Source organism: Agelaius phoeniceus, chromosome W (assembly GCF_051311805.1).
Source record: "Agelaius phoeniceus isolate bAgePho1 chromosome W, bAgePho1.hap1, whole genome shotgun sequence".
Classification (NCBI taxonomy): domain Eukaryota; kingdom Metazoa; phylum Chordata; class Aves; order Passeriformes; family Icteridae; genus Agelaius; species Agelaius phoeniceus.
Window position 1 is genome coordinate 424135 of NC_135301.1, and position 72089 is coordinate 496223.

At 42.2% G+C, this 72089-nt stretch overlaps 2 long non-coding RNA genes across 3 annotated transcripts; both read right to left on the reverse strand.

Annotated features, from left to right (window-relative positions):
* Nucleotides 1-4989: 4989 nt before the first annotated feature.
* LOC143696624 (uncharacterized) lies at nucleotides 4990-8783 on the reverse strand. 2 transcript variants are annotated; one of them, XR_013186015.1, is made up of 4 exons: nucleotides 8155-8783; nucleotides 7576-7640; nucleotides 6892-6955; nucleotides 4990-6252 (listed from the first exon to the last, which is right to left on the reverse strand). It is a non-coding gene; the product is annotated as an uncharacterized LOC143696624 (long non-coding RNA). The 2 variants fall into 2 exon arrangements; XR_013186014.1 differs by lacking the exon at nucleotides 7576-7640.
* Nucleotides 8784-13327: 4544 nt separating this feature from the next.
* On the reverse strand, nucleotides 13328-26218 carry LOC143696594 (uncharacterized). Its single transcript, XR_013185992.1, has 5 exons — nucleotides 26102-26218; nucleotides 20968-21036; nucleotides 19990-20105; nucleotides 18569-19778; nucleotides 13328-16728 (listed from the first exon to the last, which is right to left on the reverse strand). It is a non-coding gene; the product is annotated as an uncharacterized LOC143696594 (long non-coding RNA).
* Between the last annotated feature and the right edge of the window lie 45871 nt (nucleotides 26219-72089).

The following is a 72089-nucleotide window of genomic DNA, read 5'->3' on the forward strand; positions in this document are numbered from 1 at the left end:
GCAGCTGGGACTCCAGGAAGAGGAGAAAGGAGGCACTTTACTGGAGCCCCTTTCCTGCCAACCACTGAGGGTCATTCAGGTGCTGAGAGAAAGCACAGCCAGGGAGAGCTGCCCCTGCTCTGCTGGGATTGCACCCTGCACTCACGAGGGACAGGTGGCTCTGTGAAATCGGTCTCAGCATTTTTGTGCCTCATAGCTCCCACTGAAATGATTTTGAGCAGAACGGAGGCTGCTGAGCGTCACTGAGCAGCACAGGAGACATTCAGCAATGCCCATGAGCTGGCAGAGATGATTGCTGGCGCTGATGGCCTGAGCCCTGGGCTGAGAGTTCCAGTGGCAGCAGCAGTGACAGCCACCCCGGCATTGCCCAGAAACAGGAGAAACTGGCCCTGCCCTGTGTGGGGAGAATGTCTGCTGTGCATCTCCCAGTTACAGCCCCAGCGCTCCCTGGGCTCCTGCAGACATTAATTCCTTCTGCCTTCCTCACAAGGCATCTCCACTCGTTCCATCGTCTGCCTGCTGGGCACTGCTCCCCTCCTTATTGCACAGGGGAGAGCGAGGAACTCTGCAATTGCCCCGCACTGAGCTCCTCTCACATCATCTCCCACTCCTTTCATGGCCTCACCAGCCAGGAGAAACATTCAAGGGGGAACAAAGTGTGCTGTGCTCTAGGCAAGGTCAGAAAGGGGCCCAAAGAGACAGATTTTGGATTAACTCTGGCTGGAGAAAACCAAAGGCAATCAGGATTGCCTCAAAAAGAAAACAAGAAAGGAGGGGATTATTAAAGCCATTTATAGAGTCACATTAAGGTCTGTTCCTCAAGGTTTTGGCTCTTGGCACTTCTGTAAGCAGCACGACAGACTGTGGGCAACTGTGACAGACTGCACAGAGAAGGGGGGTTTTTAGAAATAATATAAATAATATAAAAATAGATATATCATTTTTATATTGTATATTTCTTATATTTATTTATAATAAATATTTATAGATATCAGTATATATAATATATATTTGTATATTTGTATATTTGTATTTCTATTTTTATGTTATTTATATTATTTATAAAAAACCCCAGCCTATAACCAAATCAAATCCAAAAAAACCCAATTTATTTTAACTATATTTAAATATTTTTATATTTACAATCTATATTTATATATCTTTAGATATATATATAAAATAGACCATCATTTATATATATTATGGTGTGTTACAATAATATACTATATATTATAGTTTTTTATATTTATCTATCTATTTTCTATATTTATGTTTACCACTATCATTTTATATTTATTTTTATATTTGTATTTATTTCTACTTTAATCTATATATTAGACCATATCAATTCATTAACCCAACACATCAGAACCACACAAATACCACACCTTCGTCAGCACCGGTACGCAGCCCACGCTCATCCCATCGCAGCGTATCCAAACAAAACCTATTTCTAGGACTAACAGAACAAAGACCCCACGACATTTAACCCTAAGGAAAACTCAAACCAACCTAACTGTAAAGAAACTTTAAATCCCACTATAACTAGCCCAAAAGCTCCGTACATTCTCATCATAAACTTCCTCCTAAACCAATGGCTCAAAACCCCAAAAAACTCAGATACACATGGAAAATGACAGAACTGCTAGTAAAAACAAACACCCATGAAAAATTAAATCCAACCAACTCACTAAACTCAAAACCCTACAACTGACCCTAAACATTACTAAAAAAGCCTCCAAAGGTCTACCTTTATGCTGACTCACAAATAATAACCAATAATCTATAAAAATTATTTTTAAAAATTAAAAAAATAAATAAAAGCATGAAAATAAAAAATCTAAACTACTAAAATACTAAAAAATATCACTATCCTAATTTAGAAACATATTGCCTATAAAAACCCACCATATAAATGCCCCTGTCTCTAAAACTAAAACTAAAAAAAAAAACAAACCAGAAAGAAATCGGAACTTAGGAACGCTAAAACCAGAACGTTCAAGAAGTTCCACCATATCCCTGATCATACACCAACTACAAACAACGTGAAACGATACAAACAATTCTTAAAAACTGCCTTAAAACAACTACAATTAAAACCCTTTCAACAATTCAAAACTGCATTGAACAAAAGCCATCTCATAAATTAACACCCAAAACTCCAGCAGCCCAGCTGGCCCTACCAAATCTCTCTGTTGATACATGCAGTAAACAAAACCAAAATCCCAGGAATACCTATCAGAAGTCTAGGAAAGAAACCTCTTGAAATTAAGCCTACCTCAAATACAAACCAACCCGTGCAGAAAGTGAGCTTCACTCAAAAAACTATTTACACAGAGTTAATAAGACCAAGAAATAAAACAACACACCATCTACCACCAGCGAATACAGCAGTGAAGGAAAAAAACCCACTTTTTTTGTCTTTTTTATTTTTTAAACTAAACCAAGCCCTTCCCATACGTGCATGGCCCCAGCAAGGGATTCTGCTGCAACAGGAAAGGGGGGGCAGCCCCCAGAAGGCTTGAGGTTCCTGCCCAGCCTCGCTGTCACGGGCCAGGGGCAGCGAGAGAGGGAGCGGCACAGACGGCGGGGACGGCCCGGCACGGAGCGGGGGCCGCTCTCAGCGCGATGCCGGCAAAGCCGCAGCTCCGGCGCTGTCGGCCGCGCTGCTTGAGCGGCACGGGGGGATCCGCCGAGAGCCTCCGGCCCCGCGCGGGGACTCCCGCAAGGGCCCAGGGGCGCCGGGCTCCGGCCCTCGGGGCTTTATTCTCCGGCAGCCCGAGCCCCGCGGCTGCGGGGCAAAGAAGGAAAGGGGGCACGGGAAGAGAGGAGCGAGAGCAGGGCATGACAAAGGGCGGCGAGGGAGCTCGGGCTGTGCAGGAAAGCGGCACGGGAAGGGAAAGCCCGGGACGAGGGTACACGGAGGCTGGGCAGAGGAAGGAGACAGGGGGAACAGAAGGGAGTAGCGGGGTAGGGACAGGACAGGAAGGAGCCGGGTTTGTGGGGGGAGAGGGAATGGGGGAAAGGGAGCGAGAGAAGGCGAATACGGGGAGAAGGAAGGAGGGCTAGAGAGAGGGACAGGCGGGGAAGCCCCCCAGAGCCCCGGCTGCACCCCGAGCCCGGCCCGGCGCCTCGCCCTGCCCGGGATGCTGCGGCGCTCGGCGGAGCTCGGCTCGCTCCGGAGACGCTCGGCTCCAGTCGGCTCTTGGCGCCTCAACTCGGCTCTTGGCGCCTGCATTCGCCTCTTCGGCCGAGCTCGCCTCGCTTCGGCCCAACTCCCAGCCGCTCTGTGCCTTCGGCGCGCCTCGGCTCCGCTCGCCTCGCCTCGGCTCCCCGACGGCGGGCGGGCAAGCGCCGCCGCCTCCCGTTCAGCTCGCCCGGCTCGGGGCTCTCCCGCTGCCGCGTCCCGCGGGCGGCCCGGCCACGGCGCGGACACGACCGGGAGCGCGGGCTCGGGCAGGAGCTCATTAGGCTGGGAGCGCACTGGCGCTAAGCAGCGCGCACGAGAGCAGCAGGCTCGCTTCGCCTGAGCTCGGCTCGCTTCGCTTCAGGCAGCCTCGGAAGCCTCGCCTCGGTTCGCTCGAGGCCGTCAGGGTCGGCCGCTCTCGCCTTGCTTCGGCCGAGCTCGTGCGATTCCCCCGAAGGCGGCGGCGTTCGGTTGTGGTTTTAGAAATATCCTCCTCTATCGATTGGATCTCTCTACAGTTAGATTTATATTTCTAGAATACTTCTATTAATCCAAAGAAAAACCCCATCTCTAACCAAATAAATACAAGAAAACACCTTCTTTTAAACGATATCGAAATATTTTTATACTTTGTATAATTATATTCACATTTATATTTATAGTTTCTTTTGATGCAATCTATTAATAATTATCTATAATATCTATAAAATTCTAGACATGTATTTAAATTATTATTTATATTATGTATCGTATCTACTGCTGCAACTGATTTTTTCTTCTAGTTTTAAACGTTATCTGTATGTATTTATGATATATTTCTAGACTTAGATTTCTACCTTCATATTCTTTGTATTTATAATTTTTATCATCAAAACCCTGCCTATTGACAAGTAAAAGAAACACGCTTTATTTAACGACTTAAAAAATATTTTTATATTTATAATTTTCATATTTCTATTTATAATTTGCTCTCTAGTACGTGATAACATACCTGCTCCTGCACCGCAGTGGGGCTCCCTCTCCTGGGCACCTCGAGGTGCCCCCAACGGCATCAGAGCCCCGAGTCTTCACCCCCCCCTTTTCCTCTAGTTAGAAACTACACTGGAACTTTTTTCTGGAAACAAAGACATGACCTAAATCCTCTCCCCATGTCCTAGACGGATAGATGTTCAGTTCTTAGTTGACTGGGCAGCAGTTTCTTCAATAGAATGATAAACAATATGGAAAGGTTTTAGCTACAAGCAAATAGGCAAATCTGAACAAGGTCCTGGTGGCCAGCCACTGCAGTTCTTTTGAAGCAATTTTTTAAACAATCAAATACTGATACCACAAAAAATAAAGCAAAAAGCTGACTACTGGCTAAGAAAGAAGGAAAAATTAACTTTTGACGACAACAACAACATTCCAAGGACACAGGCTTTTTTCCAGTCTCATACCTTATTACTACTACCTCTCTTGGGAATTCTCATCGTGGATCCCAAAAGGAATAAATCCCTCAGCGTGTCCTAAAGCACCAAGGAGCTACCTACAAGTGAAGGTGGCTACTTTCAGTGCAGACACAGCTGATGACACAGCAGCAGCACAGTTCCGTGCTGCACAGGGATAATACTGTCTCCTCTTCTCCAGCAGCTGACTCTCTCCTGCCATGGCTTCTGTAAATGCATCAGAGCACGACCTTAACCACAAACAGGCAAGAAAACACCATCCGAAGTCTTTCATTAAGCAGTACAAGAAGGGTTCCAAGCAGAGACCAACAGAATTTCAAGGAAGCTGTATGCAATTAAACCCCCTCAGATTTGTTCAAGTAGCCGGCAAAATGGAACCATTCAGAAATGACAGAGAAAACCTCCCCAAGTATTTATACAGGAGTCCTTAATGTCAGAAAGGGGATGACAGGTTATGTTCAGATAAGATGAATGTTTATTTGGATCTATAAATAAACTTCTCTCGTGGTCCTTTGCCAAAAAATAGAACCTACAAGTGAACACCTACACCTGCCTCAAGAGACCTAACGAGCCCCTGGCAGCCACCGGCATCAAAGCGCAGTGGATGTTTCTAATCCAGGGGAAGGAGAACAATATCACCTTTTGTTCTCTCCAGTTTGTTTCCTCTGCAGTCCTAGTTGCTCCTTATGATTTTTACAGTCTCTGTATCTTCTCGGGCAGCGCTGAGTCTGACGACCGGGATACGAGAGTCCTTCCCTGCCCTACGGAGAGAACCAGGAAAAAAAGTTAAAAAAAGAACAGGGCAGTTTGAAGTTAATACCTCCGACGAGAAGCAGCACCCGACAAACAGAGCAACGGTGAACAAAGCGTGACACCTCCCTGGGGACAGAAGACTGACAAACTCTCCGGGATTTACAATTCCAGTAACCAAGCCCTTCAGCACAGCAGCCAAGTGTCCCATTAGGTGGTGCTGCACCAAAGCACGATCCGAGAGGTTCCAAAGAGTGAAATGCACGTTATTGTCCAAAGACGTAAAATCTTGCAAAATACCAAAACTACAATAGATCTAAACTACAGGGCAAGAGTACAAGTGTTAACTTGAGGAGCTGGAACCATCCAGGTGAGCAACTGCTAACTGGATCCTCAACAGAGTTTGAGGAACCCTTCAGGATACAGAAGGGTTTTCCCCAGCAATGTCACAGGCCGAGTTTTGATAGAAGTGCACTTGCCAGATGCTCAGAAACGTCACCCATCCTCCTCCGGGTGTCCTGAGAGAGCTGCGAATGGCTCTCACGTGGTTTGAGCTGGTTCTGTAAGGGCTCAGGGTGAATTTCACCAGATGCAACCAAACTGGGCAACACCCAGTGGGACAGAAGGAACCCAAAGCTTGTTTTACCCAAAGCTTGGGTAAGCAGAGCTCCAGCAAATACTGAGGAAACGATCAGAACAGGGTAACAAATAATAAACATACCTTTTTTAACTTGCCTTTTTTTTTTTTTTTTTTCAGATGAGCAAAACAATTAAGGAGAAGGTGAAAACCTCACCATGACTGAACATTTCATCACCTGTAAGCTGACCATCCTTAGCATAGAGGACTCCAAATTTAAAATTCACCAATCCCTGGGAAATAAAACCAAATGTTATTTGGTAAACAGTCAAACAGAAGACATAAAAATTTGTTTCCTCTAATCTTTGCATACATCCTACGCATTAGAACATACATTTTATACCATCTCCTAATACATAATGATTTACCTTTAAACTTTGATAGTATAGCATAAAATCATTAACTTAAATTGGTGATCTATTATTATTTAGTTGGTGCTTCAAGTTATTTTTGCTGTCATGTTCAAAAAAACAGGACTTCTTTTTACTGTAACGAGCAATTGATTTAGAAGTCATCAAAAGCCCATCAAAATACAAAGCTGTATTCACCGGACGGGTCTGTGAGCAAGAAGTAGTCAGGCTTGTACTCACCTCTTGCCCTTCAAGAACCAATAAATCCTGTCAACAAAAACAGCATCTTTAGCCCCCTCCTATTAAAGATTCTACAAGGATGATGGTTTTATTGGTGTTTACAAGTTTGGATTTGAAATGGCCAGTTCAATGGATAAAGAGACAGTTTAAGTAGTATTAGATTATTATTATTCTTATTATTAGCAACTGGAAGAAACAAACCAGTAGGATCTATACTTAATTACTTCTATTTCCAGGAAATCATAAAGAAAAAGAACCAAACAAAGAAAAGTCACTTCCTACCTTTTGTATCTCAGGATGTAAAATGTCTCTTGGGCTCTTCTCCAGTTTCTCCAGACTCCTGGCACTGAAATGCAAATGAACGAGTGCTTTATAGGAGGGCAAGTGCACATTCCAACCCCGAACCCCCAACCGATGGCAGTTACAGCGCTTACAAAATGAATCCTTCCCAGAGCCTCTGGGAAATGGAACGGTTTGTGCAACTGCCATTTCTTCCCCAAAATACTAACTCCCAACACTTCCTAAACTGAGTTTGCATTTTAAAAACAGAAATTAGGGAGACTCAGGGTGGAGATCAGGTTGAAATTGATTTCCTTCTAAAGCACAGGGCTCTGTTCCATCACCCTTCACTTGGGCTCCACACAGAATCACGGGGAGCATTTTAGGAGGGCTCAAGAACCAATTCTATTTCTCTCTTTTTTCTAGTTCTCCCTCTTCCTAAATAATTCAAGGCAAGTCAAATGAAAAAGGACAAGTTCAGCATCAAATTCACACTTTTCCCCTTTGACTGCTCAAGAACAGGCTTTAAAACCACTTCTTGCTGCCTTCAACGGTTAAGACTTGCAAAATCATTTTTACATGTGTGATAGGTTTATCATAAAAACCACAGAACGCAAGCTCTGAATTACAGGAAAAGGTACACAGGCAAATATCTCAGCTGATGGTGGCTTATTTCTAAACACAGACCTTAACGGAGATTGCACGGAGAATGTTTCAGTGGGACTCGAAGGGAAAAATATTTTCTGAGTACCCTGTAAACAAGAAAAGCTAGGATATATTACAGGACATACCCACGTGTTCTGCATATTCAAATAAGATTATCAATAAAAACAGTTAAGAAGGAAGAAAACCAAGGTAATTTTACTCAGCTATATTTACTGCCGATTTAGAGGAAAAAAAAAAGTCACGGGTGCTGCAAAGAAAAAAAAGTGAACCAGAAACGCCTACAGTAGAACTTTAAAACAATTGCTTGGATAAAAGCAGCTCATGGAACGTGAAGTAGAAAAAAAGCGAAACCAGTATCAGACCTGCCTATTTTCTTACCATTGCACAAGAAAATCCGACAAGCGGTAGAAAGTCACTGCCTAAAACCGATCCTAGGATGTAACCGAGAACAATGGAGGCATTTGCTAATCTAAACGGAAACCTTTTCCGGACCCTAGTGTCAAATCACACGTTTTGTCTCTCAGCAGCTCGAGGCTGGAGAGCATTTCCCCTGGGGGTCGGGAGGGCAGGGGCACAAGGGGCTGAGTTTGCCGATCGCACCTGTGCCATCAGAAGGATCCTGCCCGGCGCTCCTTGCGCTCGCCATTCTCCGGGCCATCGCTGTGTTTTACTGCTCAGCGATGCCGCTCCATCTGTTTGCGTGGAAGGAAGAGCCACGAGCACTGAGGCACTCAGCAGCCGTGTCATGCCAGCGATGTCGAGCGCTCTCTGCTCGCAAGGCTGAGCCCGCCGCGGAGCCGCCTCCGCAGCCGCTCGTCCGCCCCCGCCCGCAGCAGCGGCAGCGGCCCGAGGGAGACGGCTGCAGCTCGGCGGCTCCCGCGCCTCCGCCAGCCCGAGGGCAGCCGCCGCACAGTGACCGCGGCAGCGCCCGGCGCCGCTCGCCCGGGGCGGCTCCTGCAGCTCCCGGCCCGCGGCAGCAAAGCACCGCCTGGCGCTCCGCCATCGGCGGGCGGCAGCGCGCCCCGCCCGAGCTCAGCCCCCGCCACCGGGACCGCTGAGCGAGGCCGAGGCACCGGGCGGACGCCCCTTCCGCGCCGCTCGGCTCCGTGCGGGCGGCCGGACGGAGGCTTCGCCCCTCCAGCGTCGCTGCCGCGGCTCCGTCCCGCGTGGCACAGGCGCCGGGAGCTGCCCGCTCCCCCGGCGCGCGGCCGCCTCGGCCCGCCAGCCATTCATATGGCGCGTCGGCCGTTGCGTCAGACGCCGCGCTTTACGGCCGCAGGGCCTGCCGGGAGTTGGAGTCTCGGACTGACAGCCACCGCTCCGTTCTCCGCCACCGGGAGCTGCGCTCCCGCCAGGGGATCAAACGGCTCCTTCGCTCCTGGGCGCGGAAGCACCTTAGGCAGCTCCGCCCCTCCCGAATGTCCTTTCTTTTCCACTCCAACTCTTTTTTCTTTTTTTCACTCTGTTTTTCACCCCCTTTTCCACTTTGGCTCTTTCTTTTTCACTCTCACCCTTTTCCTTTTTCATTTTTTTTCTTCCTTTCTCTTCCTTCTTTTTTTTTTTTCTTCCTTTCCTTTTCCCTTTTCTTTTGCTCTCTCTTTCTGTCTCTCTCTCTTTCTTTCTCTCTCTCTCTCTTTCTGTCTCTCTCTCTTTCTCTCGCTCTCTTTCTGTCTCTTTCTGTCTCTCTTTATTTCTCTCTCTCTTTCTTTCTTTCTCTCGCTCTCTTTCTGTCTCTCTCTTTCTTTCTCTCTTTCTTTCTTTCTCTCGCTCTCTCTCTGTCTCTCTCTTTCTTTCTCTCTTTCTTTCTTAGTCTCACTCTCTTTCTGTCTCTATTTCTCTCTCTTTCTTTCTTTCTCTCGCTCTCTTTCTGTCTCTCTCTTTCTTTCTCTCTTTCTTTCTTTCTCTCGCTCTCTCTCTGTCTCTCTCTTTCTTTCTCTCTTTCTTTCTCTCGCTCTCTTTCTGTCTGTCTCTCTATTTCTTTCTCTCTCCCTCTCTTTCTTTCTTAGTCTCACTCTTTCTGTCTCTCTATTTCTTTCTCTCTCTCTCTTTCTTTCTCTCTCTCTCTTTCTCTCGCTCTCTTTCTGTCTCTCTTTCTTTCTCTCGCTCTTTCTCTCGCTCTCTTTGTGTCTCTCTTTCTTTCTCTCGCTCTCTCTCTCTCTCTCTTTCTTTCTCTCGCTCTTTCTCTCTCTCTCTATTTCTTTCTCTCTCTCTTTCTTTCTTTCTCTCTCTTTCTTTCTTTCTTTCTTTCTTTCTTTCTTTCTTTCTTTCTTTCTTTCTTTCTTTCTTTCTTTCTTTCTTTCTTTCTTTCTTTCTTTCTTTCTTTCTTTCTTTCTTTCTTTCTTTCTTTCTCTCTTTAATTCTTTCTCTCTTTCTTTCCCTGAATTTCTAATCTTGGCTTTCCATTCTAGTTTTAAAATGAAAAAGCAGCAGTAGAAACGTTCAGGCTACCGGGGAGTGCAAAAAACCCCCAAAGGGTAATGATTTTAGGAAAACTATTTCCTCCATGGGAGCCTGAAATTTTCTACAGCTGCAGGTGACATAGAGCTTTTATTTCTTCTTCTATATAGTTTATACTTTATACTCTATTTATACAGCACCCCCTGCCGTCTGCTTTGGCTCACTACAGGCACAGCGCCCCCTGCCGTCTGCATGGGCGCACTGCAGACACAGCGCCCCCTGCTGTCTGATTTGGCGCACTGCAGGCACAGCGCCCCCTGCCGTCTTCACCGGCGAACTGCAGGCACAGCGCCCCCTGCCGTCTACATCGGCGAACTGCAGGCAGAGTGCCGCCGAATGACGTCAGCAAGTCGACACGGCGCCCCGCCCCAGACACGCCCACTCGGGCGGCCGTCGCCATCTTGTACGGCATTCTGCGACGGCCACAGCGCTGCCATCTTGTACGGCACCCCGTGTCGGCCAGGGCGCCGCCAGCCTGTACGGCACAATTTTATGGCAGTCGCGCCTTACGGCAGTTTTACGGCATTTGCGCTTTACGACACCTTTTGCGACAGTCGCGCTTTACGGCGGCTTTTGCGACAGTCGCGCTTTACGGCACGTTTTGCGACAGTCGCGCTTTACGGCGCCTTTTGCGACAGTCGCGCTTTACGGCGCCTTTTGCGACAGTCGCGATTTACGGCACGTTTTGCGACAGTCGCGATTTACGGCACCTTTTGCGACAGTCGCGCTTTACGGCGCCTTTTGCGACAGTCGCGCTTTACGGCGCCTTTTGCGACAGTCGCGCTTTACGACACCTTTTACGACAGTCGTTCTTTACGGTACGTTTTGCGACAGCTTTTGCGACAGTCGCGCTTTACGGCACCTTTTGCGACAGTCGCGCTTTACGGCGCCGTTTGCGACAGTCGCGATTTACGGCGCCTTTTGCGACAGTCGCGCTTTACGGCAGTTTTATGACAGTCGTGCATTACGGCATTACCCTTTATGGAACTTTTATGGTACTTTACAGCACTTTACGGTTTTTATTTGGTTTTTCATTTATTTTTAATTTATTTTATTTGTTAAATTTTATTTTTTACTTAATGTTTATTTTTAATTTTTCTAATTTTAAAGCTTTTTATTTTAGTTTTTAAATTTTATTTACTTATTATTTTTCTATTTTTCTATTTTTAAAGCTTTTATTTTATTTTTCTAATTCTAGTTATTTACTTATTATTTTTAATTTTTCTGTTTCTAAGCTTTTTATTTAATTTTTTAAATTTTATTTTTATTTAATTTTTAATTTTTCTATTTTTAAAGCATTTATTTATTTTTAATTTAATTTTTATTTTTAATTTTTCTATTTTTAGAGCTTTAATTTTATTTTTTAATTTTATTTTTTATTTTTCTATTTTTAAAGCTTTTATTTTATTTTTCTAATTTTATTTTTTATTTACTTTTTATTTTTAATTTTTCTATTTATAAAGCATTTAGTTTATATTTTATTTTTTATTAAATTTTTATTTTTAATTTTTCTATTTTTGTAGGTTTTTTTTTTTAATTTAGTGCTTCCCAGACCAACTCAAGCTGGTGATTGTGGTAGTGTTTGAGGGTCTTGCATTACGGCACTACCTTTTATGGAACTCTTACAGCACTTTACAGGTTTCATTTTGTTTTTCATTTATTTTAAATAAATTTTGTTTTTAAAATTTTATTTAATTTTAATTTTTATTTTTAAAGCATTTTTATTTTATTTTTTAAATTTTATTTTTTATTTACTTCTTATTTTTAATTTTTCTATTTCTAAAGCTTTTTATTTTTTATTTTTTATTTAATTTCTATTTTTAATTTTTCTATTTCTAAAGCTTTTTATTTTTTTAATTTTATTTTTTATTTAAGTTTTTTCTATTTTTAAAGCATTTTTTTATTTTTATTTTTTATTTTTAATTTTTTTATTTTTAGAGCTTTTATTTTTTATTATTTTTTATTTTTCTATTTTTAAAGCTTATTTTATTTTTCTAATTTTATTTTTAATTTTTATTTTCAATTTTTCTATTTTTAAAGCTTTTATTTTTTTATTTTATTTTTTATTAAATTTTTATTTTTAATTTTTCTATTTTTAAAGTTTTATTTAATTTTTTAATTTTATTTTTTATTTTTAATTTTTCTATTTTTAAAGGTTTTTATTTTTTTTTAATTTAGTGCTGCCCAGACCAACTCAAGCTGGTGATTGTGGTGGTGTTTGAGGGTCTTGCAATACAGCACTACCTTTTATGGAACTCTTACAGCCCTTTACAGTTTTTACTTTGTTTTTAATTTATTTTAAATTAATTTTGTTTTTTTTTAAATTTTATTTAATTTTTATTTTTAATTTTTTTATTTTTAAAGCATTTTATTAAATTTTATTTGGTGCTGCCCAAACCTGCTGTAGTGCATTTTTATACTTTATAATACTTTGAAGTCATTTTGTTTTGTATCCCCATATTTTTCCCAAATGGTTTATCCCAAACTGTACCCCCCTCCTTCTCCCTGTGTTATCCCTCTCCCGGGATGAGATCATCCCCAAACCCCGACCCTGGCTCTCTGTCAATCACTCAGCCTCCCATCCCCTCCATGCAGAAGTTTCGGTCCAAGTCGTCCAGTGATCAGCCAGAGGCCAGGGGTCAGCCCCCCAAGCCTTGCCCCATACGCTGTCCTAAATGTCTATGCCCCAGCATCCATCCCTTAGGGTCACTTATTGGTTGGTAAAATGTTATCTACTTTGGGTTTCCACCTCCCTTTAAATGTGACCTTGGCACATCTCCCTGGGGCTCGTGGCAGGAGGCCCCTGAGGTGCAGGAGCTCCTTTGGGACTCCTAATAAAACCTTGGATTAACCCCTGCTAAGAGTCAGCCCTTTATCTTCTACCGCTGTCTCTGGTGTCTCTTGTGCTACACAGGGGCCCAGCCCAGGTACCCTCAGCACCCTCAGGGCACAGAGAGTGTCTCCCCCCAGCCCAGGTGCCCTCAGCACCCTCGGGGCACACACAGAGAGTGTCTCCCCCCAGCCCAGGTGCCCTCAGCACCCTCGGGGCACAGACAGTGTCTGCCCCCAGGCCAGGTGCCCTCAGCACCCTCGGGGCACAGACAGTGTCTCCCCCCAGCCCAGGTGCCCTCAGCACCCTCGGGGCACAGACAGTGTCTCCCCGCTCTCGGCCGTGTCAGGGCTGCCCCCCGGTGTCTGCCGACTCGGGACCGGCCGAGGGTTACTGGGAGGCTCACACAAACCCGCTCGGCCGCTGATTGTGGCGGTGTTTGAGGGTCCCCAGGACGAGGGAAGAGACGAGAATCTTGACTCCACCTTTCAGAAGGCTGAAATATTATTTTATGATCTCTATTATATTAAAAGAAAATGAGATAGTAGAACTATACTAAAAGAGCAAGGAGACATCAGAAAGCTGGAAAGGAATGAATAATAAAAACCTGGGACTGCTCACAGCCCCGACACAGCTGGACCATGATTGGTCATCAAGTAGAAACACTGCACAGGAGACCAATCCAAGATGCCCCTGTTGCTAAACCATCTCCAGCCCACACTCCACAGCCAGCAGATCGTTATTGGTTCCATTTCTGTTCTGAGGCTTCTCAGGAGAAAAATCCCAGCAAAAGGATTTTCATCAAACACGTCAGTGCCAGGTGATGGCACAGGCAGCATGGGCCGGCCGAGGTCACTGTGTCATCCCTGCCAGCCCAGGTGTCACAGCAAGGAGCAGAGAGCTCACCCTGTACTCACCCTGCGCTCACCCAGCCCTGCCAAGGGACCGGCTGCCAAAACAGAGCCGTGCCATGCATGCCAGTGTCTGCATGGCAGAGAGAGGACATGAAAAGCCACCGAGGAAGCTGCCACCTCCTCCCTGAGCTCTGCCCTGCAGGCCGGGCCATGGGCAGCCACTTTGGGAAGGCTGCATTTGCTGCCCATCAGCTGCTCTGTGTCTGACAGGAATTGAAATAGCCCAGGTTTGGGTCGGTGCTGAGCAGAAGGCAGTGAGGAGAAAGGGAGAAGGCTGTGCTGCAGGCCAGGTGGATCCAGGCAGAGCCAATTTGGGCAGCAGCCTTGTCTAACAGCATTTCATTTTCCACTTCTACTACATTACATTTCATTTTGCACTTCTGCTAGAACTGCATGTCAACAGCTTTCAAATATCCTCCTCAGTCCCAGCAGCCTGCTTCAAAGTGCTGTGTCTTTATCAGACCATTGATGGTCCTTCTGAAATGTGAGTCTCACTGGCCGCATCCAAACCTTGTGCTTGAAGAGCATTCCTAAAAATTAAAGCAGATTGGGCCTTTGGGGAAGAAGGGGCTGCAAAGCATCTCCTAAAGCATTTTCTACTCCAATTTCATTGTGAGGAAACACACCTGAAGGATGATGCAGGGATTAGGTTTGAGACAAAGATGAGTTTGCTAGGTCAATTTTACTTTGAGAGCTTGAGAAGCACAGGAAGCCCAGGTGATGATCCCAGAGGGTTGAACACAGAGGTTTCACCCTCCCGGATATACAAGGGCCTTACCTTAAAACCACTGCTCTCAGCACGCAGCTGTCTCAACACTGCATTCATGTTTTCTCCTCTTTGTCCATGTGTAGAATTGAAATCCCTCTTGGGGAAGAAGCTTATTCCAAGTAAATTCCTAAAGAATTAGCTGAAAAAAACCCTGAAATGTTCTTTCATAGCCTTGTAGATTTTTAAAGCCTTTGACATTTGAAACACTGTTCCCCTGCAAGGCCTTTTCCTAAATCCCAGCTTCTCAGAAGGCCCAAGGGGACAGGGTTGGCCAAGGGTGGAGCTGTTCTGGATTTGTTGGTGGTGCCTGGTAGTGAACAGTGTGTTCAGAGCTGCTCTGCTGGTTCTGCCTATCACTTTGACAGGGAAGGAGGGTGCTGGGATATGATAAATCACTTCTAAATGCTGCTTGCAATGAAAACACTGTGCATAAACCCTCCTCAATGGTGTTAAATTTGTCTGCTAGATTTCTTGCCTCCCACCCCACCACTGCTGCTCTAAGATCCATTAGTAGCTCAGTCTTTCTTTGTGTTTTGTTTGACATTTATGCCCAGGTTCCCCAAAGTTTTGGGGGTTCTTTTTAAAATATGATATTGATTTTTTTTCTTGGTTTAAAAAAAACCTGAAATACACACACACACACACACTAAAGAAGCATGTCTCCATGGCTCAGCCCTGAGTGGTAAAGGAAGAGCAACAGGAAGGGTGGTTTGCGGTGCTGGAGAAAGTCTCTGCCAGGCTTAAAGGAGCATCCCATTTCCACAGATGGCTTTTTTTTTTTTTTTTAAATGGGTTATGGTGCTGGGAAGATCTGGAAAGAGTGCAAGTCCCTCATTCCAGTTTGGATGTCTTGTTTTAAGAAATGTGTTCTTTCAGTTCTTGGAGAGCATAGTTTTGGATTCATCCTCACATCCTCCAGTCTTGGTGGCTCTGTTGGTTTTTTATTTCCCTTTCTCTGCCCTTTTCCCTGCCCTCACTCCCCTGATGGATGCAGGGGATGTGATTCAGGCACTCATCACTGCTCTGCAGCTGCTTTACAGAGCTAAAACTGACTGGGTCTTTCACCCTCCTCTCATAGCAGTGGTGCAGAGTGAGGCACATGGCAGGGCAGGGCTTTTAGCTGTTGTTTTATCTTCTGGTTTGATGTTTAACACATGGGACAGAACCCCAAGCCCCTGCTCACCATGTCAGGCTAGGCTGCAGGGGAGCACATTGACAGCAACACAGTGGCTGCACCACAACCACCATCAATCAATCCGATAGAAAAAGGGTTTAAGGCCTCTGACAGCGCCATGGTGACTGAGCTGAGCCCAACCTGGGTCTAGCTTAATCCCTGATCTGTGTAAAGCCCTCTTCTGTGCTTTCCTGAGGCTGGGACAGCTGGAGAGGTTGCTCTCCATGAGCACAGGATGGCAGCTGTGGGCTGAAACTCGCTGAGCTGCCTCCCCAGTAGGGGATGGGCTTGTGAGGGATTTAAAAGAAAAAACATTACCATGTCTTTGTCAGTCTGCCATGCTCGCTTAAGCTGGCTGCTGGTGATTTGTAGTATTTTATAAAATAAAAACCAAATGCTTTCCCTTTATAAGGAAATATGCTATGAAGAGGGCTTCAAAGGAAAGATGATTAGTTACTATCCAACTGTTGCTAAATTCATTGCTTGATGGTCCATATACTGCATTTTTTAATGTCACTGATAGCTGATACAGACCATTGCCAAGCTGTTTGATAATTATTTATCAGCCATCTGCATCAGCATCATCTGCATGACCAGTGATGGCCAAAAAGCAGGAAGGAGAGAAAGGGCTTAAGCTGTAGGCAGGAAAGGGAAGGCAGAAACCAAGCAGCAAACAATTGGCACCTGGGCTCCATTGAAGACTAAAAGTGGGAAAAAATGGCTTAATTGAAAAATCTGCCTATTATGTGTGCAGTCTCCAAGGGGAAACAAACAAACCCATTCAAAGGAAGGGAAAAAAAGGCAAAGAATTAAAAAATCCTTGTGCTGTTATGCAGAATTGGGGGGTTTAACTTTTCCCAATCTCTTCCCAGTCTCAGGCAGAAATATTTCTATAACCAAACCATCTCCCTTTTTCAAGCATTTAGCTGGATTGAGTAATTTCTTAAGTCCTCCATCATCAGGACCAGTTTGGGTTTGGCAGCTCAAACACCTTGGCAAGGCCAGGACAACTTCAGTGGTTCTCCTTGTCCTGAAAGAGAGGAGAAAAGGGAAGTTAAGCTCACTGCAGAATCAAAGCCTCCTGCATTTCATCTTTTGGCTTAGATTGCTCACCATGGAGTATGAGCCATAAAAAAAGGGGAGGTGGCACCAAATTGAACTAAAAAGTGCCCTTTCCCAGTGCTTTTATTCCAGACATTCAAAGGAAGCTCATTTTTCTTCTAGCATTCTTTCCCTCATTTTAGCAGAACCATTCTCACCCCAGACCCCACTCAGCAGTTGTTCAATCTTTTGGCACTGGATCTGGACAAAGGAAGGGACACATCTGGGTCACAGGAAAGCACAGAGGGAAACCCTCCAAAACTGGCCAGAGAAAAATGAAATGCAGGAAGACTTACCTGCAGCTGGATGCTCTTTGCACTGGGCTTCCTTTAAAGGAATGGATTTGCTGCTGAACACATCTCAGGCTCAGATGTGACCAGGGAGAAGGTGGGATGGAGATGAGGAGTCAGACAGGGAATAACCAGGGAGATGCAGGGCCCAGGAACATCAAGGATGGAGAAGAGAAGGAACAGGGATTGTTCTCCTTGTTTAGATCCATCAGTGCTGAGAGCTTGGGAAGCACATGAGGGTACTAGAGGGATGCTGGGCAGGAGCAGGAGAACTCCAGGATAAGGGCAAGCTGCTCCCACTCCAGGGCTGGGCCAGGGAAGGAGGGGAATTATTTCTCTCCCCTTTCCAGTGGGATGCAGGTGCCACCCCATGCAGAGGTAGGAAAACTGCCTTGCAATCAAGGACAAAACCTGCCTGGCAAGCCCAGAATGCCAGCAGCCATTCCTCCTGGATTTCCTGCTTACAGGCATTTTAAGCTTGCTTTGTCTCAAAATGCCCTTTTTTGCCAAGGGCATTCCCATTTCTTTTGGATCCTGAACAGAGGTTTGGAAAGCTGACTTTGATGAGGGAACTGTTTCCTATTTTGATCTGTGTTAACTTGGAGTTTCCCTTGGCACCAAAATCAGGGGGTGAACCCAACCCTTGAAAGGCCATAAGATCCTAACTATCCAATCCCCAATCCCCTCAGCATTGGCTTGTGGAACCTTCTCAGGGTTAATTTAGCAAATTAAGGGTTTGGCAAGTTCAGGATGGAAACAACCAAAAAGATTCATGAAAAAGAAACGGAACTGAGGCTGGCTAAAAGCTGACGACTCATTACAACAATTCAGTGAAAAGGAAGCAGGAGTGATCCTATGAAAAACGCCAATCACTTGTTTTTAAAATTTTAAAAGTCTACCAGTAATTACATGCTTATAAAAACAGTAATACAATCAGAGTACTAATAATTTGGACAAATTAAATTAGGACAATATGAGACAATAGAGACAAAGAGTTACAGACAGTCTGGGTACCTTTTTCTGGGCAGCATAAGCCCGAAAAAGGACCCCCATTAACAAAGGATTAACCCTTAAAAACAACAGCCTGTTGCATATTCATACATCTCATACATGAGGAATAAATTCCATGCAGACACAGGATTCTGTCAACATCATCAACTTCTTCCTCTGAATCCTAACGGCGCCTTCGAGGCAGGAAGAAGTTAGTTTCTTCTAATAAGAGAGCAATAAATTCTTTTTCTCTGAAAGATTTAGGTGTCCTGTAGCTGCTATCTCGCTGCGAGTCCTTTCTTTAAAAAAAGTCTCCTACACAACAGAGTTTCTATTTTAACATTTTGTTATAACCTAAAACTATATTTAACACGCTATTGAAGAGAATTAATACAGCATTACTTTCTAACACAACGCATATCATATTCATTTTAATATTTGCGAAAAGCCACTCACAAAATACGCATTTTTCACACTTTCAATACTCACCAAGCCATCTGGCCAGAGTTCTGTGCCCACCGAGGACACAGCAACCAGCAGGGACCTTCCTCCCATTCTCCAGCACAGGCTTCTTCCCTCCACACGCAGGGAGCTGCAGACACTCAGGGAACACCGATTTAGTCACAACAGGAGAGGCACAAGGATAATTTGGAACTCGTTGCGACCTCAATGCCGCCTAGACCCAGGAGAAAGCACTCTTCCCATCAGACGGAGCGGGGTATTTCCTGTACCGCCCTCTCTTCCCCTTACCCAAGGCGCATGAGCACACTGCCGCCATCATTGGAAGGGCAAGTGAGTGCCGCCCTCAGCCGCCATCTTGGGTGTGGCGTAAAAAGTGACCCTTTTTTGTCCCCCCTTTCCAGTTTTCACCCCTTGCAGAGGCAGGAAAACTGCCTTGCAATCAAGTACAAAACCTGCCTGGCAAGCCCAGGATGCCAGCAGCCATTTCTCCTGGATTTCCTCTCCGCAATCTTTGGTACTGGCAGAAGCCACTCCTGGCTGAGCCGCCATCTTTGTTGTGGTACCCTTAAGCATCCCCCGCTCCTCACACAGGCGTTTCTCTTGTTGGCTGCCTCAACCCGGTCCCGACGCCGATCCCGCGCTCTCAGCGCCACTTTCTGCTGCTTTTCCCGGCGGGAGAAAACGGTTGGCGGGGTCAGCGGCACCGGAGCCCCGCGAACCGCGGTAGGGAGCGGCGGCGACGCCTCTGCCGGAGTCCTGCCGCGGCCGCCATCTTGAGTGCGGCTGGAGCCCGACCCGGCTCACGCAGGATCCTGGTACGCGGGCGCTTCGCCGTCTTGAAACGGGAGCTCTGTCCCCTCCGCGCCTCCGCCGCCCGCCGAAACCGGCCCCGCCGCTCTCGTTCTTCCCAGCCACCGCCCCGCACGGCGGCCGCTCAAGCCCGGTCGCGCTCCTCTGCACTCCTCACTGTGCTTCACCGCTCCCCTCTGTGCACAGCACCGCTCTGTGCCCACAAGGTGGCAGCACCGCCCCCCTGCCCGGGCCGGGCTGGACGCGCCTTGGGGCAGGCAGGGAACGGAGACCGAAGCTGCCGGAGATTGATTTTGGAGTGATTCCCTTCAGCCCCAGCAGCTGTTCCTGCGGTTTAAGGGCACTTGGTTGGTTCATTCCCAGGTAAAAACGTTATAACATTGGTTTCAAAATGACTACGCATCTCTAGTCAGAGTTTCCTGCATTCCTGTACACAATAGAATGGATAGATTATTTCCAAATTATTCTTTCCAAATGGTTTTAGAGATCAATTCCAATTCTTTGCCCATACCTATAAAAACGAAAAACTTGACAGGTTTTGGTGTTCTACACCCACCCCTCCGTGTGAATTTTCTGGCAGCTTTTGGTCCCTCTGGGGCAGGGTAACCCAGCATGACCCCCCCTCATTCCCCACTCACCTGCTCCTCCATCAGCCTGGTGTGACCGTGTTCACAGGAGTCTTAGGATGAGGGAAGAGACGAGGAGTTGACTCCATGTTTCAGAAGGCTCGATTTATTATTTTATGATCTATATTCTATTAAAAGAATAGAAGAAAGGATTTCATCAGAAGGCTGGCTAAGAATAGAAAAAGAAAGAATGATTTCACAAAGGCTTGTATCTCGGACAGAGAGTCCGAGCCAGCTGGATGTGATTGGCCATTAATAAGAAACAACCACATGAGACCAATCACAGATGCACCTGTTGCAGCATTCCACAGCAGCAGATAATCATTGTTTACATTTTGTTCCTGAGGCCTCTCAGGAGAAAAAATGCTAAGGAGAGGATTTGTCAGAAAATGTCATGGCTACAGCCTGGCTCTCCCTCCTAGGGACATTGCAGTGCCCCAGATGAAATCAGAGGCCCCAAGTCTCCAGCCCCTCTCGCTCAGCCTTACTTCCTCACCCCCAAAGAAGGCACAGAAGGAATCAAACTGCCCTGGACAGCAGAGTGGTGCTTTATTCAAGCCCTTTCCACGAGTACATCTCTCCCAAAAGGGACTCTGCTGCAAGAATGGGGGGCAGCCCCCAGAAGTTCCTCCCCAGCCCCGCAGTCACAGGAGAGAGGCAGAAAGAGGGAGGGGCAGCAGAGAGGACACAGGAAGAAAAGTAAGAACGGGGTGCAGAATGAAGTTGAAAAAACAACCAAAACCAAAAACAACAACAAAACCTGGGATGGGCAGCATAACAGAGAGGGATTAAAAAAGAATGGGTTTTGGTTCCTCATCTCTTCCTCATCAATTCCCTTATTGGTGACATTCAGCAGTGGTGCCAAACAAGCACAGAAAACAAATGGAAGAAGAAATGCAGATAGTCAGCAGCCACCACCTATCAAAATTCATTTTAAATAGAGTTCAAAGGTCTCTAAGAGCAAGGTGAGGTGTAAATGGAGATACTCACGCAGAAGTACTGCCAGCTGCTATTTTCAACATTTCTTCTGAGTTTCATCTTCATTTGTTTATCTCTCACCTAAACAAGAGAAAAAAAACGAAAGAAATGTGACCTTTCAGGCAGACAAAAAATGTGGTTGGTCCTTAAGAAAGCATTTTATTCTGCCTGTATAATAACCTGTTGGGAACAGTAGGAGCTTTTAGCAAAATGTCTCTGTGCTGTTGCAGTTGTTCTGCCACTGTGAGAAATCACAGGCACGGCTGCAAGGCTCCTGCAGCTCACCCTGGTGAGGGTCAGAGACCACTTATCCCTGCAGGGATCCCTGGGAATAATGATGGTGGGAAACGTGGAGGGAGCTGGATAAATAAATACTTGCCATTTCCTTACCAAAAAACCCCTCAAAACAAAGCTATAGAAACAGTTTGCCTCTGAATTAGGAGAATTTAAATTAATTCTTTTAGGTCTGCTTTTGGTTCAACATTCATCAATCTGAATTGGAATATGCATAGAGTAAGTAATTAAAGGTAGCTGAAATTTAAGAATAAATGTCTATTTCCTTGTTCATAACCTACATTGAAACACATTAAAACCCAGTGTTTTGCTTTAGAGCTGCTTGGCATTGACTTCATTCAGTCTTAGACTCATCAGGTTATAAAAACACGGGGAAATATATTCTTTGTTTCATGAAGAATGCATTATTAATTAGAAAGGCATAGGTTTAATCAGAGTCACTGCTGATACCAACATTGCTTGGCTAAGTTCAAAGTACTGACACAAGAACATCGTAACAAAAGCCATGTCCAACAGAGCCTCAAACATAAAGACACAGTTCAAAGTTTTTCAGATGTCCTACAGTTGCTAAGGTATCTCCAGAAAGGTGAGCAAACTGAAAACAGCACAGGAAATTTTAAACCCATTTCTCTTTCTTTCCCCTTAACTTTCTTGTGGGCAAGAGAAAACTCCTAATCCAGGGAATGAAATGTAATTTTCATACCTCAGTCATGAGTAGTCCCCTCAGTTTCAACCAGACCCAGTGTTCAGTGAAATCTTAGAAAGGCTCAGATCAGCAGTATGAAATTCCAATTCTATTTGTGAAAGGAGCTATTTTTTCTCCATTCCCCTCCCTCCCCAACATCAAGTGGGAAAGGCTCAAAATGAAAAATAATTCTTACAAAATTATACTTTGACCTAATAAGTTTGCTACAAGTTGCACCAGAAAGAGAAAGGAGAGCAGAATCAGAGGTTACCAAACTCAATAGAAAATCCAGCTCATGCTATCTCCAAAAGCCTCATTTCATTTATCCAGGATTTTTAAAAAAACCCCACATAATAAAAACTTCACATATTTTGTTAAATGCTATCATTTCTATCTGAAATATTAATTATTACTCTGCTTTTCAGAAGTGAAGTAGAAAGTTTTCTGCACCCACCTTCCCCAAATCTGATTCTAAGTGCTTGCCAGTTTAATCCCTTAGGAAGCAAAAGCAGCCCCATGTGTCTCAGGATCAATAGAAACTAAACAACAAAGCTTGACAAAGTCTATTAAATTGTCAATAAAGTCAATAAATATTTTCCACTGTAGAGACAGCTATCACCAGCCTGTGAATTTTGCTTTAGTGAAGAATTTTAGGTTTAGTGAAGAAAAAACGAGGTCTTCCTTGCCAAATCAGTCAGGAGTTGTTCTACTCTACTGCCAGTATGGGGTGAGTGTAAACACCACATTCCTCACAGCATCACCCACAAAGAATTCCTCTTGAAAATGAAGGCTGCTTTTGAGTTGGACCCAACAGATGAGAACTCCCTGGTGTAGCACAGTGATGGCAGCATGGCCAGGCTCTGCACTGGAAGGCTGAGACCCAGCAGCAGATTCCTGACCAGATCTCCAAGGCTGAGTGTGCAGGGGTGCTGTGGTACCCCGGCCCCCCTGGCCGCACACTTCCAGCCACCATCACTTCCTCTCAGAAGGACAGGAGAGAAAATAAGAAAAGCAGGAACTGGAAAGCTCAGGCTAAAGTCAGGCAGGTCACTGATGAAACAGAGTTAACTTGAAAAATCTTATTTATCAGCAATTAAAAAGAGTATTATGTTATTACACACTATTATTAGACAGTCAGCCAGCCAGCCCGACCCCAAGCACGCTGCAGCATCGGGGCCAGGCAGTGCCCATCTCCCAGGAGCCAATTTACCCATCCTTCTCAAGGGAATTGACCTGCACACAGTTCCACAGTGGAGCTGCCAGGCTGCCAAGAAAAATATCTCTGGCTAAGAGTCAAACCCTAATACATAAACCTATTAAATGATTAAATGATATTGTGTTACTGGCTCTTTCTTCTATTTCAAATTTTGAAAATTATTCCCAAGAATTTTCAAAATATTTCATAGGAAAAAGGTCTTTTTATGCTAAGATGTAGGGTGTGCATGATTGAATGTTTCATTCCACATGCTTACAAGCTGAGCCTTGACCAAGTTAAGAGGTGGAAGGACGTGCTCATTGGAACGGAGAGATGGAAATAATGAAACTCTGAACACAAGAGAAAGGTTCACAGAAACATCAAAATTCCTTGCTGAGCCAAGACAAAGGAGATAATTTTATCCAACAGATAGAAAAGCTCAGGTCAGAATCGTGACCGTTGCTTCTCAAGAGCAACATCCACTGAAACACACAGTCTGCAGGTGGAATGAGGTTAAACCTTCCCAAAATGGGAAAAAACCCTTGACTCTGACCTCGATTATTTCATCATCTACACTTATTTACCATTTCAAAAATGGTACTAGGGTGTTCTTGTGACTTAAAAATCTTTGTCCGAAAAATCACCACATTAGAGAAAATTTTACATCAGGATAACCTTGTGTTGAAATTATCCAAAAGAACAGGATAAAGTGAAATGATCATGCTGCAGGCATTTTTCTCATTTTTAGCAAATAGAATGCACTCGTATTGAGGGATGTTTTGAACAAAACACATTCACATTACTGCACGATCACGTGAAAAATACTCCTCTTCATCTTCAGTATCTCTCACAGAATTAACACCAGGATGAAGTTGCAAAGTGAAAAATACTGTATAAGGAGTGGTATTGCCCCACACACGGGATACCTGTGTGCGCTTCAGAGAGATTCATCCTGAGTTTGCTCCAGCCCCTGGAAACACCATAAACATGAGGCAACCATGGGACTGTTCCACAGCTTCTCTCCAAGCTTGTGACATGGGTTTATGCTCCCAATAGCTACTGCAAGGAGTGCAAGTCAACAGCAAGGGGTGGCAGAATTGGACAAAAATACCAGCATTATTGGCACATGAGAAATTAAATATTGATTACCTGAAAGACCTGAACTCTGCACCTTACCTAGTGCAACTTCAATGCTGAGGCTTTGAAACAGACACTGTAATTTACAACTTCTAATTTTTATGTCCTGTAGATGTGAAATCCCCAGCCACCAATCCAGAGTAACCACCTGAGTAACCAACTATTTGCTATTAAGATTTTATACCACCTTCTCCAGAGTAACCACCTGAGTAACTAACTATTTGCTATTAAGATTTTATACCATTGTAAGCCTTATTGCTTACAATGTTCCTTTTCAGCAAACATACGGGTTGCATGACTACCTAAACTCAACGTATCCCCCACCATTTGTAAACTGTTACCAAGAGAAACTGTTTTTTCTGTGCTAATTGTTGACATCATATATTAGCAGGAATAGAGTGAGCATGGAGTAAGATTTTACACAGCAAAACAAAGAAGGCTCATAGACAGTAAACCCTGGATCCCAGCCCCAAAACCCTATTTTATACTCATTTCTTTGGCTTTGGGAAGACATTAGGACAGCCTGCAGCTTCGCAGAAATTGAACAATGACAATCCTAGCTAAAGCAGCTGTTCTGCAGATGCAAAGGAAGATGTAGAATGTTTCCTGGACAAGCAGCCTGAAAATGACTCTCTCACAGATGAATAAGCATCAACACAAAACACACTGTTACAAACCTAGTATTTCCATATAACAGATAATGAAAAACCATCTGTCCATTCTGGTTATTTGCCAAGCAGCCAGCCCAGCACACCATTTTACTACCTGTATCTAAGGTATCCTACTAATAAAGAATATTTCTTAACTGTTTTCATTTTGTCTGCACATGCTGATTAATAACTTCATCATTTAACCCACCTCTTCCAAAGTTAGTCATGTACATAACAAGGAGATTAATTCCTGAAAGTATAACTGTGCTCCTCTTTTGGATTTGGAGAAAAAAAAAAAAAAAGAGCTTCTTTAGTGCAATCAGTGAAAATTAGGGCCAACATCTTATTCTGCAGGAATTTCCCCAGTTAAGCATAATATTTCTATGGCCTTCTAATGATCAATATCCTGTGCTCTCAATATCCAGTTCCAGTCCTGGTTGTCTTTTAGATACCAGAAGCCAGCGGGTATTAAGAGATAAATTGTACTCAGCGCTACTTTAGTCCAACATGTAACATGAAGAGTATGTTTGCAATTAAAATTCACACAATGCAGTATTTGAAGTGAACACATTGCACTATCAGTAGCAGCACAAGGCAATGATGAAAAATCCACAATGGCGTGGTGCTGTGTGCTGCATTATGCAAATGGATGCAGCAAAGGTCAAAGCTTATCTCAATCTCATAATAATGTAGTCTAGGGAGAATAATTAATTTACAGTGTGCTTTCTTCTTTTGTGTACCACAACACTAAAAGCCATTTTATTTGGGAATTTTCTTGCTTTATATTGCAGAGAGAAATAATAGCAACGGCTTTCAATTTTCTCTTCAGGAACCAGGGCAGGAGGGAAGGCACAGCTCTTTATTTTCCATAGCAACACCAGGCTAAAATTAAGCACCAAAAATACTGCCTTTTAATTACTAAAATGCTGTTAAATTTCAGTGTTTAGGAATGAGATTGCTGTGCCCAACAGCTACCTCATGTTACAAGGGCACAAGTGTTTCAATAACTTCCATGAAGCAAGCAGTGCTCTAAGGATTCAGTTATATTGCACAGCTCCCTACAGAGGGTCACAGGTGAGATGTAGGATATATTTGTGAATTACTGAGGCCCTGTGCTGGGGATGGGAAGTGCGATCCAGAGCAAAAAGTTGGTGAAGCTGGACCATAAAAAGCCAGGATGCAAACCTGAGTCTGAGGTGCTGGTGGCAAGGTGGCAAACTGGTGTTCCATGAGTTCTGATTCTGATACTCTAATCCCCATCTTCTCCATCCACCGGGCCAGCTCTGTTTTCCTCTCTCTGACAAAAAACACAAGAATTTCTCAGCTCTGTAAGAAAAATAGCCTCCAAGAGCGATGTTCAGAGCAGCCCAAGCTACCTGATGCAACCTCTTTTTCACACCTATTTTTAAATACATGTTACACATACAGAGATTTTAAAAGAGTGGTCCTCTGACATAGGCCTCAGGAGAGCAGCTCTCTAAGCAATAGGATGAGATGTTGGTGTTCTTTCAAATCCAAGGGATCTTATTCCTTACTCTCAAATATTTGTACTGATTTGGCATTTTGAGCTGGAAGCTAAATAGAGCTGCCTGGGAATCAGAAGGGGTCACACTGCGCAGATGACAAAAAACTGCCATGACCAAGAAGCAGTAATTCTCTTACAGGAACCCATGTTTCACACAACTGCTTTACACAATTAACTGAGGACTAATTGATCCCACAGGAAATCTGTCATTCATCAGGAACTTTAGCTTCCCAATTCCAGCTTCACTTCCTGTAGCTTATTTTTTCCTTCTGTTTTCTAGGAAGCTGCCTGCTTGTGGTTGTTTCTAAGGAACCTGAACAACGTGACCTTCATGGGATCGAGTGGCTTCTAAAGCTCATTCCCTACTCCTTGCGCAGGTCAGAACAACTCTTGTGTGGTTTTTATGTCCCTTAGGTGACAAACTTGCACACAGGCAAGCACCTTTCCCCATCCCTAGAGATCATCTGTCACTGTTACCTCGAGTGTTCATCACAAGATGCAGAACTAGACCAGCGGCAATGCCATCCAAACTCACACAGATCCAGCTGTCCTTCTGTCAGTTACCTTGACACACTCTGGATGCAACCCCAGCAATTTCCAGGGAAGGTGGAAAAGCTGCAGAGTAGTTAATGTTGACAGTAGTTGCTAAAAGGTCATTCAGAGACATTCATTAGTTGTTTGCTGTAGCAGACAGTCATTATTATTGGCAGCAGAAATTGGCAGGAAGCACTGTTATTGTCAGAAAGCATTAAAAGAGTGTCATTTGTCAATAGGTGCTCTTCCACAGAGCAGCAGGCTAAGAAAACTCCGTCTCTCAATTTAACTGGAAAAAATAGCATAAATACCCAGACATGTTTTTATCTGCATCTCTGATGTGGGCATGGAAGATTCTTTAGGAACTCTGCATCAGCCCACTACCCTGTCTGGGAGCAGAAAAGCAGAAAACATGCAGAAGCATTTTACCCTGAATTTCAGTTTCTGGGGTTCTGCTCTGAGTTTTTCCAGAATGAAGAATCTCTGTGACTATCCACCTGTCAGGCTCATTTAGCACTAACTCTCTTTCTAAGCACAGAGACTTGGATGTTGCTATGTAAATGAACTCAGATCTGTTTGCCCTTTATTGGCAAGGGGAAAAAAACATAGTAAGATTCAAGATCCCTTTTTTTTCCATGTATTTCAGCAAATGTAACCATAATACATTAAAGACTTGCAAGGTGGAAGTCAATTATAAATCCAAGTTGCATCCCTCTATAATTTTGCATTATGGCAGTACAATAATGGAATTAATAAAACTTGCATTTTTATGCTGTCAAGTTAGATTAAAAAGCATTATTTAGCCCTCCCCAAGCCTACACTCTAATAAATGTCAAGTCCCCAACTCTTAGGTATTTAAATATTTGCACAAGGAGTCTTTAATAATGAGAACACACACTGCAGATACGTGTGCTGTTGTACTACTAAACTGAAATAAATAACCTGGGACAATTATTCCCAGTCCTAACAAAGCTGATTTGCTAATCAAATGTCAATAAAATGACTTGTTTTTAATATGGACACAATTGCACTAATAACTTAGAATTATTAAGTAAAGGCTTTCAGAAGGAACACAGAAGCACTGTTGGTTTTTTCATGGCACCCTTCATTCTCCTGCTGGCTTCCCTCACCTCAAGCATTCAGAATCCCTTTCATTCAATAAAGCAGTCAAAGGCTGGCACTTGACTTTCATTTCCATCTTTGTCCCTGTCACAGGAGAGGGGACAAGCAAGAAGATGGGAGAGATAACAGAAGAAAGGGAATAGTTTATAGCACAGCACCTTTTGTTTGTAGTTTATCTCACTGCTCACCAGCCAGGTCTCCATTTTCTATTGGATTGTCCCAACACTTTTCTCTAAGAAAGGAAATGAGCCACTTGCTGTAGCACACTTGGCCTAGCTCAGCCCTTCATTTGACTGTCTGCTGGATGCATTCAGCTTTCCAGGAGAAGTTCAACAGCTGAAAGCCAGGGCAATACCATGGGACAGGAAATACAAAGCAATTCCATGGGAACTGGCAATAGCAGAAGTGTTGATGAAAATCTCATGCCCTTGGGGCTGCTGACAGCTTTGAGTACTCATTTTGACCTTGACCATAACTCTTGTCCTCATTCAAGAGCTTTCCTTTTTATTCTGTTCATTAACAATGAAATTGAATTTCTAAACGGAGTTACACAGTGAAAGAGGGGGACATGTTCTCACTTCAAAGATTGACATATTCTTAAGGGACTTTTCATGTACCCTGTTGGTGAGTCATCAAGGAAAAGATGGTTACTGAGTTACAAAAGCAATAAAACAGGCAATTTACTAAAACGCTACCTGAAAATATCCATGGAACAATGAGTCGGATTAGCTAACAGCAACAGATGGGTTTATGATTACAAGTTTTACGACTCTTGGATAACATAAAGCCTTTTTTTTCCTCAAAAGGAAGTTGCAGCACTTAATGCATTTGCTGAGCTTAGTGTTGTCAGCCCTATAAATCACTCCAATTGCACTCCCAGAAATAAGATCGGCACTGTATGGTTAGAAATTTACAGTGTGCTAATAAATTACTTGAGAGATAATTTCTGGCTTTCAATATCTAGTCCAAAGAACTAGATATTCCTACAGTCAAAGGCATTTATTGCTGATAAAAATCTAACTATTAGCACCAGTTAGTTACATTTACTAATGACCATAACTGACCTGGAGCAAGTTGTTCCTTACATGTAAAATCAGTAAAAGATCATTTCTGATGATGGGTTTTGATTACACTTGCAAGATGGAATAACACAAGACAGGTAGACTGTACACTTGGTGACAGCTTTTTATAACATTTCCCTGGCTGGAAATAGAGAAATACTTCTGGTCTTACTTCAGCTTTGGGGCAAACCAAATTATTCAGTTCCTTCAAAGTAGCCAAAAATCACATTTTCTCAGTGTTTGTTTCAAGCTCTGCTGTGTTGATTCTATCACAAACCAGTATTAATGGAACGCCACAATCACACTTGCACAGAAATCAAACGCTGAGGCACTACGTCCTGGCACTGTCATACAGTATCCAAGGGCAAGTGAGTCCTTGACTGCAGGAATCATCTTTGTTATTACTCTACTATTGCTATTTTAAAGACTGATATTTATTTAAGGACTAATAATTATTATTCTAATGCCACATCAAAAAACTTACTGACAACACAGTGTTTGACACAAGAGTGAACTTAAAACAAATTAGAATTAGTGCAGCATCATCTCTAGAAGTACTCCTTCGACTTGATCTTCTATTAAGGCAAAAATGGGCAGAACTCAGCTGAAGAGGTGGCAGATCAGAATTACCCAAGCACTAAATAAAAGCAAAGTAAAATAATAACCCAGCAGCCAATTCAGTAGAAATGACAGGATAACCTTTTCCAGCTGTGTGGTTTTAAGTTTCATAAAGGCAGAAGTCCCCAGACTATTTCCAGTGGAGGTGCAGGTGTGGACACCACAGCTGTTCCACAGACAGCTCAGTGGTCACACAGTGACACTCTGCTCACCAGGCTCCTTCAGGCTGAGAAGGTCAAAGGACATAGAACAAAAAAAACCATTAAAAGGTGTGTTAATGATGTCACATTTGTCCATGAGCAACCATCATTATTCCAGAGAGGCCTCTGTGCCAAAGGATGCCCTCAGAGACACTACGTCTTGCTAGAACAATCTCTGTTAGAACCAGGGCTCATCCTGCAGAGCTCTGCAGCATCCCCATGTGCAGCTGCTCCATTTGCCCACAGGAAGCTCTCCCTGCAGCCACATGGAAGCAGCTGCTCACTCAGCCTGCTTCCCTCCCACCTGGCCAGCATCAACTGCTCAGTTCCTGACACAGAGATCAGCCCTGCTTCATTCCTTCAGCACAAGCCTGACCAGTGCAAACAGCAACTAATTTCCTCTTTAAACTGACACTGCAAGGCTCATGCTGTGCACTATGAATACCTTTTTAGTTTTTTTGAATCTTGAAGGAGCACACACAGTAAGACATATAAATGAAGGCTACAGAATTTTGGAGTGCCTGGCATTGGAATGATGAGCTACAAACATCTGAAGGAGTTTAACAAGATACTTTTCTTAATCTGAATTATGTTTAATGAAGTACAAAAAAACTTCAGATTGTTCTCAAATTTATCACGGTTTTACCTAACAATGCTCTGGTCTGTCTGACACACAAATCTGCAAATTAATTAGTCCTCTGAAAGAGCCATGTGGACACAAGATTTCTATCTAAATAAAGACCCCATCCAAGCTGTTTTTCCTGCTTCTGTGGTTCAAGAAACCACCTGTTTAACTGGAAACAACAGATAATTAGCCCATAACTGCAGCTGCTTGCATGTTGTCTGGTCTACTGACATATCCTTGAAACTATTATGCCCAATTAGTAGTTTGGATGGTTTCTCCCTCCTAGCAGTTAAAAGGGAACAATCTCTTGAAAAAGGTGGTCTCTCTTAGGCTTTCCACTGAATACGTCACTCAGCCACCCTTAGGCCACTGCTCTAAGGTAAAAAGCTGTGCCTTGATAAACCAGTTGCTGTTTTTCCCTGTGACTAGTAGCGTGCACTGGGCACATGCACTCCATTGTACAGCCACTGCCTGCTGAGTGCACTCCATGGTTAACAACCTCAAAGCACCTCTAATTTAAATCACTCCAATATTATATGCACATTCTTCCTGAAGAAATGCAGAATACTTGGGAAATATTGCTTTTAAGAATCATGGTTTAACCTCTAAAACACCTACACACCAAAAAAAGTCTATTACAGCTTGTACAGTTTTACATTTTACTTTATGGCTACAGTAAAACAAAATGAATTATTTTGGTGCCAGATGAAATATTTTAACAGCAACATTTAAAGTCAGTATTATTTTGAATAGCACTAGAACATGAAAATGCTTAATGCCATAGAGGAGTTGGCTTTGGCACAGGGCAGATAAGCAAAGACTGCACAACACTACATTAAGCACTGAGATGTACGTGTTCCTCAGACCAGTTGTGCTTATCAGCTATACATAATTCCAATGTCTACATTCCTCCTGAAGCCGTGGCTCCCTGCAGGTCTCTCCCAAGCCGTGAGGGCACACACTAAACTCAGAACCCAGGCAACGCTGCCGCCCAGGACTCGCAGTGCAGCCCGCAGGGAGGGCCGGCCAAGGAGCTGTTCCTCCCCAAGTGCTGAAGGCAAGCCCGGGGCCGGCAGAGGGCGAGATGTCTTACAGTCCATCCTGTGGGGCACTTCTTCAATGGCAATGAAGAAATCTATCGGTAGCAGACTCTCCTGCGTGTCTGGGAAGGAATTTAGCAGTTGAACTCCTTACCTGACTTTAGCACACTGCTCCCTAAATGTATTCTCCCTGCTCTCCTCCTCCAAGTGATGTTACTGCTCATCTCTGAGGCTGAATTCCCACTGCCAGGCCAATGGCACTTTTATTGCCTAGCAGCAGCAATTCTTTGGGATCTTCTGCTGTGTGACTCCTTTGCAAAAGGAGGTGTCAAGTCACCATTTGAATTCCCTGCCAAAATGGCCTTTGGAGAAAGATGATGTGCACCACCAAAGCCTCTGCAGTGACCAGCAGCTGTAGCAGCTGTGACTCTGTCCCTCTCCAGAACCAGCTTTGCCTTGCTGGTATCTGCCTTGCCTTGAGGACACGTTTCCATGCTGCTGTGGGCACAGCAGCTTCTGGCAAACACCACGACTGGGGTCTCACACGGCTTGTTCCCTTTCTCCCCTGGTGCTCAGGCTGACTGCTTGCCCTGGTGCTGCTACTGTGACTGGCCTCAGGCTACACAGGTCTCGGCAGTGCACCTACCACCCACAGCTTGCCTAAAAAATCAGCATCCCCAAAACACTTCACAGGTCTAGGGGAAGGTTTTAGTAAAGTAAAAAAACATATTTCTGAGAACAAAGAAATATCCATGAATTTGTCAATGATTACAGTTAAGACAGATGGAATTTTTATTTCTAATTGTATACTACTTGACTGATATTTTACTTATTTCAGAGGGATACAGTTTCCTCAGATATTCTGTAGTCAATGCAGCATACAAATTTGGCTACCATGGCCTGTATAAAGAACATTTTTGCAGTCATGTTGTTCGTCTCCAGCCCAGCATTTGCAAACAAAGATCACTTAGGCAACTTTTCTTACATGGGATGTTTATGGATTTGTGTTGTCTGCTAAGGCACTGCATTCAAAGTGAATTCTTTTATTGCAGCACATTTTTGAAAAAGCTCTTGCTGCATCAGAACCACAAAAGTTTCACAGAAGGTAAAAACCAGTATAAGTCTTGACTGCCTGTAAATAAGATGGAGTGACAGATGAGTTGCTCTCTGGCATTTCTGGCTGAAAGCAGCTCTAGAAACACATGCCATGGTAATGACACAGGAGGTAAGAAAAGGCATCGGCCCATTAGAGCAAGTACAAAAACAGCAGAAAGATAAACCAGGTTGATGTTGATATTATGTAACATCCTCCACCAATTTTAACAGATACTGTGTTTTCTGCCTTAAAAACACAACCATCAAAATAATAAAAAGCAAAAAACAATTATGCCCCACTCCTGCAGCACAGAACTTCAGTTTAGAAAATTCTAGTCCAAATTCCAACTCAAGAACCCTTTTTTGGTACTGGCTGCAGCAAATCTCCACGCCTCATTTTGACAATTATGCCATTAAGTGTTTAGATTAAGCACTTTTGTAGTGCATCTGCACAATTAAATACCAGTGGCTTGATGGTGGGAAACCTCTTGCTCCACTGAAGGCAGAAGCCCATCTCATTGACATGCTAGCCAGCCATCCTCTCATTCCCTACATCATCCATGAAAAGAAAAACTATTTTCATCCTATCCCAAACTGCACATGACAGCACAAATAAAGTGCTTTCAGCTTTACAGTATCCATTACAATTAATTATCCAGAGGTCCTTGGCATAAACTGTGAAAAGTCCTTGCTTTTTGAATAAATGGACTCCATCAAAATTCTACAGGCACCTGAGCTGACTGCAAATAAACACAAATGAGGAGTGCTGCCATTTTGTAACAAACAAAGGCCTTTTCTCTAGGAAGTTGTGTGACACAGGATTTTACTGCCCTGGATTTCCAGGATAACAGAGAGCATCATGTGTTAGCAGATAAAGCTAAGCATGCATGGTTTATCATATTTCAAGAGATAAGGCTAACAACAGGAGAAAACACTAATTTTTATGTAATCTTTTTCCCTTCATCAAGTCAGCAGAGCTATTCCACTATCAGTTTATTCAGTGTCAATTAGACTGCTCATGATGCTATCATAAATCACCTAACAAATGAGAAATCTCCCAGGACCTCAGATAATACAAGAGAAAGAACATCCAAGTAGACTACAGGCTAGAAATTTGCAAGTGGAAGGGACAAACTCCATTAGTGCGTTAAACTTACCTAAGCACTGGAGTTCTGTTTAGTTCTAAGGCTACTGAGTTGACAAAAGCTCAAAACTTAGTAATGAATCCCTTTTCCCTTCAGAACTGGAACAACAGAAAAGAAAATCAGCATTTTACCATTTCAGTTCCATGTTAAATCCCATCTTTTTGACACCTCATTTGTTAAGGTTAATATTTGCCTTTCATTGTCCCTAAATAAATTCTGCCCATTATACTCACCAAAGTTACCTGGCATTTTATAGTAGAGTCAGCATTTGCTCTGTTGTGAGCTCTGCATAGTAGGTATTTTACACTCTCTCCTTCCTCTGGGTGAAATTATTTCTGTAAAAATGGCTATTCTAGGTGTCTATTTTGGGATGAACCTATATCATAGCTGCTGCAAAAAGGTTGTCATTAAAATTGAAATGCAGAAGCACTACACTCCTCAGATTGCTTCACCCTTGTTCCACAGCACTTACATTTGTATTGATTTTATAATGAATGCACACGAGGAAAGCGCTGACTTTCCTTGCTCTGCCATGTCCACTGCTGCTTTCCTTGTCCAAGTCAGGTGCAGCGTCTCACTGAACTATTAAAATAGACAGACTAACAATAGGGGAATGATTTTCTCTTACAGCAAAACCATTACAGAGCTTCCCTCCCGAGGCACTAGGTGTTAACTAGCTGAGTGCATTAAAACAAAAAAAAAAAAGACTGACACCTGTGATTTAGTGCTTTCTAGAACGCACAGCTTGGAAAAAAGGCAGTTTGGAATGCCAGTAAAACACTGACTGAAGCACCACTGGCAAGCATCTCCCATCCCATCACCCTCAGCACACAGAGATCCCATGGGTTGCATTGTGTAAAGGTCTCCCAGTGAGGATGGCAACGAGTTAGGCTGAAGTAAGGTACTAAAACACTGCCAAAGATTGGAGAAGTTATCCTAGGACATCAGGCCCATTTTCTTACCTGTGAGACCTCTTGAAGACGTCATTTAGAGATAGTACCTAAACCATTAGCTGGCACTAGCAAGATGGAGATGGCAGTTCGGTATCAGTGTAAGCACAGCTCAGAATGCCAAAGGAGAGCAATGCTGAACTCACACTTCAACGCTGACCTTAAACAAATAAACCCTGTCAATAAGATACTTCCCCAAAGGCAAAAGCACAAGGCAAATTATGATAATGGTCTTGTTTCTTGACAATTAGTTCACCTAATGTGTTTAATGCTACTAGAAACATCATTTGCTATAAGTCATTTAACACCAGGTGACAGACACAAAGTCAAAGCTTCTTCCCAGGCACTCTGCTTCAGAGGCAGTTTGCTGTTTGCTTAGCAGCCACTTCAGCACACACTGCAGGCTGACAAGGGACAGCACCTTCACGATGAAATGTGTGCAGGTAAAAACACCTGAAATATTACACTTCAGCTCTTGAAATGTTTATTTGAACAGTGCATTAAATGACAAGACACTTGGGCAGCTGTGCACTCTATGCAAGAAAAAAAGAAAATCAGTATTACCTGAAAACACACTATTATGCTAGAAGGAGGTAAGAATAAAACAAAAAAATCACCACATTTTGTGCTCGACATATGATCAGTTATGAATTTTCCAGGAAGAGTAGGTCTGTTCTGAGAGACTGCAGAGGTGAAAGATTTCCTGATTTAACAATATTTACTTAATCCAGGTCCCAAAACTGTTTAGAGACACTACTGTACAAAATCACAACCAACAAAGCCAGGCCACAACATCATGTATGCCAAAGGCACACGTCTAGGGCTTTTTATAACTAGAACTCTGCTTCATATTAAACCAAGTGGGAAGTCTGAACCTACCCATGGACACAGCAGGTTCTTTGTCAGGAAGTGACTGTAGCTTTTTTTCTGCCACCAACTCAGCAATATTCTAAAACTTTGTGGGGAAGAAGAAATAGAAATAGAAGAAGTGTAGCTGCACAAAGTCTGCATTGATAAATGAAAAAGTTTCATACTCCTGTTGCCCATTCAAGTACCTCACAGTTATCAGCTACAGATTACATCTCTTTACAAATATACCTGTGGCTGAGCTTGGAATTAAGCACCTTGGATATAGATAGAGTGGGGTCAAAACATACTTGGTGCCCTATTATTTTATCTGTCTATCTCTCCACCTGGGTATTTAATACCTCCAGCACATGACTTGAGATGGCAAAGACAAGGCTAATTGGACTCCACAAAAGGCAGAGAAGAGAAAACATTACAGTCTTCTGAAAATAACTCTCAAAGGCTTTTCATTTCCAAGAGGCTTTCCTCCTTTTCAGGAGAATCACTCCCCTGCCAGCTTTCTCACAAGAACAGGCCAGTTTAGATGTGACAAAAGCACAGCAAGCAGTAACAGAGGCTCCTCCCCCATCCCAGTGATCCCAGTGTTCCACACCGGGGGCTGGTCCCTGGCCAGAGCCCCAGGCTGGGACCCAGGAAGCCTCATTAGAGAGGGCACTGAAATGCTGTGTAATGGCCTTGGAACAGGATCCACAGCCGAGAGCGAGCTGCAACTACAAGACACCCTGAATGGGCTGCAAAACCTATGACAACAACTGCTGCTGTGGTTTTCATTTTGGTTAGGTACCACCTCTCTATTGCAATCAGGAACAAGCAGGCCCAATGGTACCTAATGCTGGGATTCCCTGCTCAAAACTTAATGGCTCTCCAGTAAACATGACATTATTTCCTCGGCACTACTGTGACAGCAAAGGAGCTTACATCTAAGCTTAGACTTCCTGAGAACTTGTCTAAAGTGCTGCTGAAAGTACTTCTTCAACTGCAGTTACACAGAGAAGGAAAGAGAACAGACCATTACAAGCTTCCCCAGGTTCCAAACTAAGCAGATTTCACAACTAAACTACTGTTCAAGCCTTCTTTTACCTGAAAAGAGCTTCCAAGAGAGCTTATTTCATAGATAAAAATGGTTGCAGTAAAAGTGATTAAAATGTATTACATTATTTTCAATCCAAAGTTATCTCTGCTTCAGGCAAGGTATTTATACCTTTCATCAGGATTAACTGTTTTTCCCAAGTATTTTTTAAACATATGTCACTCCATTTTAATTCAATCCATTACACCTCTAAGTCTATTTTGGAAAGATTTCTGGGGATTTATTTCACAATAGATGAGCTTAATGTGTATTTCAGTGGGAGACAGGATGGGTGCTTGGAGAGATATGGAGAGATGATCCATGTATTAGTCTTCTAACAGAAAAATTTAGTATTAAAAGACAGAGAAAGAGACAGGAAATGCACACACTGGCTGGTATTTAAAGCTTGTTTCAATCCATCTTCTCTTTCACAGCTGAAAAAATATGCTGAAGCCACTGATAACATGTCCTTTGGGAGCACACATTATTAGTGGCTATTAACACACACACTGACTGGTGTGTTTGTCAGCTGATAAACACAGTGGTGCAGTGACATCCAGAAAGCAATTTCTGCATTGCTTTCCTGAATTTGAACAAAAGGCTCCAATCTGTTGCACACAGACCAGCAGGCACTTCTCTATTTACGCTCTGTTAGCTGCTGAGGGAAGCTCCTGTATCAAAACCACAAGTCTTGAACTTGAGGCAAATTCTGCATTTTGATTACGTACTGATGAAGCCTGTTAGAGAAATTCCACATTTTCCAGGTCATTCCTAAAAAGGGTGGAATTCTGCTCTTATAACCAACATAACATTCTTCTTTTCCTCATATCAAAAGGTACAGCTGCATTACATTTCCTTGTGCCACAACATCTGCATGTCGATTCCATTTTGAAATGTTTCAGTATTTGTTCAGCAACTTCCTACACACTGAATGATTTTTCCCCCTAAAGCAAAAAAAAAAAAAAAAAAGCCCCAAACTAATCTTCTCTCAAGCACAAACGGAATGTCTGATACTGAAAAAACAGCCAGCCTAGTACTTCTCAGCTACATTTCTAAACAACCAACAGACGCAACGCCTTTCCCTCCAAGTCCTCTGAAGTAAATTGATTTGGTTTGGTGAGCACTGCCCAGCTGCCTCGGTGTCATCTGGAATAAGTAGATGCATCCTCGGCTTTGTAAGATCCATGCTCACAAATTGCTGTGCATCATACCTGCCTCAACGTTTCCCTGAGCAGCTCAATGAGATCCTTGTTGACTTCAATCTCACCAGGTGGAAACCTGAGCCTGCTGTTGGAAGCTCCTGGCACTCGTTCAATGTTTACTTGGCACACAGTACACTTAATATTTCAGTTGAGGAATGACTGCTGCTGTGTTTTGCACAACATTCTCAGACAGCTTAAAAGGACAGGGGCTAAACACAGCCCTTGTGCTTATTCTGTTGTTTTGGGGGACAGTTTCCCACCTCCCTGCCATACATTTCTGCTTTATGCAGCAGCATTTGTTTCTATTTGCATGACACATCAAACACCCTAAAAGCTCTTTGCCATGTGTTATCAATGTTTCCCAGATTGTGTCCTCCTCCCCCACTGACAAGTTGGACAAAGCAATTCTTGTTGGACAGCAAATGACCAAAACTAACAAAATTTCTTCAAATTTTTGCAGATTGATTATATTCTACTTTTCCCTTAAGGGACAACTCACACACAAAGAAAATGAAAAAATATTTATCCCCTCAAGAAAAACTCAAGCTACTCAGCAAGTTACAAAAAACAAAACACTGTCTGTTGATGGTTTTTGAATCCTTGCACTCAGAAAACAAACCCTCTTGCCTTGCATCTGGGGTGAAGGGTTTACATAAGAACCAAATACAGGCACGAGGCTTAAGTTAAAAAAAGAAGACGCTTACTGACAATGGCCATCTAAAGAACACTACCTCTACCAATAACAAGGCTGGGAAAGACTTTTTGAAGGAATGAGAGTTACATTTAGGTCATTCCTGCAGGGACAGTACCTCAGTAACTCACAGCAGATGCCATTCTGTTACTCACCCCATTATCCAGCTTTCGGACAGACTCACAGACAGATTCACCACACCACACCACAGACTGCACTCCCCATGGAAGAAGTAGCACCTCCAGCGTAGTAGCACACCACACAGAAAGAAGTGATGAAGGTAACATGAACTATCATCAAACTCCTGGTATTTGCTAGTAAGCTGCTTTCATTTCACATAACAGGGATATTCTATTTTTCAATACTAAGTACAGGTGAAAAGCAATAACTTCTCTCCAAAACCCTGCTAGAAACTGTTCTATTAGACATTGAATACTCCATCAAAACTCACTTAATAGGTGACACCAATTGTATTTTTTGACTATGTTTTCTGATCTTTATCTTAATATCTGTCTATTTCCACACAAGACTCCTTCCAATAGATTTAACTTCTTGATTTTCCTCCATCTTTTGAAGTTGTATATGTTACCTTTAAAACCATTCTTTGCTTACAAATTCCAGGATAGAAAATGCAAACATTGCTGACTTTGGATTAGTCTCAGCTTGATCAAATACTTGATGAAGTTTAACAGTGTTTCCTACAGCATTTTGGAATTGTACACCCTTGCTTTCAAAATCACCTTCTCTAGTTCAAACATGCTACAAAGCAACTTCTTAAAGCAATAAAACAGATCCTTTTTACCTGTCCAAACACAAGAAGAAATTTTCTAATTTTAGTAATGCAAAACCCTAAGTATTTTTTTAAAAAAATCACATCAAATTCTCCAGTCCCAAGCTTGAGTTTCTTACTCCAGTAATAAAGTCAGCTGTATCTCTAAGCAATGTTACCAATGTATTCTCGAGGTTAAAGCTGAAAACAGTCACAAAATGCAAGCACCAAGAGCTGTACTTGGTCAGTAACCTTTTCACTGATAGCAGAAATAAGAAAAGTGACACCATGCTACTTGTTGCATTAATAAGACTGGCAATAAAATACAGTTGGGATTAGCATTTGAGAAGCTAAGGCTTGTGGACCAAAATGCCTGCTGAAAGCTGTGCCTGACCAATTGCTTCTTAACAGAAGTTCTTAAAATAATAAGAACCAAATCTGACATTTAAAGAAAAGAACAAGAACATTTGTCTACTTCATTATGTGGAGCCTGAAAGCATTTCAGTTCTCTAGTTGCCTTGCATTATGGTATTAAATAAGCAGCATTAGAACAGGAAAATAGTAGGTATTATACTTCAGCAATTCCACATTCTAAAAAACACCCTTCACACTATGTCAGAAGCCAACTAACACCTGCCCTTAGTTTACAATTGTGCTGCCTTGACTTGCTGATAAATACATATACCTGGGGGCTGTTTGCTTGCTTTTGTTTGTTTTAATTTGTCCTTTGACTTTATGCCTCAGGATAATCACAGAGTGACAGCACCTGTTGCTACAGTAGATTTCCCAACACCTCCTGAGCCTGCCTCACTAATGACACCAGTCATGTCAGAGAGAAACCAGAGATGTCATCATCAGGATGGCTGAGACCTTAGTTACTTCTCTTCTTACCTCGGGAGGAAAATCCTGCTGGAATTGCTCCTGCAATATTCCTCACCCTGAACAGTGATGGAGCAATTTGACTCTACTGTGCTTTTACACAAAAAATCACTAATACCAAAAAGCTACATGCAGTAAGAGACAGGGTGCTCTCTTTTCTAAACATTTTAGGAAGCAAATCCTTTGTGAGAGACTCAGAGCACGTATAAAGTGGGACTATCTGAACATGCTGATATGTAAGGGAGATGGAAGGCAGTGTGGTAAACATCAAATGCAGGATTTTAATACAAAAAATATTCAACAGTTCTGCATAAAACACAAAAACTGGCATCACTTTTTCTCTTCAGTTTGGTCACCGCTGTTGCAAATACACTTATACTGGAAATCAAAGCAGCAGAACCCAAGTACAATTTGTTTCCTATAAAAAGTACATACCTTCCTCAAATAAGAAACATTTTCCAAATTAGAATATTATGAAGAGGAAACTGGAACAAAACCAGACTGTTATCCTACTTGGTAAGGTGGCACAAGGGGTGGGGGGAAAAGGACAAAATTGCAGGCGTTAATATTTTTTTTCTCAAAGCAAAACCACCTAGATTTTACCAACAAGATGCTCTAAACATATTTCTTAACTGAAATCCTCATCTGGGTTAAGAAAACCTCCTATAGGCTGAAATGTACAAAGTTGCAAAGCAAGGCCTTTGCAGAGTCGTTTCCCTGCAGGACAAACTGGCTGCTTTGATTCCACCATCTGGCCGAATCATATTGCACCTCCTGAAGCTGTTGCACAGCTAGTAAAATAGATGGTATAAATACTAAAAAAGGACTATTTTCTGTGCCATTAGCATGATGATCATTTCCTCAATGCCAGTTTCCATAAGCACATGGAATAACTCTGATGTTTAACAGCTCCTTGTTACATAAAGCTGAACCCTGGTTTGGAATGCCTTGGCAAGAGGGCCACTCTTGCTCATTAATTCCTTACTGCACCTAAACACTGAAGGTTCTTGGACCTCAAGGAACACAACAAATCCCAATTAATTTATTTTCAAAGGTTGCTGTATTTTGGGAAAGAACCACCAATATGATAGCAAGAAATTAAATCACCTATTGGTCAAAAAATGAGCTTCCCTCCAAAACTACACTTTCTCATTAAATCAATAGAAACAACAAGCCCCAAACTTGCACTGTTGAGCATCAATGACACACATGCACTATTTTTCATTAAGCAAAACCAGGTTTACTACAGAAATAGATCTCCAGGATTTGATGGAGAAGTAAACTTTTCTTAAGTAATTGCAAAAGATCTGAGGAACTCGGGCTTATCTGTTAATTATTCATGTTTCTGTTTTCATTTCCAGCTACTCTGGAGCTGCTGATGCTGGCACTCTCTACCAGGTTTAAGCATCCTTTCAGCTCTACTCTGCCAAATTAAATTGTCACTTTCTATTAAAAAATCTATAGCAGGAGGTTTTTAATCTTCTGATTTATACTTTGTAATAGCAAGTCAAAGTTTAAATTAGGACTATCAGCTTATGAAATAAAGCCTAAGCAGTGCAGTGACAACCCCAGTGAGGAAAAACCTCCTGCTTGCATTCAAGTGCACAGCAGAGCTGTTTTAGTTTCTGTCTTTTGGAAGGTTTTATTTTACACAGCTCCAGTCAGTCTCACACTCTTATTTAAAACAGCAGTGCCTTAGATTCAATCAGGACACATCTGAAAGAAGATGCCACTTGCCATCAAGTGTCTGAACTGTCCCTGACTTGACTGACCTGCCACACCCCCGGCCTCTCTACCTTTCAGGTGTATTAAGCAGGCAAGGCACAATTCAGCTTAATTAACATTTCCTTTGGTGAGCTACTCCTCCTGAAACTTTCTTAAGGAGCTACAGACTCCACCATTCACTGTGTTTAACATTAAACCAAACCAACTTTTGTAGTTCAACAGCTCGATAAATATTACTCACCTCTTTTTTTGTGCATTCCTTAAAAATAGAGTACAGTAATAATCCTATTTATTTCCCTTGAACACGATCTATTCTTGACCTATTTTTCCTCCTAAGCACTTCTAGTCTATCCTCTCCAGTGCTATCACTCCTGTATTTTCTAGCACTTCACAGCTGAAGAAAACTTCATTATAACATGTGTTACAGACAGGGAGAAGGTGACCTCAGTGTGGGAGAAACAGAACTTAGTAGGGTTACTCTCAAACAATTGCTCATAAAAGGATTATTTACCATAATTACCAGTATGCACTGGTAATTATGGCACTCTCTCCAGTATGTCATGTCTCAAGACCTTTGAGATAATTTTTAAAGAAGTTTAAATTGCCCATAAGCATAATTTTGTTATGACATCTTTACCTAGTCACACAAAACCTTACTCCCCTTCTCCTTTTGTCCCAGGGATCTCTAGCTCACCCCTACTAGTGACATAACCCCCTTGTCTGGCTCAGCACACTCTGCTGGGCTGGATTTCACTGGAGCCCAGAGCTACAGCTGGGGCTCAGCCAGAAGTGACTCCCTCTTGCACAGACTGAGCCAGAGAAGAGACTGGTGAGAAGAAAGCAGAAGCTGACCATGATACCCTCAGCACCCAATGCTGCAAGGTCATGAGAGGATAATTCATCTTGGGAAGAGGACTCATTTAAGGAATGATTCCTAGGAAGGATTACATTGCCAATCATTCTATCAGCGTTCAAGGGATTGAATACTTGGATAAATTAGAGTTTAGAACTTGAAGTATTTTAACTCTTAGATAGTTGTCTAACATCCAAATTTAATCTGTTTAGAAGTTGTCTAAAATCTATTCAGTAATGATATGTAATGACATTTTTCATGTCTGTAGAATTTTTAAGACAGAGACAAAGAGCCCAGGTCTCTTCACTTCCCCAGCTGGATCTCATGCACACTGAGGAGTTCTCAGAACATGATGCTGTGATGTAGTGACCTTCATGTTCCCCTCTCCCACATCTAGGGTGTCCAAGAGCTCCTAAAGGAGGCAGTCCTAACAGGCTCCTTCTGCTGAATAACAATGAAACTTTTCCCAGTGTATTATTGTAGACAATTGGAAAACTCAAACATCCCCTCTAAGTGACAAGGCAACCACAGCACAACTCAACTGCTGCTTCCTGTGCTTGGTTTACAGCTGATGGCTTGTGCTGCCCCACAGCTGCTTTTGGTACCCATTCTTTGCACTCAAAGCCTGATCCTCCACAGTGTGACACTGCTACCTTACTCAGAAAAAAGCCAAGTTGCATTTCAAAGCTCCATAACTCAGATTTCATGGGGATTCATCTCAAAATTCCATTCCAAGTAGTTACACAGATCAACTACACTGTGTGAAGCATCCCTTCTTTGGTTTCAAACCCAGGACCTGCTGCTTCATTTGAGGCCCTGCAGCTACCACATCCCTGAGTTGATCATTTCTTCAATCCTTCTGCCCTCTTGGCTTTCCACCCAATTCTTGCATTTCCAGATCAAGAGATGGCAAGCAGCCGTTGCTCACATGGAAGCCATTCCACTACTCTGATTGTCATCTCTACAAGATCTTATACCTCTTATAACAAACTTGGATGAATTCCTCCCTCCCACCACATAAAAAAACAGAATAGCCTCCTTTCCAGGATGACCACAGCTGCCAGTTAGAGGTTTAAAAAGCAACTAAGTCTAGAACTGACCATAAGGAGACAGGAGTGAAAAGCTGGTTCTCATCACCATTGCCACAAACACTGTCTGACAATGGCATCACTGACCCTCCTCTCCCCCTCCCTACTTATGCCTAATTCACTTGGCTTACATGAAAATGTGAAACACCCAATTATGTAATAAAAATTAAACTGATTGAGAGCATCAGACATTAAATACTGTGATAAGTATTTCCCGCATGGGAGTTGCACAAATGGGGCAGAAAGTCGCCGTATGAACTACACATTATTAGCTTCAATTATTCAACAATTAAAGGAATGTTTTTCTCACAAGGCTTGAAGAACTCCCTTCTTCTATACAGCCATTTTTCAACTAAGAGGCAGTTAGAGATACAGCTTTTTACACAGCACGCCCCATTGGCTAAATTCAACAAGTTTCTACTCACATGTGAGCAAGTTAGATTTTAATCACCCCTCACATTTTGTATAAAGAGTCTATAAATTCAATAACATGCACTGAAGCTGTTTACAAATTTTTTGCTATTACAAGCAGCAGAGAAGAAACAACCAGTACTGTAATTCAGACAACTCCTAAGCCCAAACTCCACTAATAAATGCAATACAACCTCTACCTGATTACGCTAAAGCTTTTGGCCATTATTTCCACAGAAGACAACGGTTTAAATCAGCCCCTCCCTGCAAGGGAAAGCAAAGATCAGCTTCCCTGTAGACCAAAGCTTTCCTGAAAAGAGCATGGCCACTCCAGGCTAGAACTAAGTATTGTAATTGCCTTCCTGGTGCCCTCAGACAAGCTCCTCGGTCACTTCTACCCTCACTGGGAGCTAAGCATTCTGAGGGTCAGTACACACCCTCTTTTTAAAAGGGACAGTACACTTACATCAGTGATTCAATGCACAAACACTTGGAATGCAGAGGTTTCTTTAAGGCTGCTTCTTGATTGAAAAGCTGGAAAGCAGACGAGTACCTCTGGAATAGGTATTCCCACCCTGATGCAGTTTGTCCTGATACTTGATTAATTGTCACAAGGAAAATTTCCTTCAAATTCTGCCAACCCTTCTAAAGGAGTCTTTGTCTGATAATAACCTCAAATGCCAATTGCTGTGACAAACTCCTCTCCTTTGAACTGTTGGCATCTCTGATGAAGACCTAGCACATTTATCTCTGCTGAAATCTAAAGTGACAGCCCCTGCAGCTCTCCAGCTTGTATCTGCCCCCATAAGGTACATGTGATATTCTACATTTTTCTGGGAAAAGATAAAATAAATGTCTTAATTTAATGGTTAAACTGAAAAGTATAAACCCCATCTTGCAAAAATACGGGAAGATTAAGATGTAGGCATACAAGGATATACCTTAGGGAAAAAATTTTGATTATAATGCTGCCATGTGTGGGAATTAAGCTGCAGCTATTTACACACATCCCTTATTAAAGGCTTTTCACCCTGTATTGGTCCACAAGGCACTGCTCAGTGACCTGTGTTTTTTTCTGAGGATTACCAGGCTAAATGTGAACTGCAGGGAAAAATGTGAGCTCCAGCAAGCCTGTAGTTCTGCCACCTCTGCCATTTGTCTTTCTCATTCTGAATTGAAAAAAGTTGACAATGCTTTCTGTGAAAGCACAACTGCCAAATTGCTGCCCGCTTCTCCCACCAAGCAATTCCAGTAACTTCTTAAAGTAACAGAAATAGGAACTTGAAATATCGTGGGGAAATCAACCATAACATCAAGTACATTTAATCAGATGATGGAAATTTGTTCTAATTCAGTGTCTGTCGCAGTGAGGGAAACTTGGATGCTCAATATGAGTGTTTAGCAAGCTTCATTTATTGAATAGAGCATCAGACTTTTATGTACAACAAGTAATAAGCTCATACATATTCTGCAAGCTAAGCAATCTATTGGCTGAACTACAATACCAGCTCTTCCTCAAACCTTAGGGGTCACATCTTTCTTTTCTCATGTCTCTCTCACTGCTTGTTATTGTACCACAGCCATGCTCAAGGACACAGTGTTTTGCAGGTACAGGGACCCAGATTAGCTGCATCCTCCCAGTTCTTGGTCCAGAACGTGGCCCCTGTCACGTAGCCATTCTTCCACAAGTATCTGCCTCACACACCTTCTCAAATGCCCAGATTTAATACCTGTACCTTTTAACGGAACTCTAGAAGAACTCTGCATCTGCAAGAAGACTAGATAATTCCAATTGTTTTACCTTCAAAGGATGTCACAATTCAGTGCAGATCTGTAAGTGTTTCCTGAAAAATCTTAAAGCCTTTTCTGGTTTGGCCACCACCTCAATCACTGTAATCAAATTCAGCAGCTTTAGCCTAAGGGAATCAGATCTTCAGCTTGCACGTGTTGAAGATCTGCCTTACATGCCTCCACAGAGAAATCAATCCATTCCATTAAATAAAAGCTACCTGCTTAGGTTCTCACTGATTTATTATGGGATTATTCAGGACATGTCATTTCTTTCCTTGTCTGAAGTTTGGAACAGTGGCTAAGTTACACCAGAAGTTCACAAGAGGTAAAGCTACAAAGCAGCTGAGGTGTTTAGGTCAATAATGAGAAAAAGAAGCAAAAACAAAACAAAACTTCCAAAGATGCAATATTTTCTTCCTAACACAGCTGAGCAACTTGACTTCTCAGCTCCCAGTAAGAAAGTAGTACAGTGAAAGAGGGAAGGAATTATTTCATTTCCTTGAAACCAATTTAGCATTTCTGCCTTTCAGATCACGACGTGCAGCTTTGGTGCCTTCCTGTCAAGTCCCAGATTGATTTTTTTTCTTATTATTATAAATGTCTCGCACAGCACAAGTGCCCTCTGTTTTTCTAGTTTAATAGGTTGGGGGCTTTTGCCAATAACAATAATAAAAAAACTCTTTTTAGTGGATCACCTCAAAAAAAAAAATCAATGTTCAAACAGGTGGGTGAAGTGACATTCCTTATGTTTGTCATAACTAACAGAACCAGATTTAACTGAATTGCTCAGTTTAAAATTGCAGAAGGTATACCAAATCTTTTGTTTAAATATCTCTTGGTCCTGGATAAGGCAATTACACCCAAAGCTGCAGCTGAGGCCATGCACACAACACAAGTTCAATTACCCAAGTGAGGGATCTCAACAGCAGTCTTCTTCTAACAGTAAAGCTACTACCTGAATATTGGGAAAACAATGATTTTCCATGTTCCTTTTTGCTGAAATGTAACAAAATAAATAAACCCTAACACAAAGTCAGACATGCCATTAAAACCAGCTGAAAATAAAAGAGAAAACCCCTTCTTTTTAAACGCTAAGCCTCCGATACCATCATTTCTTACCATCAGGTGACAGCACTGTGTAACACTTCCAAATTCCCTGATGTAGCTGGAAGTAGAGGAACATGTGCAACGCCATAGAACTGTATAATACAAGGTACCGTAAGCCAGAACTTGCAGAAACATATGAGAACAGGTTGTAATGCACATCTGGAGCAATAATGCATATAAACAAGACGAGAGACAAAGCAAGCATTACCATCTTAGTAAACAAGAACTCATCTTACTCCTCCTTCTTTCCAACTTTCTCAAGAAAACCTGAAAAGAACTTATATTGTCTGAATATTTGTATACACTTGTATAATGTCCAAAGGCTGCTCCATTTCATCACAACACCATGTACTTCCCAGCAATCAGTTTAGTGCATCTCAAGATAAGCATTTCAGGACATAGCTTACCAGCAAACCCTATTATGCCTCCTTTCACATTTTGGGTACTCAGCTGTCCCTACATAGCAGTAGCCACACCCATGCCCTCTCATCAGACCAAGCAGTGGCTCAGTGCACCACATTCATTTTCCCCTTGAGGCCTCAGCTCCCTGCTAACACCTGGGCTAAGAGCAGGGAACCACTGAGGCAGGTACCAGAGTAGCTGCCAGCTCTGTGAAGGCACACAGCCACGTGGGCAGGGTGGGCATTCCTGCCTGTTCTGCCATGCAAAATAGGACCTGGCAAACACCTGAGTGCAGGGGCACCCGGGCTGCCTCCTGGGCTAGGAGGAGCATTACACCTGCACTGGCACCATCCTGTGCCTGCTTTCCATGCCCTGCTTGGCTCTGGAACAGCTCTGTCATCTCTGAGGCGCTGCTTTATGATGCCATTTGTACTCCATCTCCCCGCACAGGTTTTCAGTCAGCTCATTCATGGCTGTGATCACAACACAGCAATTCACTACTCACTGGCGACTCACAGACCTGCAGCCAGCTCTGACACAGTATCCTATATTCCATTCAGGATATCAACAGCTTTTTCTGACATCTCCCTAGGGCCATGACAGTCAACTGAGATTTCAAAGGGGTCTGGACGCCCACAGAATTGTGATAGGATTTCAGTTCCTCGCTGCAAGAACATTAAAGAACAGCTCTGACTTGCCTTTTCCCTGAAAATTAGCATGCACTAACACACTAAGGCTAAGTGCACAACCAAACAATGCACTGGACTCAGGAAACTATCCTTCTGTATGTACATGCCATTTCTAAACTATCACAGAGCTGCCTCTGAAAGAGTACCATTAGAATAGTGCTATGGTATTGACCAACTTAGTTACTTCTGCCTGTTGAAGGCAAGGGCTCTGTTTCACTTTAAAGTGGAGAAGAAAAAACACAGCAGAAAAATTGATTTTTGCTCTCTTATATTGGTTTGCCTGTAGGAACATTGTCTTTCAATTTGAAAACCTGCATCTTCACATGCAAGTCATAACCTGCCATTTCATACCCCAAGCTTGACAGTAAGCCTCATTGATGATTTCCTACTTTTGGCTGCTGCAACGTAAAATATTACACAAGATGACTGCCCGGCTTACTGAAAAACAGGGGAGTTTACAGGCTGGGAATCTACATTTACAAAATTGCACCAAGGAACTCTTGGTATAACTGGTCTAACTGCTCTTCCCATATCCACAGACTTTAATCACAGAACCTTAAAATGCTTTGCGTGGGGAGGGACCTTAAAGACCACCCAGTTCCAACACTCCTGTCCTGTCATAGTTCTTGTTTTTTAATACTAAATGCCTTTTCAGCAATCACTTGGAGTGCTTTGTTGGTGCTGTTGATGGAAATACACAAATAAGCAACTGTCTGAGTGCCACCATATGTTCAGCTGTAGCACAGTCTTGTGCAGAGACACAGAAGTTTTGCTAACAATTACATCTTCAAGTTTATGATTTAAACCACCGTGAAACAGAGATTAATAGCTGCTGTGGATGTGCTTCCAACCGAAGTGAAAAGGCAATATCAATCAAGATATAAGTTTGCACAGGATTAAGCCTTGGCATAAATATTAATCCTTTTACTCTATCTAGAGCTGTGAAGAACTTCATAACATAGGCCACTTCCTCTTTTACATTTTAGGAGCACAAACTGCTTAGAGAGCATTTTTATAATGAAATGCACACCACTAATGTGATTTCTTTTTCCTTTTGCACAACACTTAAAAATATTAACTTCAGTTTTTGAGCTCATTATTAAAATCTGCTTTCAGTGAAAGAAAATGCTCAAAAGCACCATCTGTTTTCATAGAACTGTGTGTTTTAAATAGGAACTATTATTTTTTTTCTTGAAAACTGAATGGTTGTGCTGCACAATAATTTATATTATGTGGTATGCATAAGTTATTTGTTCACCATTTCATTAGATCTCTATGGAGTTTTCTGAGGCAAATGCCATTCATAAGCAATGAATGGGGGAATCCAGTAATTGCTCAGAAAACCTCCAGCATTATCCTGAACTACAGAAGAGGAGTCATCTTTTTAGTATTGACATGTCAGCACAAGAGCTCATCACCCAATAACTGCCTCATTCCATTGTGTTTCACAGCCATGCTCAGTCTGTATAAACAGAACAAAGGCAATCTCAGTATGGGTGCCTTGACCACAAAAAGAACCCCACGTCTTCTCTTCAGTTTCTGCAGCTGCCCATGTTCAACTTCCCATGCAGCAATCACTGTGTGCTACACAATTTACACAAGGTGCACTACTCCAAAAATAAACACAACTTCACAACATATTTGACTACTGTTCAGAAAAACTACTGACAAGTAGCTGATAACAAAAACCCTATAAATATGTACAATTTGCTTGGATGCCAATTTCACCAGCCATGCCACTGGTGTCGCATAAAAACCAGTTCCTGCTTCAGAGTAACTGAAGAAATGGCAATCATAATTTTAGATAAATGTACTGATTGTCATGGGGCTGCAGATCTGTTGGGAGACAAAGTTCTCCTGCTGCAGAGAACAGTAAATAACACCTGTGTTACCAATTACACTTGTCTGCTCAGGGAAGGTGGGATCTCTCTCTCCCTTCAAGGCTACTCCTTTAGGAGAAGCAATAAAAAAAGAAGTTATGACTGTGACACTGAGCCTGCTGGGCAGGAGTACACTGAATCTAAGACCTAATACCTAAAAAAAAATACATGTATACATATATTCCTTCATCTCACCCTCAAATGGCTGTGGTGGGTTGACCCTGTCCAGATATGAGGACCCCTCCACCCAGCCAGCTGCTCTCTCACTCTCTCTCCACAGCAGAACAGGGTGATAACATGAAAAAGCTCATGGGTCAAGAGAAACACAGGGTGATTATTTTCCACTTATTATCATAGGCAAAACAGACCTAAGGATAAATTAGTTTAATGTAACATCAATTAAAGATGCATGATGAGGGGAAACAAAAAGAAAAAAAGCCAAAATACCTTCCCCAGCCACCATCCCTTCTTACCAGGCCAGACATCAATCCTTCACTGCCTACTCCTTCACCTCCTCCTCCCACAGCCAAGTGGCACAGAAGGCATGAGCAATTAGGGGCTGTGATTAATCAGTAAAGTGTCTTTTCTGTTGCTCCTTCCTCATATTTTTCCTCTGCCTCAGCAGGGGTCCTCCCCATGGGCTGCAGCCCTTGGGGATACACCAGGAATGGGTCCCTCCAAAGGCTAACCTGGTATTCCATGTCTGATAGACAGGATTCCACATGTGTTTAAGGCATGGACTTGTCTCAACTCATTTCATTCACTTGATCTCATCCTGGAAAGAGCACACAAGCTTATGAAGCTCAAGTTTAGAGCAAGACCTAGACAACATTGAATTGGAAGGAGAAATAATGTACTAATTTGGTACACACTTCCTTGAAAGACACTTCTGCAGAGTAGCTCACCATCTTGAAAACCATCCAAAACCTCAGTAATCCAAACTGCATTAAAATAGAGCTATGAAGCAGCCAAGCTCTGGCAATTACTATAAGTAGTCTGTGTCAAGATAGGGCTGGTGATAACTCGAGATCAATTAGAGACAGAAAAAACGTGATGTGACAAAAATCTCATTGCTCCATTCCTGTCTATCTTTATATTTCTCCAAGCAAGCTCTTACCTGTCTTTGTAATTAAATTACCAGACATGGTACAAGCTCAGGACCAGAGGACTTAATTTGCAAGTGTCAATCATTTTCAAAGAGCCCTGTTCAATGCTGGAAAAGTCACAAATTGAACAATGACATGTCCTTGATAGTGCTGGCAATGACAGCAGCTCTTTTCCAGTCTTGCAGAGAAAAACAAAAAACACATTTTCTCCACTCAGAAAGAACCAACAACTTGAGTCTAGGTTGAGTCCATCTCAATAGGTCACCTGATGCAATTAGATGGGTCTTGCCAAGGGTAGGCACCAAATGTGCTGCTAACCCACTGCACATCACAGTTACAAGGCAGGCTTCACGTGAAAATAATTTATTCATCTCAACATGAAGTACAGTACTCCAAGAACCATTTGGAATGTGCATTGCATCAGTTTTTACCTCTCCAGTTTTAGAGATGAAAATCACTGAAAACCTTCTGGGATGCTTCTACACTGCATTTCTCACACTTGAACCAGAAGACAAAAAAAAATTCCTTGAAAGAAACCAAGGTTCCCCAAAATACAAGTTCTGAATGATGCAGTAACCTGAAGATATGAAGTTCATTTTAAAGCAACTTGGCTTCTTTTTTCAAACACACTGACAAATATCATGCAAAGCACTTCCTTATGTAAAGGGAACACACAAAAATTGGCCTTTTCACACAATATAAGCCATAGCTACAACTTCAGCAAACATTCAGAGCAGCAACGCGTCCACAATGTAAAATGGTAGAAGGAGACCAATGAGAAGGCTCAGATCTCTGTTCTATAAAGGAGGTGGGAACTTACCTTCAAATACCTCAGCTTATCAGAAGATGAACAGGGCTTGCTACACTGGCAGTCTACAGTTCAAAAGTCACCTCCGCTGGAATATTCACCTTTTTTTGCACTTCAAAATCCTTATTAAGGAGCAAGGCCTCATAACTACAACTGCAGGAAAACATAACTCTGCTCTGTAGATCAAAGGGCACTACATTTTTAGCTTTCCATTTCCAAGAAACTGATACCTCTGCACGGAATGCTCCACATCAGAGGGGACTGACAAGCACAGAAATCTACTGCTGTAAGGATTTCAAAGCTCAGAAGGCCCAGCAAGCAGGATCACTTCTCCTGGTGAAGCATTCATGGTCTGTGGGTGATGTGCCCTGGTCCTGAGGAACCAGCTGGCTCCCAAGGCGAGAGCTCCATCCCTCGATACTGGGACTTGCTTTAGCAGAAGAAAGAGGTTAAAATTCATGTAAAACTCCATTTATCATGGTAATTAAAGATTGTGTATGAAACAGGGGCTACAACACATTAACTTACCTTCCTGAATAACTGGACCAAAAAAAAGTAATTTTCTCCTGCCCTTCCTGCCTTCAGGGGTTTTTAAAGCATTCGTCTTCTACAAAGGACTTATTTGTGTTCTAGGAACACCTGGATTAGATCCCAGGACTTCTAGCGCTGGTCAACTGACAGGCTAAGAGGCTAAAAAATGGCAAATAAAATTCTTCCCCATTTTTATCCTTGTTGGAAGACAATTCTCACAGTTAAAGACATAACATTAAAAATACACTGTTAATTTCCATGGGTAATTCAGTGATTAATTATGGCACCTCCAATATTTAAAACATGCAATGCCATGTTACTGAATTTCTTACCAGCCTAATCTGCTATACAGCAATTGTGCCTGGGAAAAACATGTTTCTCTTGCTTTTATCACAAGCAGCTAAGTATGGGAAAAGATAAAGCTCTGAAGTTCACAGCCTGCAAAGGGACGCACACAACCATGGTCATTTCTTACAAACCTCACTCATGACTGTGACAATCAAGTCTAAAACTTGCAGATTTCCACAGCCACCATCACGAAGAGGAAACAGGAGCTTGTGGAGAACCGCACCATACAATTTCTGCCATGTTTCCCATGAAGGACAACTTTTATGCCATAAAAAGCAAAACTGAATGCCAGCTTCCTTCATTGTTCTCTGGTACAATCTAAGATGGTAAAAAACAATCAGCCGAATGTGTACCTTAGATTTTGGGGATTCGGGATCTGTCGGTAACCGTGGTGACCTTGTTCAAGATCAAAACTTGCCACACTCAGCCACCACTTGTCTTACTCCTGGCATTACACCAAGCAGCATCAGAGCACACAAAGTCCCCAAAGCCTAAGACAAACACAGCAAAGGGAATAAAGCCCTTCCTCCTCCTAACTCAAGGCATGCAGCAGTTGGTCAGAGCTCACCACCACAGATGCAGCTAAGAAACAACAATCCACCCCCACCTTCCTTTTCCTTATACCTGTCTCTCAGAAAGGAAAACATCCCAAACACTCCTTCCCTTCCAATCAGCCAGAGGTGGTTAATGACTCTACAGCAGCAGTCATCAGCCATCAAATAAAAAAGGTCTTATATTAATAAATTCCTCAATATAAGCTCGGTGACAAGGTGCAAAAGCCCTCTCCTTGCTCTTTTCTTTCAGGTAACATGGCAATGAAATGGAAATAAATGGACATGTCCCTTTCCTCTCATTCATCATAAAAGGAACTAGCTTGATATTATTTAAGAATGCCCTTCTGCCACTACACCCACTGTTTTTGAAACCAATAACCAGCAAAAATGTTTGAAATAATTCAGGATATATCATATTCAGTAATTGCATGAAAAAGCAAACAAAAATACCTCTTTTCTCTCAGGTGGCAAAACCAGCTCATGAAACAACTAATTAAAAAACCCCATTCAGTTTCTACTGGAAACTTTGATACTTAAATATCAAATCTTTTTTATAGATATAGTCCCAGTACAGCTAGGCCTGTTCTTTTTTGCATTTAATCAAGTATGGAAAAAATAATAAAGCTTCATTCAAGAAATCAAATGAGCTAATTTTAAACTAGGAGAAGCTAGAAAACAAAGAAAGCTAATTTTGGGGGAAAAAATGCATTTTGCTCCAAAATTGTACACTACCAAAAGAGTACTTATTGTCTCAATATGGCAATGGCTTAAAGTCACAGGGACTACTGTCTAAATATTTAGTAACTGCATCACCAGTGTGACTGCAATTGTACACATGGATGTCAACCCCTAAAACCTAAAACTGCACACAAGCTCTGTAATTGCAGCTGCATGAAGAACCAAAACCCACTGACTGTGGTCGTGAACAGCAGAAATTTTCTCTGCCATTTAAAATGAGATCGGAAAGAGGCAAAACACACCGAACACACCAACCCAAGAGACTGTCAGTCTGAACTAGATTGAAATTTCAAAAACAGTGAAATCCATCTGGTATTCTCACACTTGATAAAGTCTTTGTAAACTTATTTCCACCAGTCCCTGACAAATCAGTCTTGTTTAAACCCTGATTTTTCCCTTTCAGACTGGCTTCAAGATCTTACCATGTCTTCCACAAAATGTGAAGCAATGTTAAGAGGAAATCCATATTAAGAGCCACAATTTAGCTCAGCATGACAATTACTCCTTTCTACACAGTTTGGCAGGAATATAGGCAAGTAGAATGCTTAAAAAATGGCACTTTATTGAGAGTGAGCATGATTGCTCCACTGATTGTACTGATTTGTTGACAGCCTTCAAGTACCTTCAAGCTAACACCACTTAGGATTTTCTGTAACCTTCACCAGTCACCTCAAGTACTGCACTTTACTATATTGAAAGATGTAGACTTCCATGCAGTACAAAGAAAAAACACATCAATGAATTTTTATGGAAATGCAAATGGATGCAGGCAGAAAACAAATACTAGAGACAATCATCTGTCACTGAAAAAAAGAGGACTTAAAATTGCACACATGCTGGAAAATTCAGCAGTCTACTGTCTGAAAAGGAGGGCAGTTTAGGCAAGCAAAGACACAAACACTAAACAAAACCAGGTCCCATTTACCCAAATGTTTCCCGTTCCACAATTTTAGAGTCAAGTCAAACAATACCAGCAGTTTAAACTGCATTTGGCTCCTCCAGTTAGCTTAAACCTTCTGGACTCAAGGATGCAAATATTACCAAGTAACAAAGACAACTCTTCAAGCGTTAATCTAAGATACTGGAGAGCAAACAGCTGCAGTTTTTGTGTCAAGAAAGCTCAACTACTTATTTTACATTAGTGAATTGGACTTATATCTGACACAAAAGTTGGCAAATGTCTTCTTTCCTATTTTGATAGGATTATGATCCAAACTAACGTTTACTATTGAGTACAGTTATATTCAACTACTCTTATTCTGCCATGAATGACTTCCAGGCAGTGAAGGGAACACCCAAATGGATTTCTTATGAAGTGGAGACACTCCTCCTGCCAAGCAAGGTGTCTGATCACACAGAGCCCCCGGCAGGATAATTGTCTAATATGGTAAATTATTCATTCTTTGTTTGATAGTTCTTGTAGGAAATATTTCCGTACTTTGTGCATTGGTGAAAGATTCCTGGCTAAAAGCCCTCGAGAATAAAATTAAGAAGTGCATGTGTACCAACAAGGCTTTATCATAGCAAAGGACCCCACTACCACAGGAAAAAGCCTTACTTGTCTTCTTTACAACTCTGTCAACAGAGAGGCTAATTAGTACTAATTATAACAACTGCTTTACAGCATACATTCAAACAGACACTACTCTGACCTTGCTGGTATTTAGCAGGGTTTCCTCTGTAACAGCAACTAAATGCTATTCACAAGATGTCAGCTTTCCTCTGCATTATACAGGCACACACTAAAAGGAGACCTTGACCTCTGAGCAAATGCTAAGGACCAGACACAAGTTAAAAAACCATGTTTGAGGAAGACCGAAGAAAAACACAAGTGGACTTGATTTAAAGGAGCATTGCTCATATTAAGAATCAAATCTTTCCTGGAGCAGGAAATGCTGAAGCCTTCTGCCTATCCAAGCACCTGGTAAAAGCCAAGCATCTCTTAAATCGGAGCACTTGGCTTTTGTAATGAGCAGCAAAACTCCACCCCGTTATGTTGCTCTTTCTCTGTTGATGCAAGCCCTGGAAGCTGCAAAGCAGAGAAGTATTGTTGCTGATATGATGTAAGCTACACATGAGCATTGATGTACACCCAGGGCCTCATAAGGAATACGATTCCTCGATTCCTGGCTTGCCTGACTCATCATCCCAAGCAAACTGAGCATCTGAACAACCTCATTGAGACAGTATACCTGATATTGATATCTGATTTCCCAGATACCTGGGAGCTAGATCACACTTGGCAAATAGTTCCAAAGGTTTCAGCTCCTGACTTGCTATCACACTTGGCAAGGCCACCCACATCAAAGCTCAGAGGCACCACATTGTGTGACATCACAGTCACTTAAGCTTGCTTGTCTTGGTGCTGCCTTACACAGCCACCCAGCAGCAATTCAGACAGACTGCACTGCATTTTGTCCCTGAGACTGGCTGCAAACATGGCTGATCTACTTTCCCTTACTTCCCCATGCCTCTCGCTAAAAGCAGCCCACTAGTGCCTAGATGGCAACTTCCAACCAGGTCATATGAGAAAATACAGCCTTGGATAGAAAGCAGGTGAGTGTACACCAGGGGAGAGTAGCACTGAGTGAATGAGTCCCAAAATAGGATTACAGGATGACTTTTAGCCATCTGCATAAAGATGATTTACTGCACCCTACTGAGTCTCTCTCATTCTAAGGCAGCTCTTGTCACTTTACTCATGTTCATGCTCATGTGAGCACGCAGATTTTGACATATTATGACTCCATGCTCAGCTGAAGCAGCTCAGTTCATGGCATTGTCAGTACACAAATCCCTCCTCTTCCACACACTGAAAATGCCAAAGCAAGGGATCGGTGGCATGCACCCACGGATGACACGCTTCAGTCCTGCAACATGAAAAACTGAGCAGGGAGGAAAAACTGAATGCCTGTACCTCTTGGGAATTTGGGAATCTCAGCAATTCATAAGGTCACTCTGCTGCATGGACTAAGGGATACTTGTTTACTTGCACACAAACAGTGACTGACTTGCTTTCTGTTCCATACACAAGAGATGTATTCACATTCTCCCAAGTTCTTACAGCACTTTGCTAGAGAGCATAAACATCTGGCTTGATCTCCCTCTCTGCCTTCCCCAGCTGAGACTTGTAGTCCTGGGACAGAGAGAGCACAGGTGCCAGTTTCTGTTCAGCAAGACGGGGACTCCCCTGATTGCCCAAGAAAATCAGAGGCAGTTTTAAACCAGAAGAAACCCACACTGGAACAGTGGTATGAACTCCACAGTAAACAGTTTTTAAGCAGTACTGTGCTTCTCCATTATCTGATTAATAACTGCACAGTTAATGCTTTGAAAAAATATAAAAGCCGATCTCCCACTTACATAGATGACTGTAAATCCATGAATGTGTAACACACTGGTGTTACGCCTTATGAGAAACGTAAGAGGTTAAAGGTCTATCTCAACATGCCATCCTGAATCTGAAATTGATTGTCCTCTAACTTCATTATTTCCAGAGGAATGGGATGATTATGATTATCCTGTTGGACTACGACTCCAGGACGATAATTAACATTACAGTTACAATGCATTATAATTCACCAATATTACAAGTCTCTGGAAGGAGGACAAGCATATTTGGGTTTTCATCTGGAAAACTGTAATTCTTTTCTTTCTCCCATTTTTTGCCAGTCTCAAGCACTTCTATTCTACAACCCAACACAGCAATAATTTTCTAATATGCTAAAAAATGTGACAACAAATAAAATTGCTTAACAGAAAGATCTGGTGAGCTTCTCGAGCTGAACTCAAAATATTCCTATACATTCCCCAAAGAAACTCATGGTATTCAGTGAACTTCCAGTTCCTGCATTTTTCCTAACTGAAAGGTAGCACCCAAGAAAAAATCCTTTAACACACTTGGAATTATGTTCTTGTATCTTTGGTTCCTGTGATCTCCAAGGTGTTTAAACAAAGACAGAACACTGGAAAAGAGTACAGCACTCTGTTTTCACCTATACTACCAGCATTTTTTGTTCTTTGAAGAGCAGGTGTGGTGTCCTCCTTTGGATACTTTTCCTCTGTTGCAGCACACAGCCACAACACACAGAGAACCAGCACACAATTTCAGAAAGCTCCAAGCACTCACCCACCCAGAGTAACACCAACCTCATCAGAAGGCTTCAGGCATCAGCCCATAGAGCATAACATGGTGTCTCTTCAGAAGGCTGCAAGGACCTGCCCCTCTTGCTCCCCCAAGCCAGCCTTTTATGCCCTCCTGTTGATGCACAGCACCTGTGCACCCTCTGCTCCCCGGGTCATTGCTCAGTGCCCCTGGGCACTCCCTGGCTCATTTACCCTCAATGCTGCTCACCTGCCTGGCACAGCTGCAGCCCATTGGGGATGAGGCTCCAGCCCCACTCCCAATTAGCACAAGCTGTGCTCCTACATCCCTTAAGTTGGATATTCAGCATCTCAGGACTGCTTGGCAAGCCTGACTTACTCATCTGTGCGAAAAGACATTTTTTAAACATCTACCATAACGAAAAACAAAAAAATCATCTTGCTGCACATGATGCTACAATGCTTGTGACATGCTGGTAGGATTTCAGGTTACTTTCCCAGTGAAAATTGTCCAGCTGAATGCTGTTCAGCTGCCTGACTGAATGAGTTTCTATCAGGATACCAGCAAGTTGTAATTTTGCATGTGAGGTGGCTTTGAAGTCTGAAAACACATGCACCGCTTTTTTTAAATATTGACTTCCCAAGATGGGCGGAAAATAATTTCTTATGTAGCCATACTGCCATTAGTCTTCTTGTAATTTCTATTCATCACTTTAAAAAGTAGCATAGTACTTAGTAAAACAGATTTTGATGCAAGCAGCACAAAGAGAGAAAATTTGGGTAAAACAGTATGGAGCCTCAGGAAAGACCTGCAAAGCTGACTCTGATAGTGCTATTCTCTAATACAGCACTTCTGAACCCAATTATATTTGGCCCTTAGTATGCAGGTGAGGGGAGAGAGGCATTTTCTTAAATAGTTCCAGGTCTTCCTCGTGCTCCCAATTCCATAAGCCCCTTACTGGTAACAACCAGTGAGGTGCAGAATGTTATTTCATGTGACAGTTCTTCAGCTGAGACAACACAGTTCAGCTTGTAAAATCTGAATGAAGTATTGAGGCTCATCTGGCCATCCAAAACAGAAACAGGGGATAACACAAGCCATTTCAGCAAAACAATCACATCAGAAGTCAACTCTGGCACAGCTACAGCAATTAAAAACAGGGGCAAGCAGAAAACAGACCTTGGCTCACATTCACAAGGGCACTCACCTTAAAAATAGTAGTCATAATAGCTAGAAAACGATAGACTTAACAGCATGCTCTGGAGATAAGATTAATAACATTTAAAAACCAAAGAGCAGTAGTTATAGTTGCTCAAAGGCTCAGCAAAACTTGGGCTGTGTATTTAAGGTACTCAGAAGCAAAATGCACATGAGCATGAAGAGCAGCAGGTGACTGTAAATCCAAAAGATTAAAAAAAACAAAACAGAACCATCTTCTTACCTTGCCATATTTTGCCAAGAGCTGGATGTTGAGGCCTCCACCGGCTCCTATCCTCCCACATCTGTTAACCTGAATTCCTGACACACAACAGTGGTGCTCACAAGCCAGCACCCAAATTGCCACACACTTCTTTTTGTCATCTCAGAGTTCATTTACCTAAATTTCAAGATCTTGGCCAATAGTCTGTACCAGCTCTAAGGTATGACTTGAAAGCCACAACATTGTCTTTCTGTTAAAAGACTTGTATGGATACAGTGAGGGGGGAAAACACCAAGAGAACTTTACCTATTCTGAATGCTCCATAAGAGCAAGTTTTCATCATTAAGACATCCTGCTACAAGCAAGCCTATCACTTGGTTATTATGTGCCTTGAGATAATAGTTGATTATTTTTGTATAGGTGGGGTGTTCTTGTTCAAGCGTTCAGTTGACAGTGCCTCAGTCTGCTTAGAAACACTCACTGGCACTACCTCCAAAAGCACCAGATACATCAGCAGGGTGCCATCTGTGAGCTCTTGGCTTTTCTTTTTCCATGGCTACAGACTTAGGGTAGCAAATGGGTTTGTTCAGAGATGGACAAGAACTGACTGAGAACCTCCTAAATGTCAGTGAGCTCACCAAGCCAACAGGAGCACACCCAGCTCTGTTGGACAGGCTGTGACCGAGTCACAGTGCAAAGGATTTCAAGTATTAAGTTCCAGTGTCGTTGTGTCCATCCAGTAATTTCAATATATTATTCAGTAATGGATGATGTTCAAAAATATCTCATGCTGTTAAGCTTTCAATATTTCCTTCAGTCCCTGAAATTATAAAATAGCTAGAGAGTTTCACAAAGAGAAAGATATTTTCCTTTTCAAAAAAAGCACAAAAAGGTGCCAAACTTTAGGATTTCCTAACAAAAAAAACCCAAACTTTTAGAATTGGAAAATAAAGTTGGAAATAAAAACATAGAATTGCCATTAAAGCAGTAATAGAGGACTCTACAAAAAGTTAACCAAGAACAGATGAATAACAACTAATACTTGAATTGTGCACTTCAGAAAACTATTCAGTAATTACCAACAAAACCAAGAGGCGTCCTATAGGGAGCTGATTTACCCATGAAATTGAGTCAAAGAGAATAAAGAAAGGCCTTCAGTACCTCAAATCCCTTCTCCAAGGCAATCATAGTGATGGAAAGCCCAAGCCATAAATTGATGATGCACAGTTGAGGAACGCTGCAATTACAGCTGAATTTGCTTTGTATCAGGCTCATTACAAACATAAGGATGAAAATTAGTTTCCACTCGGTAGTAATTGCATTTTGTTGACATCTGATTAGCCATGGTTGCCTTAAATGCTGACAAGGCCACTAATAAGGGGGGGAATAATGAATTAGGCAATTTAGAACATTTTTGAGTCAATAAGTCTTTAGAGTAATTGCCCTCTACAACACCATTTTAAGACAGTTAATGTGGCATATTTTTATTAAAAATATATCTTTAGTAATGTAAAAATATATCTTTAGTAATGTAAAAATATGAAGAATTTTTCAATCAAGGAAATACAGTCAGTAAAAGGCTGACCAGATAATACTGTTAAGGCAAAAAAATGGACACAGTACTACACGAACTTAATCAAATACCTGCTAGAACAGCTTAACACTGGCACAAAAAACTCTGACTGTTACTTATTCCTACAAAATATCACCTTAAAAAAATTAAAGAGGGGAGCTAACAAAGGACTTTTAGAGCAAATGACACTAGGTTGTAGTTACCACTGCAGTGAAAAGGGATCCTGATTTCAATGGCAACTCAAAGCAGTAACATTTTTATCTATCCATGAAATAGCCTTCTTCATGAGTACAGTAGAATTCCATAAACAATGTCTCACTAACTCTTTTTACAGTTAAATAGCTATGAAATCATAGCTTCACTGAAATTACTATAGGACATAAGACTATGGTTTCTATTGGTGATCAGAGTAGGTAATTACAGAGCTAACATTATTACCAAGTCATCTGAACATAAAGAACACAACAAGAAAGGAAAGACTGGAAGTACCTGTGAGGAATAAATTAGTCATGTAAAAAACCAACACTATCAGACTACTTGTGCCACTGACTCACACCTGCTGACCTCAAGCAAGTTTTGTGTCTGTTTTTAAATCAGGGTTTTGTGGGGATCACACCCATGACTGTTTCTACGGTTCCACAAAGATTCTGGTTTCTGCTGATGCTTTCCATAGCCAGGTTCCAGCTGATGTACATCCAGCAGCAGAGCACACAAATCTTCCTGCCTTAGCTCTACTCTGAAATACAAACCCACTCCCTTCTGCTTGGATTTTTATTGGACAGATTCCTTTACTGTGTCAAATTCCATCAGCCACTGTGAGTCATGACCAAAGTCCATGTGACTGCTTGAATAAAGCCCTACAGGTGAAGGTTTCCTGAGGCTGAGAGGCCTTCAGCTGCTGAAAAGGACTCCAGTGATGAGCTGTTAGGAATTACTTACCTGGAATGAGCTCCTGTGTTCAGACCACATTCAGCACTTGGGCATTTGTCAAATCTTTGATTATTAATAGGGTCAGAATTTCATTCCAAATATAACCAGGGAATTTGTGCCTCGGGCTTTGGCAGAACAAGATTTTACACGCTGAATTTAAAGGCAAAGGCTCACATGATGTTAATCAGAGCAAACCTGAATGAGAAAGAAGCCTGAAAATAAGCTTGGCCCACGTGCAAGTTCCCCTGGGGGTTTCCTGTGCAAGTGATTAATATTTGCCTACTCACATGGAAAAAACACTGTTAGAAACCACTTTTCCCTTGCTCCAGTCAGAAAACGAGAACTGAAATCAAAGTGTATTAGTCACAATAAAATATTAATGCTCTGGATTTCTTATGCTAGCTTTTGCAACACTGCATTATTAATGACACCCAATTGTAGGGGAGACTGCTGCAGGAAAGGCTAATTTTACTACACATTTTATCTTTTTAACTATAAACTTGTTTCTTGTGAACCCCACCAGGATCCTAGGAGAATTTCATCAGGTCTTCCAACATTCAGTTGTTAGTATGGATTTAAAATTATTCACAGGAGCCAGTAACTCACGAAAATATGGGGACACATGTCCATTTTTTGTTACAATTTTCTTCTGTGGTAGAAAGAACAATTTATTTTAAATTGTTCTTGCACAGACTGCATTCAAAGAGTGCCATATCCAGTCTAATTTTTTTACCATAGCAAGAAATCACTCACAATTAGTATTGCCAATATGTAGGCACACATCTGTGATTCAGGCTGGGGTGGGCAGCATTCAACTACTCCAAGTTGCTGCAGCAGATCCTGAAAGCCAAAGATCACCAGAGCAGGAGGTCACATCCTTCCCATCAGATCCAAAGGGACTGGCAGATCACAGAGGAGCTCCTTTACCCCACCTGTGCTCTCTAGGGACCGTCAGCTTCTTTCAGTGGCACAGCAACACAGAGAGCACCTGAAAAGCACTATCATATTTATGGCAGGAAAGGACTGTATTAGCCAAGAATGGGGCCACTGAGCTGCAATTAAGACAGATTCCAAATCAGATAAACTTTACTCTCAGATAGGAGATTTTCATGAGAGCCTCAAAGCCTCCATCCCCAGTCTGGAGCCCCCTCTTGACTGTAAATTAGCATATTCCTCCTTTTAAAAGAGGAGGCCTCTCCCAGAGCAAAATCCACATTCTTCTATAGGATACAAAATAAATCTTCTGAGGCACTTCAGCAACCTTACAGCCACCTCAGTAACTCTGTCTCCTCACTACAACCTGGGCACAGTAAGGTTGGTCAATTCCTCAGCAAACAACAGCTTCAGACATCTGTGACTGGGAAGAACAGAACACAGGAAATAGATCCAGGGAAATAACGGCACAAACAGCCCTGCAAAGCCAGGGAAATGAAGAAGGTACCATATTGTAATGAGTCTTGTTCATTGCAGATCACTCAATTTTTACTGGCATTTTACCATTCTCTGATGTGTGGAATAACTAGCAACAGTTGTAGATGGATGTTCAATTTCAGCAGAAATACAAACTTGTTCAACAGAATCTGACTTGTTTCATTACACAGATTAATAATGGCTCTTTTCTGCCATGTGCTGTGAAGGATTGTTAATAAACAACTCCCTGTTTAGTTCAGATTGTTCCAAGAAAAAGAATAAATTGACTCAGCTATTCTTAACCCAGTGGATTCATGAGCCACATCTCAGTTACTGCTGGCTGCTTTTCTCTTTCCAGTGTTACAGTCACAGTTGTGGGGCACTTAGGTATAAAACAGAGCACTTAGTTCTCCCTAATTGGAAACTTCAGTCACTTCAACAGAAATTTCTCTGCTTGCTGAGAATGGCAACAGCCATGTACCCTGTTCTAATGTCAGCCTCTGGGTTCCTTGGTCCTACAGTGGTTTTGCTTTCCCCCATGGCACTTTCACAACACAAAAACTGCTCCTAAGTACTAAATGATACACCATGGCTCTTGTCATTCAAGGGATGCAATACACTGAGCACCACAATAATGATCTCTATTAAGTAGCATCAAAGCACAACGGGCAAACCCACGTCAAGTAGAAATTACAGCATCCATGATAAAGCTGTTGGTTTTACCCCCATTATCCAATGCATTATTCCTTCCTAATAAGAACGTCCACAAGAAAAACCCCGCTACCTATTACACTTATAACTGGTTCCTAAATATTGACATTATTAATGGCAATCAAGTTAAAGAGAAATCATACACATTTGTGTTATTAAACCCTAGCACATCTATAAGCCTAATGTAAAGATACCTAGATTGAATAAAAAACCAGGAGTTCTAAGAGAAAAAAAAACAAAACAGAACAAAACTGAAAATAAAATCTGTCTTTTTTTAAATGAGAAAAAGACGGAAGGAATCAGGCAAAGGATGTATGAATAATATTGTCCTTGAAGTACATTTAAAATTTGCCTATTATTCCTAAAAGAAACAAGTTTCAGGGCCTTATGCCAACCTTGCTTTTAACCATGAAAAAGCTTTATTATTTAGACATTCTAGCATTTTTGGCTTTGTTGAAGGAAAATACCCAACAGCAGTAAGCAATTATGCAGAGGCATTTGCACTGTAGAAGCTTAAGGTTTATTATGCTTTCAGATTAATTAAATAATGCCCCTGTATTGAGCTAACCAATTCCTTTAAAAGTTTGCATTTCACATTTAATCTAGTCCCATAATTTGTGATAGTCTGGTGTATTACACCAGGGCTGAAAGAGTGTGCAATTAATTGAAAGCAAGATTTTTATGCATGAGATAACTACAGCGCTACCAGCCAGCACCACAATGTGGGCAAGAATAGATGAACCCATTTTTTATTTTTAGTGTTTTTATTTTACACAACTCTTTGCTATTCCTAGGTAAACCTAAAAAATACAAGACTGCCATGCCTACGTGAATTTAGACCTTGGATCCTTGCTGTCTCTGAGGAGAGCCCGTGTGCAATTTGATCCAAGTGTGTCAAGGTTGTTTTAAGATCTGTACCCATCCTTTCTGTCCAACACAGTGACCTGCTGGAACAGCAAGGACACTCCCCATCTTAGTGGGATGAGAAAAAGGTTCAGAGTCTCTGCTTCCTTTTCCTTCCTGCCAGGCTCAGCCAAAACAGCTCAGCTGAGCTGTGCAAAGATGCCTGCTCCAGGGAAAAGGTGGCAAAGCCAGGACAGCTCAGATTAGGTAATAAAATAAGATTGGAATAATAAATAATTGCCATGAAAGACAAGAAAATATTTCATTCTGTGTTTTAGTCATGGGCAAAACAGAATATAGGTCCTCCCACACATCCATCAGCCAGAAGAAAAATACAAGCAACTGATTTAGATTCTGTTCTATAACTTATTTTCTCAGCAATCAGACTTTTTTTTTCTATTTCCTCAATAGAGAACATAGCCACTAAAGCATTTTTTTCCAGTATCAACCTGAAAGGGACTATCTACTGGTTTATACAAATGCAATAAACACTGCTTTAATACTTAACTTTTCCTGTCTTCTCTCCTTGAACTTAGGAGAATTCCAACAGGTAGAAATTCAGCCCTATTTGATGTTGCCAAAACAAGGTCTGCAACACAACATCAAGCTCACATTGTGTGCACAGACATGATCATCCCTCTACCTAAAACTTCAGCTGAGAAACGGTGCTAAACTGGCAACACACTTGCATCCTTCTCAGGATGGAGCTGTAATGAATATGCAGCTTTAATGAATGTCAGGACAGAACAGAAACATAAACATGAAGGATTTTATACTCCTCATGGTCTACTCCAGGCTTAAAAATCACTCACCACAAATCAGGATGATGTAACGGATTTCTCCTAAAACCTTTTACGTGAAGAAAACGAGCTGATTTCCATTACTGACCTGCCAGTCCCCATTTCTGCAGCAGACAAACCAGAGAGGTCTGGGTTTGCTTTAATGTACCTGAATAACTCTAAATTGATTTACAGTGAGGCACAAATGGGTCAACACCATAAATGGGTAAACAGCCAGTATTCACTAGAGCTACAGATTTAGAAAGACCAACAAGTCTTATAAATGCACACTCCCTTTCTGAGAGGCACAATCAAGCCTGACACAAATCTTACCAAGCACCACAGGTTGACTGCACTCCATCACACAGCCAAGACAAGGAAATCTGGCGTTTCAGACAAGGGTTTTGCACTCACAGCCTGGAGTTAAACACCCAGCTTGGTACTGGGGTTTGGGCTCCCAAATCTGGCACCTTCACAAAGAGAATAACCAATGCAGTAACTGCTGAATGAGCTGAGAACAAGCCTCTGACCTGGGGGGCCAGCTGTGCCTCCTGCCCACCTCCAGTCTCAGAGCCCACCATTTCCAGCAAGTTCCAAGCAGCTTATAGATAAGTAAAACATGGCTGTGGGAGCTAGTTAAGCGTTTGAAAAACTGTAGGAACATAAAATTCAAAGGACCTTGATTGCATACCCAGATCTCTGTGATCACACCTATGTACAGTAGACATGGAAATGCCCCTTGACAGAGAAGTAACACTGTAACACCAGGAACAGTGGCTAAACACAGCAACATTTTTATCTGTTACTCTGTATTAACTTTGGAGCTGAGCAACAAAGAAACAAAAACAAAGCTCTCCTTCCAGGCCCTTACCCGCAAGTGGTGAAGTTGGCACCTACCTGAGACATTTTACAGGAACACTGAGGATTTACTGCTGTTAAACACACAAAAAAAACCCACAGCATGAGTAAGGCAAGGAAACACAGGACACACTTTCAGTCAAGCACGGGGGTCAAACCTCAGCTGTTCTGAACCTCGTGAGACAAACACACTACTTTTTGTGCTTTTCTTGAAAACTGCAGGCCAGCAGAGGCTGTAAAAGGTGCCTAGAATAGGCACAAAGCAGGCTTCTCCTGAAAAGCCAAATGAGCTGTTTGAAAGCAGGCACTCTGAAATGAGAGAATAGGCACCATTACCTTCCATACAGATTCACATCTCCACTTAAACAAAACAAATAACTCTAGCAAAGAATGGACCATGCTTGTTTGTCTCACTTTTATTAGCACTAATTAAGCCCATTTGTTAAAAATGCTACAACAGACAAAAGCATACGGAAAAACTGAGGGATACTAATCTATCATAGGAGCCAAATATCCTGGCAATATTCGCTGAGCTTCATACTAAAAGCTTGATCTAATCAGAACAAAATACAAGTCATGTCAAATATTGGCAGCTTCCCTAAGGGAACACAACTCTATAAAAACAATGTAATAAGAGTATTAACACTGAATACTTTCTGGTTGATGACATAAGAGCCATTTACACACGCACATGTGGCGTTCACATCTGAAACTTTCCTTCCTGAAGTCATTAACACTATCAAATACAAGATTTCCTGCGTGCAAGGAAGTTACTTGCACACCATTTGATGGTTGTTCTCAACCTACACTTTCTCCTTTCAACCAACTCTCCTAATCTCTCCTTCTAACATGACTTCATTTTATTCAGATTAATAAATGTCAGCAAATAAAAAGCTTGTATCCACCACTTACAGCTTGCTTTTGTAGAAAGTAAACCATACTGGAGATGGCCTTTCTTACACCTCTTTGCTGATGCTACTACTTGAACCCTGGGAGGATCAAGGACTACCCCTGGAAGGCTGCCAGCAGCAACTACAACAATTATTCCCAGGCAAATAATGCCTTGGTAAGTTAGTTCCAGGGAGAATGTACCAGCAATTAACATGTTTGGACCCCCTTTCAAAACAAACTAACAAAAAAACCCCAAACAAAACACAGACACACGCACACTTGTCTCTGCTGAATGCTAACCACCAGATGGAACAGCAATGAAAACATAACCCAAAAGTCATAAAAACAACATCATACAGCCGTCTAAGAGCCATGCATGCTACAGAAATAATACACATCTACCAGCAGGGCAAGCAAATCTTCTTCCTTCTAATGGCCTGTATTTGCCGTTCAAATATTAAATAATAAAAGGTAAGGCAGTTCTGCATTTCATAGCTGTAATAGTCTAAGTACATGTCTTCAATAAAGCAGCAGCCAGAGCTCAAATAACAACCTGAAACAGCACTATTTTACCAAAAGACTTCGGTAAAGCCACAGGGCTGCTAGTTTTATAATCAAATTTCATTTCCCAGCAATAATTTTAATAGCTACTTTAAACCCACCCCCTTAAGGCAATGTGGGGGTCTGATACAACCAAAGTCGTGGACTCACTTTCTTCTATGAAAGAAAAAAGCTTTACTAGTAGCTCTTTTTTTTTTATTAACACCCTGCCGGTTAGTTTATTAAGTATATGAGATAAGGGAAACAATTATCCCTCACACATCAGGTCCACAAGCAGGGTTAACCCTCACCTCCCTGAAAGTGCTCAGCAGAGTATTTTTGCCAGCCTCGGAGACTGACAAGCATAAATGTATGTACACATGTACAGCATATACAGATACATATACAAGTACTTGAAAAATAATATACATATATATAAAACCACAAGCAGAAAGGAAAGTATTACCTCACACCTCACCCCGCGCCACAGCCAAAAGCAAAGGAGCCGCAAGGGGAAGCAGCACGGGCGGGCCGTAAACACCCCCTCAGAGACGTTCTCCTCTTAAAACACGAAACATAACTTTCCTGAGAAACAGGACGGAAGAAGCACTTGCCAGCCACACGCGTTCCCAGCGAACAAAGACCCACCAAGCTGCCGGAGCCCGCCAGCACCTTCCGGCAGGCGTGAGGAACGGGGCCCCAGCCACACCCTCACAGTCGAGCAGCACTGAGCAAAGGAGCTAAAAAGCCTCTAAAAGGGACGGAACGCCGCCCGCTCACAGCTGCCGCCCACCCCCGCAGAAGTCCTCAAAAGAACGAGGAACAGCTGCGCCGCACAGGTCCCCACCCTGCTGAGGATTTCTGAGGGCGGGCACCCGTGAGGGGAGGGCTCTTCCCGCCCTCAGAGGCCTGAAAACGGGCGGGAAGCCGTGAGGGGGCAGCGTTTCCGCCCTCAGCCTCGCCTCCGGGTCGGCGAACAGATGGACACGGACCGGCGGAGACTTCCGGGTGTCTGCGCTTGGCAAGTTAATTTTTTTTGGTATCTTTTTGTACTTTTTTTTTTTTCTGTGTGTTTGGATTTTTGTTTTGGTTTGTTTTTGAGTTTGGCCCCCAAAGCCTCCTCAGAGCCCTGCGGGGGGAGCCGGGTCCGTCCTGACGGAGGTGAGGGTGAACCAACCCTTCCGTGGGGTGCCTCCCTCAGACCCCAAACCAAAATAAAACACCCTCAGAAAGCCTTGTTAAACACAACGAACAGAACGGCCTTTCAGGTGTTCTTAGAATATTTCAGGAGAATCTTTTCCAATATTTCTCGAATATAAGAACTGTTCCTCAAATGGTAGAAGGCCAATCAGCACAAAAAAGTGGTTTAAAACCAAGTTGGCATCACTAGATTCTCAGTCTAAGTAAGCTCTGAGAAAATATAAAGAGAGTGATAACAATGATTTGCATTGCTTGTGCAAAGTCCGCTAGAACAAGTGTGAATGGGTTTCTTTGTTGTAGAAAACTGTTGAAATGGAACAGAGAAATACCATGGCAGCATTGGTGTGGAACTTAGGAAAGAAATGGGTTGATTTATAGAATGTGTGCAGGTGTTTATTCTGTGGGGTGTTTCGTAAAGCAAGTTATATTTATAAAGCATGAATTTTATTTTAAAAACTTGAAGAAATGGGGAAAAGCAGAAACTGACAATCTGCTTTAAATCTAACATAGCATCTCCAACACCAAATGCTATCTTATGCAATGTTTGCTTTCCTAAGTAATTTAACCAATACATTTTGACACGTGCTGTCTATTATCCATCTCCTGCACGTTTAATGACTGCTCTATAGTTAGAAGTCTGGAGGATTCTAGGAAATTTCTTCTACATGGTTTACGAATCATCTTACTTAAACCCCAATTGTCCCCATTTTCAGTCTGAACCTGCAGCAGTCTGTGGCAGTTTCATGGCAGAGTTGCTTTGTTGCAGTCTCACAGGCTCTCATCTTTAGTAAAAGACAAGGAGTTGTTTTGCATGTCCCATTTTTCTCTGATAGTGTTGCAAGCAAATCCTTTTTACTTCAGTCTGGCTGCTTTTCACATATTTAAAAATGTGCTCTTGCTTTTGATTGCTTCTCAAACATCTCTGTTAGTGTTTTACCCATTATATTCTGCATTTGTGATTTTTCTCCATTCAGACCCAGCTAACTTTACTTTTTAAAGGGGTAGTTTTATTCATGATGATTCCCAGCCAGATGTCATTTCCTGACCTAAGCATTCCCCAGCACCTCTTAGATTTCCCAGATATTAATGAAAGTACTATCTTGGTATATAAAACTGGCACTTGTTTCTAGCAGCTGAGGTATTAATGATAGATGGAGTAGGTTGTTTTACCCCAAGGCGTTGCTCTAATTCCAAATAAATGTGTGCTTTTCTTTTTTGTGCTGTCTCTTCACTTTTGCCCTGAGCTCCTGGTCCAGGTTCAGGAGAATGAGCTGCAGTGCTACACTGATAGATCGTTGTGTCTAACAGCAGATACAAGGAAGTTTTTAGTAACTCTAAAGCTTCCCTGTCGTTCAAGGCATCGTTTTCCTTGTATGTGTCCCAAACATGGGAAACACAGCTGGAAATACCAGTGTAGGAACATGGGAAGCTTCTGCCCAGCCGTTTAACCAGTTCAGTTTAGCTCTGTGCTGATGGAACTGTGAGATGTGTTTTCTTTGCATTCCTAATGAGCACAGAACAGAGGGGAAGGCTGCTAGTTTAAAGCAAAAAGCTTATTTTTAAAAGTCTGTGGTAATTCCTCACTCTTAAAGAAGTTTACTGTGGTCTATGAGTGTGTGTGGAAAAAAGGTTTGGGTTGTTTGGGTTGTTTGTTTGTTTGTTTTTCTTTGCTTGCATGTTGCTGACCTAACATTCTACATAATTCCAGTGTGTTTTCAAAGGTTCTTGCTAGATTTGAAAAGTTTCCAGAGAAGAAATTGTCTGGTCTAGAGTATGAGTTTCATCTAACTGTAGAGGGAAGATCTTATGAAATTTGTAATACTCTCTCAGGTTCTGAAAAACCTTTAGATCAATTTTATACTGATAACTGGGTTTAATACTCTGCTTTTCATTCACAAAAACAAAAACTTGGGTTAAAATTAATGTGTTGCAAAGTAGGTCTACCTCGGTTTATTGGTTCTGTCAAAAACCTTACTGTGTACTAACAGATATGTAATGTCCTTTTGAAACCCTGTCCATGAATTCCATGTTGGAATCCCCTAGTTCAGGAAAGCCTTTTTGGAGAGTCTTGGTGAGACAATTTTGTGTGAAAGCTTAACGTGTAACCATTTCATCCCTCCAGTGTTACCTGTGCAGATTGGCAGTGGCATTGCACTCTAGGTCTGCTGAATCCATTTCCTGTGCACAGAAACCACAACAGTCACTTGTAGGTGGAGTAGGTCAGGAGTGTGGACATGGGAAGTGCAGGGGGTGGTGCCAAAAGGAGGAGAAGAAGAGAAATGAGGAATGTAAGGAACAGCTCTCTGGCTTTAGCTGTGGGTGTCCCTGAAGGCTGCTCGAGCAGTGCAGCCACACGTGAGGGAAAGGCTTTCCCTGCAGCCACAGCACCCAGGCCATCATCACACAGGAAACTTCCAAGCACTGCTGAAC